We start from the raw sequence: 70,724 nt of genomic DNA on the forward strand, positions 1-70,724 counted from the left end.
TTCTTTCCATGCACGTTAATTTTGATAACAAGAACAATTTATTTGTCAGAAATGGTCAAATCTCGGCAACAGAATGGGTGGATAGGAGTATCCTTTCCAAACATGAGCATGGAGACCATCAAAACTCAAATCGTCCGTCTCGGGAGAGACGTTTATACAAGGTGGATAAAGAATAGATGCCTCCTTTTTATCATATCTAATATGTTTAAAATCTAAAGTAAACGATATCCAAGGTATTTAATAATCAAATCATTGTTAAGATATTCAACTATTTCTCAAACTGTTAATTGGAGGTCTTTGATAAAAAATTGCTTAATTAAAAACACATCTCTTTTCAAACTTGCTTTCACTGGGCAACATAACAAGTATCATAAGTATCATTTTCAACCATCTGCCTTCCTTTAATAAAACGATCAATTCAATCATTTATTGAATTTAAAGGAAGTGTTTTGTCTTAATAAACTGTGTATAAAATATTATACGCTATTGCAAAGGAATTTCCAAGATATACCATAAATTTTACAGGCGTTCGTTGAACGCGTACGACTGAGACAACCACTTTTTGTCACAAGTTATCTACATAGTGACGTCATTTTCCCATTTTGACGTCACAAACAAGGAGCAAAACTTACTACAGCATATGCTATTTATAGAACCTGTGTATGGCTATGTATATAACAATTTTTTTTTAAATTGTGAATTGTGGTTTTTTAGATATAGAGACAGTTCGCGAACTTTTTGATCACCCCTCGTAGAAATCAATTATGCTGAAATGTGTACCAAATTGAATTATCTTATATATAATTATCGTGAATGCTTGTTAGATCAAAAATTACAGAAACACTTGCTGTGGCCCTCAATTCGACATTGATATATCGGTGACGTATAATCAATAAACAATTGATACAACAATCCATATTTTGACCCGATACATTCCAATCAACTTCGAACAAAGATACCATATAATCTGAAACTTCTCTTTTATTTTGAGATAGTTTATAAGAAAATGGTAATCTAGCTATTAAATCTCTGATAAACGTGGAGACATCATTTTTCTATAAGTGATATACCTTTATCGCCTGCATATTGTGTTTATGTCTCCCAGTACGTTATTCCACACGAGAAAGCATGCTTTTCATACCAGTCTTTTTCTTCTAAAAGCAAGGCAAGCTATTGACGAAAGGTTGATTATTTAAATTAAGGATACTGAGTTATTCTTTGCTTAGTCTATGGTCGAAACAGGGACTTTGTCAGCAAGAACAATTTAACATTGAATCAAAAGCCTACCGCCATTTTTCATACCAACTGTTGTATCATTATTTACTAGTACGCATGGAAATGTTTACTAATTTTTCCATTCGCCCGATCATAACAAGGAGTGCACGAGGGAGTGATCATTTGGCAGGGATGCTTACTCCTGCATGGCACCTGATCACACTTTCAATATATAAGTTGTACAAGTTTGCTTAGTACCTGATTTGTATTGTTCAAAGGAGGTTTTTGAGCCGGAATAATGTTTGTTATTTCCTTATTTAATCAACCAAAAAGCCATTTTGACATAGAATGAAACATATGGAGATAACGATCAGTATTTAAGATCAAAAGTCCATAAAACAATACAAAATAGGAGCAGAGCTAACATGGACTTCCAAAACATCGGAGGTTGGATCAGGTGCCATGGAAGAGTAAGCATCCCCTGCCGACCGGTGCTCCTTGTCATGATCGGGAGTGAACGGGAAAATCCGCCGTCAATTCAGTGTAAAAATAATGGACTAACAATTAGTATGAAAAACGTCAGTCAGCATTTGACTCAGTGATAAATTGTATTTGCTGACAAGGTCATTGTATTAGCCAAAGATCTTACTAAATGATGACTTGAAACGAGGGAGCTGAAATTCTTGTTTCATCAACTTGTTTGTCAATAATTTACTTCGTTTTAGAAATTGTTCATACGTATCGAATCAACTGAGATAAATAAACCCCGTATGCCACTTGTTTGCACTTCCAACTTCCAAGCATAAAATTTACAATCATCCTGAATCATAGTGGACAGTACAAAAATATTCCATTGTACACAGAGTTGCCTGCATGGCGCAGTGGTTAGAGTGTTTGTTCCAGAGTCGCGAAGTAAGGAGTCAATCCTTACGTCGCTGGTTTGAATCCCTAAGTGGGACGTGAATACTGGTCCTTCGATTGAGACCGTATAAACCGAGTTTCCTGAGGAAAAATTCTTGAAAGGGACATTAAACCATATACCAACAATCAATCAATCCATTGTATACAGAGTAGACAAATTATACATGACAATAGAATTCAATACAAAGGGGATGTAAATCCAATCTTGTAGACTTGCTCGTCTCCTTTCTTTAATGGTGCTCTTTTTATACTTTTTGATATTGTCAAACATGTTTGATAATATTTTCCTATGGCAGAGAGCAGAGGATAGCAACACAAAAACGAACATATGGACAAGTCTACCTTCACTGATAGTCTTTTATATCCATGTTTGGCCTGGATTTTGTGGAAACCTACACAATATATTTTTCTTTTTAGGTTTTTGTTCTGAAGAAAGGAAACAAAATTGTAAACCTAAATGTTTTCCTAAAAAGTAACGATAGATAAATCGTTCACTATATGAGAAGAAGCTATAATATTTCTTGACAGGTGTGTGTAATTGATAACAAATAATCGAAGATATGAATTTTTTTCGGTCAATGTGCAAATCCCTCCACGTAATTTATTCTTCAAAAATTAAAATTCAATGGCATACATATTCTCCCAAATATTTAATTACATGTAACTGCAAATTATTAAGATAATAAATATATTTCCTTCGCTCTTGTCTTTTTTTTTCAAACTACAAAATTAAATTGTTTATATGTGCACTATAAATCGGAGCTTATTTGATTTTGTTTTCTCTGATAGTGTCAGAAACAATTTGTAAATGTATGATAGACAATTATTGATTTCAACATTTGAGCTGTCTAATCAATCGGTAGGCGCAGGATATAAACTCTAAAAGTCAGTTGATTACTCCTGGAGTGTTAGGACTTCATTGCATGATAGCTTGTTAACGTTTTCTGAGGCGAACGTCTATTTCCAGTGCTGAGATATTATCATTTTTTTTGGATTGGATATAGATGATATTCGATAAAATGTACATCTATCCATGTACTAGGAAGTAAATAAGCGTCAAAAAGGTAAGTTAATCTTTAAATCTTTCTTAATTTTTTCTTCATTAGAAAGTCATGATAGTTGATAAGAATGTTAAATTTGATTTCATTTTTCAGAAATTTCATATGTCAGTCAAAATTAAGTAAGGATAACATTAATTGTTTATGATAGGTAAAATTATTTATTTCAATATCAAATTAACTTGTTAATACAAGAAACATGCTAAAATGATTTTTTTAATGCAATGTACGAGGGGTTATCAAAAAGTTCGTGGACTGAGGCTATAAAATTAGTACTATGTAGTATGTGCTTTTAAAATTTATAAGGAACATAAAACAAAAAAAAAAGATAAAGAAATGTTGAAAATTTTAGCTTGATACGTTCATAATTTACCAAATTATTATAAAATGAAAACGACATTATATGATCACTCGGCGCTGTTGCCATTTAGTGTCATGACGTCTGACAACGTCATTGTTTTTCAATGCCCGCTTCTTCCACCCCATTCACTTATTTTCTTGAGATTCCCTGGAGCTGAGAAGGGACTTTAACCCGTTTTGGTTATAAGACTTTACAACGCCACGAACAGCGACTTTCAATGCATATAATATTTGAAATGGATTTATACACTGGGATAGATCCTCGCTTGATATTGGCAGCATATTTTGCTTTTTGGAGATCAATACCTACAACACATGATCAACGTCATTTTTTGACGTGATTGATTTTTCACACCTTGACTACTAATCGACATTCACTGTGCATCCCTATTCTCTTTGAATATATGTTGGCATTAAAAAACAAGTACTGGATGCATTTTATTTCTCCGTAGCCAGTTTAAACATTTCCTAGAATAATTTCCCGAATAAGGTAAAAATTCCATATTCTATGGAACAATAGTTTCCCAACAAATACCTGAATTAACGGAATTTTTGGATATCAAATGTTCATACGCAAAGAGTTTTTTCTCAGTTACACCTAGGTCGAAAAACGTCGTGTTGCAGGTTGCTCTGCCTTGACATATCACTGCTTACAAAAACATTACTAATTTATTAAAAAATCAAATTTATGATTTGTGGTTTATTTTATAAATAGAAAAGATTATTCTAACTAGATGTTTTAAAATTCGTTGATGTATCTAAAGCGGTTTTAATTTTATTGCGCTAGTCCACGAACTTTTTGATAACCCCTCGTATGTACACGGTAAGACCAATTCATTCTCAGTATGTGTGTATGTGTATTTGGATAAAAACTAACACGAGATATTTAAGCTTCTTAGTCTAATATTTTACCATTTATGCATTTATGCATTTATTTATGAAGTAAAAAAAAATCAAAATAAAATTTAAAAATCCTTAACTTCGACATTCGTAGTCCTTAATTACCATTTTCGACCAGTAATTTATTTACAAATGTAACTACAAAAAAATAGACAATCCAAAATGGTACCATTAGTTTATGAAGTTAAGTTGTTAAAGTTAAAAATGTTTTAAAAATATGCCTAATGTTTCAACATAGATTAAATATTTGGAAATAACGAACAATATTCAAGCTCAAAGCTCATTAGGCCTAAACCAATAAAAATCGGAAAACATAGACTACCAAAAATAGACTACCACAGAGCAAACATAGAACTACCAAAAACGTCAGAGGTAGGACCAGGTGATATGGAATTCGAAAAGCGAGCTCATCCTGTCGACTCTTCACATCTGTTTCTGATAATGATCGGGAAACGCTGTAATTCATTTTGTACATTTGAGTCCATGATGGGTTGTATTTGCTGACAAGGTCATTGTATGGACCAAAAACATGACGACTTCAAACAAGACTGTGTGTTTTCCTAGTTTCATCAACTTCTTTATCAATAGCTTGCCTTGTTTCAGTATTTGCCCTACGTAGAGCGTGTTCTTGCATCCGAGATTATTTCCTTTTAAACATTAAAAATAGTTAATGTCATTACAAATACTGAACTAAAGCTAGAAAAATCTACGGTATTATATTTGAAGATTAATTAAGCTAACGTAGTTCTATGTGCATAGATTCCTTGAATGAATCTTTTGACAGTTTTAACATATTAATACCGATTTCAGACGAAGCATTGATATTACTTTGCATTTTACAAGGCACATAAAACAATATGGGGAGTCTTTGGAGTTGATGAACCAATAATACATCTTGTTTTTGTTCCATTTCTTCCTGATGATAATTTGATTGGAGCATTAAAATCTAAACGATTATATTTGTATTTATGTAATCTTTTGAAAAAGATTTTTGTTATCTTTAAAATGTTGTTTTAATCTGATAAAAAGCTTCATGAAGTAAGCGTGATAATTAAATTGGTTTGCAACCTTTCCTCAATTTAGTCTCTAGCGTATAAAAATTTAGCATGATGCATAAAAACGTAAGTGTAATCGTTTCAACATCATGCATAAATTTTCAATTCTTACATTTTACATATTCAAAATAAAATATCCTAACAGAAGAAATTGTAATCTTATATTTTTATATAATTTGATTACTATCACGGACTCTGTCCAATACGAATTTTGCAATATCAATATTTTTCTACAATTTTTTCTTCTATATGCAATTCTGTTATCTCTTTTTCATATACTTTGTGCATTTTCAACGTAGAAATCAAGTTTCTGTCACTTTTGCTTACGGTTACATGCTCTGGTGCTATTCGCATTCACGTTGCATTGACATACGATTCCGAAAAAAATCTACCGATTTATATTTTTAATAAATAACTTGAAATGAACTGATCGCGGTTGGTAATTGCAAAGATACAATAAATGGATGCAATAAAAGCTACTAGTATATCACACTGCTATATACATATACTTTTTTCGAAACTGTAAAATTGTAATACATATCAGACAAGATATTGCATGTAATAAATAACACTAAATTGCTATTGAATGTATGCTAAACAGATTTCGTCCGAGAAATATTTTCATACAAAACAATAGATGCACAAATAATCCAATGCTTTTTTTCCTTGAGTATAGTATTCATATCATAGTAATTATGTCCAAAACTATAACAAACAAGATGTATATTTATGAAACACTAATGCCCCTGTATATTGCAACTTGTGGCGAGAGTTGGTTTTTCAAATGCATTGTCAAAGTCAATAGGTCAAGGTCTAAAGGTAAAATTTGTTGGTACTCGAAGAGAAGTCTTGTAACAAGGAATACGTACATCTGTGAAATATGAAAAACCATTTTCTTTTAGTTTTCGAAAGTTATGGCCAAGGTTAATGTTTTTAAAATTGGGTCAGATTCTAACGTCAAGGTCAAAAGGTCAAAATATTTTTACCCTTGCACCAACAGTTCAGATGTTTTGGCCCAAAGTAAAACTTTGGAATTTTTTTTAAAAGGTGGTCAAAATCAAAGGTCAAGGGGTCAAATTTGGTTGAAACCCCCCCCCCCCGAAAGGTCTTGTCCCAAGGAATACACATTTGAAATACGAAAGGCATAGCCCATCCACTCAAAAGTTATGCAAACAAACATACAAACAGACAGACAGGCGGATGGACGGACAGGGGAACAAAACTATGTGCCCCCCGAATATTCGATTATGGGGACATAATTCATTAATTGAATAAGATTTAAGTGGAAAACTTACAATTAATGATACTTTTTATGTTTGACCTTCCTTAAGGGATCCTGACCCTCTGGTATAAATTTAACTGAGATTTTTTTTTTAATTTCTAATAATGATTTTCATGAACAAAAAATAACATTGGATAGTTTGAAGTATGAAGAGCTGCTTATTTTTTCGGAAATTACATTAATGAAGAAATTTCAACATAGAAAACAGAAAGAGTAACGATTTATTATCACAACATAAAATATGAAATATGAGGTGTATATGAAAATAATACTAAGAATCATTCCTATTAAAATCATGTTAGAAAAAAACATAAAGCACTGCTTCCTTTGTCAGAATATCAAAATTTTGTTTGTGGTTGTAAGGAAAAAAAAAACATCTGTGAGGAGGAGTAAAATTTCTTCTAAATATTTCTTCATGTTAAAAACTGCAATGCTAATGAAAATTCCGCATTTGGTCTTGAAACATTAAAAGATTCTGAAAATGGTCCTTAAAAAAAACAACTTATTCATTTTGTAAGTCTTTGAAATTTGATTTATATTTTATTTTGGTTAAATATAATAAAACAATTTGGGGAAAAAAATCGCAAAAGAAATAGAAGGTAATGTTGCCATCATACGTTAGATTTCATCGAACTGATTACTTAAAGGTTTCAATAAGTAACTCTTATAAAGAAAACAATAAGTAGTATTCATTTTGTACTTTGAAAGTTATCTGTCTTCTCGGAGGGTCGATGCCCCTTAAGGAAGAGAACTAAATTTAATGCAATGATAATATTAAAAATGTTATTATACTTAATGTATTTGCAGGATAATGATTTTTCCCTCCTTTATTTTTAGAGTAGATTTCGTAGTAGGAATAAGGAAAATGTTTTCTAGGCCATCTTCTTGCCGAAGAAATTAAAAAATCGTCTGAAATCATGATTTTAAAAAAATGCCTACATAAATTTGTATATGTTTGTTTAGAAAGCTTGGATTATTGCATTTAAACATGTTGGAACAAAGTCTCAATCTTACATGGTTCATAATCATTAAGAGATATAAACTCTCAAAGGAATAGCAAAAGGCAACAGTAGATTTATTAGATTCTCAATTATAAATGGAAACCAGTTATGGATTATCTCCGGAAATCCACGCCTACCAAGCGGATTTTAAAATGTCCTAGTGGAAGAAAAAGCAGAAACCAAAGTAGGTTCGGGTATCTTTTTAATTCTTTCCCAAGCTTTATTTTGGATTCGGCAGTATTTCCCCTTCTTTGAATTCTAACCCCCTAGTTATTGTTTGTAAAATCGGTTAGTTTTCATCCGTCGCCTGAAGAATATGTTATACTTTTAATAAATTTAGTCATTAAGCAGTTAAAATAAATACATGTTAAGTTCTTGGTTTCATTCTTTAATATCTGTTTCTCGCAGAAAATGGATACATTTTAAATTATGATGAACATTTATATATGTATAACAAGCTTTTCCAAATGCAAAGATAACGATATTTTTTGTACATGTATTATTGATCTAGTTCGGCTGTGTGAAATCTTGATCATATTCTACTTCAAGCACTTCAAGCAAATTACTTTAACATTACATGTAAAGTCAGAACAAGAAGCACGAAAACACTCAGATTACAGTTTTCAAGCAGGGTATAAGTCTCTTTATATAATAATAATTAAAACCTACTGTATCTAAGACTTAATAAATACATAGTCTTAGGATTGGATTGCATTATGATAAGAAAATTTGAAAATGCTTCATTTGTTTAAGATTTAATAGGAACTGAACATCCGAAAAGTGCAGAGAATATTCAGCGTACAATTTACAATAAAATATGTTATGCGAAGATATGTAAAGTTAGCTACTAGTAACTGGCTACTAGTAGCTGGCTACGACAAGTGGTAAAGTTAGCTACTAGTAGCTGGCTACGAGAAGTAAGTAAAGTTGGCTACTAGTAACTGGCTTCTAGTAGCTGGCTACGACAAATGGTAAAGTTAGCTACTAGTAGCTGGTTACGATAAGTAAGTAAAGTTGGCTATTAGTAACTGACTACCAATAACTGACTTGAACATTCTAGTACCTTTTGTATTAAATTATGCTAATTTGGGAGAAATTATCTGGCACTAAAGTTACCAAGACAAGTAACTGGATTTTTACACCGCTGATATCCACTGATATTGTTGATAAAAACAATCTCTGAGCTTTTCCACATGATCTGTCAGTAAAGTTACTAAGATATCGTTAAAAATAAACTCAGCTACTAGTACCTTTTGTTTAAAATTATGCAATTTTTGGAGACAAATCCAGATATTCCGGAAGTAGCTGGATATTTAAACCGCAGATATCAACTGATATTGTTGATAAAAGCAATCTCTAAAATTTTCCACATGATCTGTCAGTAAAGTTACTGAGATATCGTTAGTAATAAACTCAGCTACTAGTACCTTTTGTTTAAAATTATGCAATTTTGTGAGACAAAAGTTGATATTCCAGAAGTAGCTGGATATTTACACCGCTGATATCCACTGATATTGTTGATAAAAACAATCTCTGAGCTTTTTCACATGATCTGGCACTAAAGTTACCAATATATCGTTATTAATAAACTCAGCTACTAGTACCTTTTGTTTAAAATTATGCAATTTTGGGAGACAAATGTTGATATTATAGAGGTAGCTGCATTTTGACACCGCTGATATCCACTGATATTGTTGATAAAAACAATTTCTGAGCTTTTCCACAATATCTGCACTAAAGGTACCAAGATATCGTTATTAATAAACTCAGCTACTAGTACCTTTTGTTTAAAGTTATGCAATTTTGGGAGACAAATGTTGATATTCCAGAAGTAGCTGCATTTTGACACCTCTGATATCCACTGATATTGTTGATAAAAACAATCTCTGAACTTTTTCACATGATCTGGCACAAAAGTTACCAAGATATCGTTATTAATAAACTCAGCTACTAGTACCTTTTGTTTAAAATTATGCAATTTTGGGAGACAAATGTTGATATTATAGAGGTAGCTGCATTTTGACACCGCTGATATCCACTGATATTGTTGATAAAAACAATCTCTGAGCTTTTCCACATGATCTGGCACTAAAGTTACCAAGATATCGTTATTAATAAACTCAGCTACTAGTACCTTTTGTTTAAAATTATGCAATTTTGGGAGACAAATGTTGATATTATAGAGGTAGCTGCATTTTGACACCGCTGATATCCACTGATATTGTTGATAAAAACAATCTCTGAGCTTTTCCACATGATCTGGCACTAAAGTTTCCAAGATATCGTTATTAATAAACTCAGCTACTAGTACCTTTTGTTTAAAATTATGCAATTTTTTTCCCAAACTAGCATAATTTTAAACAAAAGGTACTAGTAGCTGAGTTTATTGCTGACGATATCTTGGTAACTTTAGTGCCAGATCATCTGGAATGACTAAGAGATTGTTTTTAACAACAATATCAGTTGATATCAGTGATGTATAAATCCAGCTACTTCAAGAATATTAAAGTTTGTCTCCCAAAATTGCACAATTTTAAACAAAAGGTACTAGTAGCTGAGTTTATTACTAAAGATATCTTGGTGACATCAGCACCAGATCATGTGGAAAAGCTCAGAGAATGTTTTTATCAACAATATCAGTTGATATCAGCGGTGAAAAAATCCAGATACTTCAAGAATATTAAGATTTGTCTCCCAAAATAGCATAAATTTAAACAAAAGGTACTAGTAGCTGAGTTCATTACTACATATATCTCGGTAACTTCAGTGTCAGATCATGTGGAAAACCTCAGAAATTGTTATTATCAACAATATCAGTGGATATCAGCGGTGTTGAAATCCAGCTACTTCAAGAATATCAAGATTTGTCTCCCAAAATAGCCTAAATTTAAACAAAAGGTACTAGTAGCTGAGTTTATTACTATCGATATCTTGGTAAGTTCAGTGCCAGATCATGTAGAAAAGCTCAGAGATTTTTTTTATCAGCAATATCAGTTGATATCAGCGGTGTAAAAATCCAGCTACTTCAAGAATATCAAGATTTGTCTCCCAAAATAGCCTAATTTTAAACAAAAGGTACTAGAAGGTTCAAGTCATTTACTAGTAGCCAGTTACTAGTAGCCAACTTTACGTACTTCTCGTAGCCAGCTACTAGTAGCCAGTTACTAGTAGCTAACTTTACTTACTTCTCGTAGCCAGCTACTAGTAGCCAGTTACTAGTAGCTAACTTTACTTACTTCTCGTAGCCAGCTACTAGTAGCCAACTTTACCCACTTGTCGTAGCCAGCTACTAGTAGCCAGTTACTAGTAGCTAACTTTACATATCTGTTATGCGAAGCCTTAGTTATCATCTTTTTATCATTATGAGTCCATAAACAAGCATATACCAGCATATAATAAGCATGTTTAGGATTCAAGAAATCTTAAAGAAAAGATATCAGTACATTATATTGTGTTATTGGAAACTGACTAATGACAGTATATTTATCTTGCAAAGTACTTTCAGATATTTGTTTGCACGTTAATCAAAAAAGCGTGTGTCTGTACGCTCAATAATTCTACCTTTTTTTCGATGATCATATTAACGACACATTCATGAAATTTGCAAAGCATTTCATTCTGTATTTTAAATTTGGACTTTTTGAACATAAATAATCTTCGTCCAGTATGTTATGAAATACAGCTTTAGCAAGTTTCTGTATCGTACACTTGTAATCTTGAAAAGAGGTGACCTTTTGACAAACTATTTTATGGTTATGTAGGAATCCCGGTCTGGTTCGCTGGATTTTCTCCCCTCTCGTTACACATATATCAAATTCTGCTATGCTGAAAGTCTGAGAAGCATTAAACTAATTTCTTTTAGATTTCTTTAAAATGTTATTTTGTTTTTAATTTAGAGTACTTATATTCATAATTTTTAAGTTCGTATTTTGCTATTGGCATTGACAAAGGTGTTTATATACGTTTATTCTGCTTTACAGGCTTCAGTTTAAAAAATCTAGGTACTGTGAGCAATCAGCTCACTAAATGATAAGCCCCGCCTCCCATATGAACATAATGAGAGTGTCCATGTTTTGTCGTGGGAAACCCAAAATATGTGTCAGATCAAAAATTAAGATAGGAGGTGCACAATGGCAATATGTAATAAAGATTCTATGAAAGTTTCATCAAATTCATTCAGTGGTATGGGAGAGTTGCGGATAAGAGATGGGTACCCCAAAGCGTAACAAACGGACGGACAGCCGGACGGCCGGACATTCAAATAACTAATACGGTTACCCTTCCGCTTTTCAAGCGGGGGTATAAAAAAGGTTCAGGTTTCTCAGGGGAAGGGGTGGGGGGGGGGGGGGGGGGGGGGGGGGGGCTATCCATATAAATAGTAAAATACAGATCTATATATATAATACATTTCTTCTTCAGTGTTATTTTTACTAATGAAACAAATGTACTTGAAAAGCAATATTGAACTGCGTTTAAAGTAAGGATTAGAGAAACGAAAAAAGGATTTTTATTTTTACTCTTTGCAAGTCCCCATAATTTTCCTGCTCATGTTGTATATCAATTCATTGCATTTCAAAATATTGGATAATTTACCGTTTTGCAGAGGGGAAAAGTTAGAAAGCTGTTACGTTGAATAATCGTAATTGGGGTTTCAAAACATGCCATATGAGATGCTTTAAGAACAATCTTTTTAAAAATAAAAATGTCTGTTTAAACAGATTTGAATTAGAATATTCAACGTCAGAGTATAATTTAAATTAACTAAGATTATACATATATATTCAATTAGATTTTGAATATCTTGAGTGGGGTTTTTTTTATATAAAAGAGGATCTTTTATCTGAATATTTTTAGATACTTGAATTTAACAAAAAATTTTCAGAAATCAGACAGATTTGTGTATCGACTTACTCGGTAAGTTTGCTATCATTTTATGGTCTTAGTACCAGATGTAAAACTTTTAACGCGTGTATTTCAACTGTTGTCTAAATAAAGATATATAGGCATTTTTTGTATGAAGCTTGGACCATATGTTCCGTTTAATGCTGAGTTTTTATTTTTTTCGCATTTTCTTGATACAGTGCCGATCTTCTACCAATATTAAACAAAATCATATACTGTAGATTCCTAAATAAACGCGTGTAATTTATTATTGCGTAATTTTGCGAGAAGCACCACACGCGAAATAAAATTACTCGCCTTTATTTTTATGGTGCTGAAATCTAACTTAAAGTAAAATATCTTTACCAATCGTCCATTCGCGAATAATAATTCTCGGGATTTGACGTTGAAGAGCCCATTTGCGATAATAAGTACTCTCGAAAAATAAAGAATCTACAGTACCTCATTTTTTGGTAAAATTTCTCTCTTTTTCTTGTTCTATTAGATTTGTTTTATTAATAAAGAAGATGTTTAATTGATTACAACAGAAATAATACATTTATCAATAGATGCTATATTAATAAAAATTTAAAGTGTGACAATTTAATTTGTTAATTTCCGGTTTTTATCCAATATTTGCATGAGAATTTTGGTATTTAGTGGAATCAATTTTGATTGCAAAATTTATGGGTATCAGAGTTAATACTCTGTTTGAGATTTATATCCTTTCCATCTCCTTCCCCATTTCAATTTTAGCAGAGTCTTATTCACTCAACAATGCTTTTTCAGTCAACATGGTCCAGAAATTCGAGTGAGTTACGTTCTCATCTGAACATTGCATCATGTGGTATGAAAAGATCAAAATCCAATGAATTTTACGGAAGTTAATGCAATTTAATATGAATGCTGATTTTTGACAGTCAATGATTATTAAATGTCATTCAGATGCATAGAATGAGAATTGTTTAAAGTTATGACTTACTAGAGAATCCTATAAACAGCATTAGTATTAGAATGCAGTAAAAATATGACACATGCATGCGATAAGCATAATTCTTTAAAAAAGCGATGCCATTTAATATTTGTTAGCCATTTCGTTGTCATAAAATTATAATCATTCTATACAATACCATATACTTTACGGAGAACAGATATGGTATCAAGTATCAATTTTCTGCTTGACCTTTTTATGACTCTGAATGGAAAGCCTAATGTAGTTAATCTGAAAAGGCAACGACACAGTTTGAAATCAGCTCATTTGCGAGGTTCTAAAAATCAGCAGTTAAGTCATTCAAAAACACTCTTAAATGTCACTGAACTCACAAAGTGATACCCTCGACTCATGAGTTTTCGTGGCATTACGGTTAATTTGTAATAAAGTGCTTCAAGACTGAATAATTGAGATGTTTGCTATTTATCACATATACAAACAATAATTCTCCTTATTCTAAAATGATTTAACTCACATATCATTTGTTATTTGTTCAGAAGGTCATTGAATTCTTGCATAGTTGCTTTTTCGATTTTTTTGCTGACGTCATATGTTTTCGTGGTATTTATAAAACAAGTAAACTATGGAAATCTAGTTGGGCAAAATTCTTATAAATTTTACAGTGTCAAAAATACTAGTTACTTGACAAACTTATTACATTATTTGACATGGTAATTTATTTGTTATTAATTAAGACCACATCTGTCTAGGCGTGCCTAAGCTGTATTGCTAAATAATGTAAAAAATTTCTCTTTCTCAAGAGTGGCCTAGAAGTAATTTTGTAAACCTTTATTTGAATGTTTCATGTTTTAAAATATAAATTCCATGTATATTTGAAGAAATTAAATGTTTAATTCAATTAATTATCAATGGCACAATATTTTTTTTATCATATAACTTTTTAACCCCCCCGACATTTTTTGTGAAAATTATGTAAAAAATGACGTTACTAGATCACCGTAGAAAAAATATCAAAAGTGGGAAATTCCAAATTATTGTCACATGACCGGTAGCTGTTTGAATGGTTAACAGACGATGATATGCAGGATCCCCGGCTATTAGTTTGTAAGTTTGGTATTCTAGTTCAAAACACGATGAATAAGCGTATATTATGCAAATTGTCAAATTTGCGAACTATGGATAACTCACTCGCTATATTTTATTTTGGCAAAGGCAAAAAGGTTTAACATTTGGTCATAAAACATGCACAGGGTTCCCCTTTATTAATAGCAAATATGACGTCATTTCGATCTCGCATTGTGGGATTATTCCTAAAAATAAAAAATACCACGAAAACGTATGTACCACGAAAACATATGACGGGACGGTAAGTAATATACCCCTCTAATTCATTAATTACCGTTCATGAATACTGTTATTAATACTATGAGAGAATTTTTTGCTATCTCAAACATGTTTTCACTAACCGTTAAGAGAGCACTATTCATGCATTATCTACTTGCAAATTCATCAACAATAAAGGAATATTTTTATGAGTTATTGGTGTGTTAATCATACGGACTTGTCACATAACATATTTCATTAAGCGCTCTTCATGAAAACTATGCCTTCTTGCAAATCTGTGTAATTTATAGAGCAATAATTCACGCTGAAATAAAAATATTCCTCATAATTACTTTTGCGAGTTGAAAAGCGCCGAAATTCTACTCAATAATTGAATTTCTTGATGCCTATACCAGTCTGTAGTTTCCTTGTGACATAACTTCAGCGGGACGTTCACCATGTTTTTTATTCGCGTGAGTATACACAAAAGTAACTTTCAAATCAATTTCATTGTTGGCTTAGAGTAAAACCTTTGTAATTTTGTTGGTAACGTCAACCTTTAAATATTAATATTTTACATCCAAACTTCACTAAAAATTACAATTCCAAACTGTAAGTATTGCTTGATTGTTATATATCTAGCTGTTTTCATTTCAATAATGTAAAAGTTAGTTTTCAAATTGTTTTCAAAAAAAATTTAAAGTTATCAAAAAAAAAATTTAATTTCAAGAGAGAGAGAGAGAGATTGGAAACGTAGGATGTTATAGATTGTGTAATTATATAAGTTTAAGCCAAATTGATTTGCAAACAACCTGTCATTTAATGGTTGATGAATGCAATATATAAAAACATGAGAATTATAGAGCCCTCGCTCGAGAGACATTGATGGTCATTATCGATAGCAGGGTTGAATTTTGTAATATTGCAATACAAAGGAATCATAAAGGGTTCAATCATACCATAATTCCCCAGGCAATTTTCTCTCAAGGAATTGCAAGGGAACAGGGGAATGCCCTTTATAATGATGAAGATGTGGAGGCAATAAGATTTCTCACACGTGATTTTAGCTCTTGATTATCAGTGGTAAAATATAATTGCTGCATGAAGTCAAATGTCTGAATTGGAATTAATTTTATCTTTTTCTAAACAAAGAAATATAATAATTCAAATTTTGTTTCAAGTACAGGAAAAAAAATTGTTGTTGTGTTTGGAAACACTGAACAAATGGCAAATTGAACAGAAATAGGACTAGAGATATTTGTTTACAAGAATTGAATAAATAGCAATTAACATAGATAAAGCAAGATTTGTGATTTTTGGTGAGAAAAATATTTTCACCTTTAATTACCTGGTGTTGCTCATAATATTGAAACCGACCCATTATTGAAGATAATGTGATTTATCGTTTGAAAATAATTAAGTGTAATTTTTTGTTTTACTTTATGAAATTCAAATAACATATCTTTAATGAATAAACAGATATTTTTTATATCATAATATGACTTTATTTGCCAATTATGATACATTTCTTGATGAGATATTGAATTATACGATATATAGCTTTCTTTGATAACAGAAGACACATTTTCCTGTTCATGGAGTTTTACGTTGGTAACTGTCACCTATCGTTCCTTCTATCCTCAATATATCTATTAGATAATTAAATAGTGTTTCCATAGGAATACGGGAATACCTTTTCATTAACTTTTTCTATGACTGTTTCCTCCTTATCCACCTAATAGCTTTAGTATACATTCGTTTTTTCAGAATATTGCGTTTCTGAATCTGCATGTGGCGACCCCCTCGTTCTTTGCGAAATGAGTAATACGTAAGTAAGCGATTTTAATCAAAAAGTTCGTGGACAATAACGTTTTTGTTAAAATAGATGGTTCTATATGCATCTATTGTATATCAAAATATTTTTTATGAAAAACCAAGTCAGAATGATTTAATTTTTATTCATGAAACTTAATATTTTTGTAAAAATCGGGGTCTTTAAAGACCGCAGATTGTGTGCACGGACCAGTCTGACGTTAAGCTAATTTCATTATAACGTCAAACATTTGGATTTTGACTTAACACATGTTCGTGGACACACATACATTTCTTTTGAAGGAGCAACAACGCACTTCCAAGTGCTAGCAATAATCTTTAAGTATAGATTATAATTTATTTAATTTTTAAAATTCAAACCAATGCACAAAAATTTACGAGTGTCATCTATATAAATAGTCTGTATACACAAACTGCACAGCCCAGTCATGCTGCGCTAGATTTATAACAATGTCATGAATAGAAATCTCCATTTCCAGTAAACTATATGTGTTTTTAAATTCGTGTAGTGTCTTTGAATTTGAACAAACCGTTGAAAAATCGTATATACTAATCTCAAATCGATACACTAAATATATTTCATAAATTTTGAGTTGTTTTAAGAAATATTTTGTCTCTTACGTCGTTTCAAACGTATTAAAAATTTTTTTTATCGGACGCTGCCCTGTTCGGACGGGCGACGTCGCTTTTTCTGTCGAGTTTTGACACATATTTGTTAGGGTTTTTGTTTAGTATTTGCACTGTCTATATAGTAAGGGATATTTAAGATATCATAAAATGTTTATAGCCTCTTCATCTGTGTTGCATAAAATTTTTATTAATTTTTGACTTGTTTTATATAGAAAATAATAATTTTAATCCAAACACTTTATATCAGAGTTTTTGTCATTTTAACCTTGATCCGTGCGCACAATCTGCGATCTTTAAAGATACAGATAAAGATAAAGATACAAAAGATTTACAAAATTATTACGTACTATAAATAAAAAATTGAATCATTCTGACTTGTTTTTTCATAAGAAAATTTTTTGTATACAACAGATTTATACAGAACCATTTATTTTCACAAAAACGTCATTGTCCACGAACTTTTTGGACAACCCTCGTATACATGCATTATGAAATCAGTAATGTAAAGAATTCCAAATGAGATTCTACACTGTACGACCAATTTTTTTTTTTTGACAGTTAGTAAGCTCAAGTTCAAACTCAAAAGTTCGTTAAACAATTCAATTCTTCGAGCAGAGCACACACACACACAAACGTCTAAAACATTAGAGGTGGGATCAGGTGACATGGAGGTCGGTTTAAAAATAATGGCCTTGAGTATGAAAAAACATCTGTCAGCAGTTGATTTAATGATAGAATGCATTTGCTAACATCATCGAATCGACGATTTAGAACTTTTTTAGCTCACCTGACCCGAAGGCTCAAGTGAGCTTTTCTGATCAAAATTTGTCCGTTGTCTGTCGTTGTTGTCATTGTCGATTCAAATTTGTACAAATCATGACCCCTGGGGCTAGGGTGGGGCCAAAATGGCCGATCAAAGTTTTACATAGGAATATATAGGAAAAATCTTTAAAAATCTTCTTCTCAAGAACCACTGGGCCAGGAAAGATGAAACTCATGTGGAATCATCCTCAGGTAGTGTAGATTCAATTTTGTTCAAATCATGAACCCTGGGGCTAGGGTGGGGCCAAAATGGCCGACCAAAGTTTTAGATAGAAATATATAGAACAAATCTTTAAAAATCTTCTTCTCAAGAACCACTGGGCCAAGAAAGATGAAACTCATGTGGAATTATCCTCAGGTAGTGTAGATTCAAGTTTGTTCAAATCATGACCCCTGGGGCTAGGGTGGGGCCAAACCGGTCGACCAAAGTTTTACAGAGGAATATATAGGAAAAATCTTCAAAAATCTTCTTCTCAAGAACCACTGGGCCAGGAAAGATGAAACCCATGTGGAATCATCCTCAGGTAGTGTAGATTCAAGTTTGTTCAAATCATGACCCCTGGGGCTAGGGTGGGACCAAAATGGCCGACCAAAATTTTACATAGGGATATATAGGGAAACCTTTTAAAATCTTCTTTTCAAGTACTTCAAAGCCATGATTAGTGATATTTTTCTATTTAAATGGAATCATCCTCAGGTAGTGTAGATTCTAATTTGTTCAAATCATGACCCCCTGGGGGGTTAAAATTCAAGCCCCCAGTAAACTTTCAGTTCTGATCTGATATGTGCTTTTTTTCTAGCCGATGTACTCAGGTGAGCGCTGTGGCCCCTGGGCCTCCTGTTTAAATTATGACTTTAAACAAGATGTGATTTTTTTCAACTTGTTTGTGAATTATGAACCTTGTTTAAGATATTATAGTTCATGCGTAGATCATGTTCTAAATATTGCGTATCAATTTTGCTTATAAACCCCGTTTGCGGGTCATAGAGGTATATTGCTGCAAAAGCAAGGGAAATTGACGATTGAAAGCTGAAATTCATCACGTTTATCAAAAAGCTTCGTAATTAAATTATCGTGAACGTCTTTTTCTAGTAGGATGACCAAATATGAAAGAGACATGTATATCTACCTGTTTAGACTTCAATTAACATAGGCATGGAGATTATTTAGTCTAGTTTGTTTTCGTCATGTTTGTGATTTGAATAAACATCAAAGGTTAAGCATACTATCACGTTTACAATGCTGTTTATATCACGATATTGTTCTATCTATCAATAATGACTCAGATACAAATCTTGTTTGGTAATTATCTTATACAGCTGTCTCTAATCGGTAGACAGATTATTTCCTGCTAACGAGGCTTCTACGTTGGAAAATATCTCATTCGGTCTGTCCTTAATAACTTAAATAAATTTGTAAATAACTATGTGTTGTTTCCAATTCAAGGGAATACTTTTTAGAGATTATAATTTCTATTTTTGCTTTTTTCTCGCAAATTGATACATCCATGTTGATTAGTATATTTCAAAAATTGAAGCTTCCTGTTTTCAGTAAAAAGTAAATAAAGAATTTTCATTTGCTGTGCGGCGCCCCCTTATTATTAGCGACAATGACAAATCTAATACCCCATTCATACGACGAAAATTTACTTATGTGTGCAAATTTACATATAAGTAAATCTACACACGTATGTAAAAGTTAATTTGCAATGCGTTCAGACGAGATTTATGTGCTGTAAGTAATATATTTTCATATAAACTAAGGACATGGACAGATTCACAATTGTGATTTTTTTTTAGAGAAAAGGGGTATTTCCTTATTGTTTGGGTATAAGACTAACTTTTAAATCTTCCTCAAAAAAACTAGGGGAGGGTCAGTTCCACTGATTTCTTGGTACAACTTAATTAATGACTTAAAGGAGAAAGAATGGTATAAGAATATACACACGAAGAAGGAAAAATTATTAAAATTATCAATATGAGCTGCAAGATTGACATGGCAAATTTTTGTTGTCAACTTTTTCAATGATAGAAAAATAGAACATTTAACATTTATAAACTACAGTTTTCATATTTGCGCTGAAAGAACTTTGTATAAGCTTTAATTGAAGCAAAATGACATTATTGTCGTCTTGTGCATTATTGATTTCTTATATAATGCTATATGTATTCGACTGTACAGAAACATTTCTTCTGAAATACTTTAAAACTTTTATTTTGGTTTTATAATAAGGGTTTAAATTATATACAAATTAATCATAATAACACATTTTAATAGCAAAATAATTTTCTCAAAAACACAGCTCATATTGCTTTATTGTTGGAAAATGCTTTGGCTTCCGTCCCAAAGATTGTAGAAGAGCCATTGGGTGTAAAGAAAACGGGACTTGCGATCTATTATTTGACGTTTTCGGCAGAAATAGGACCATTTAAAAATTTCTTTGCTGTTGGGAAATCTACAGTACATCAAGTGTGCGATGCCATTAAAAACAACTGCTTGAATAATAGTATTATAATAATTATAATAATTATTTTTTCAATACATTGTATAATGAAAAGGATCTAAAAAATCTAACAGTGATCAAACTCAAAAATCTTTGAACAATACAAATATGTTAAAAGGAAATTAACATGAACCCCCTAGCTGGACATTCATGATGAGATCAGGTGCCAAGTAGGTTACTTACGAATGCTTATTTTCACTACTTGAAATTCCTGTAACAACATTTATATGAGCAGCTTGCCTGAATTAAATACAGAGAGAGGTAGAAGAAAGTCATCAAGACCTACACAGTAATGGGGCACGAGCGATTGATGGAATGCATGTTCCTATCATTGCTCCGGAAAATTCCCAAGAAGAGAACTTGAACAGTAAGGACACTACTTATTGATCCTACAGGGCACTTGTTTGCGACCACAGCTATATCTTTAGAGACATAAACATAGGTTTGCCAGAAAAGATGCAAGATACCCTCGCTTTTGCAAATTTGAAAATTTATTTCGGAGAGGATAATGGCTCCTTGTTTAATAGTTTTGCTTTCTAGCCACCAAGTCGCCCGCGTGGCGCAGTGGTTAAAGCGTCTACTATAGTGTCGCCAAGTAAGGAGTTGATCCTTACGTCGCGGGTTCGAATCCCATTTTTGGACGTGGAGACCGGTCCTTCGGATGAGACCGTATATAAACCGAGGTCCCGTGTCGCAGTAGGTGCAGTAGGTGCTGGCATGAAAAAGATCTCTCCCTGCTCAATGGCCCTAAGTGCCGAGTATAGGACAAAATTCGCAGCTCTCCACCGGCAAGTGATGAGTGAAAAATTCTCGAGAGGGACGTTAAACAATATACAATCAATCTAGCCACCATGTTTACAGACTGATATTTGCACGCCAATGCATAAACAATCGAAACAACACTTAAAATGGAAATTTATGAAATAAACAAAACAGAATACATCCATAAGTAAATTTGCGACACAATTTACACACATGAACTAATAATTTGCTACAAAGTGTATGCAAAAGTTAATTTGCACCTAGTCCTGACCAGGTGTAAATTTACTCAACTGTGCAGAATTTACATATGAGTATATCAGTTCATACGACAAAAATTGCACATGTGAGTAAATTTACTCATGTGTAAAATATACTGAGGTATGCAAATCATGTCGTATGAATGGGGTATAAGTCTACATATCAATATGAATTCAGTTTTGAAAAGAATTTTACTCAAGCTTTCATGACTACATTATATGTAACTTAAATATAAGTTAAATATACCAGGTATGTATGTATTGATGTTATTTAGTGAAGGCCAATATATTTGGAAAAGAATAATAAATCGAAGAATTTTGTTCGTGTTTGAACGTAAAATTAAATAATAGGCGTGTTATTTTCATCAGTGTTTATGAGGATGATGACGAAACTGTAGATATTTCATTTTGTTCATTAATAATTAAGTGTATAATCTATTTATCAAAGTTGAGATCTCATTAACAAAAATCTATATAAAGTCTCTCAGTTCAAAATATTCTTCTTGTTCATTAGGATTAATTTTAAGTCTTGTTCAATCAATGTGGAAACATCTAAGATAACATCTATGCATTTGTTGTCTCTACTTAAAGAATGAATGGACGTAAATTCATGCGAGTGATCTCTAAGATGTACAAGAAATTAAAACAAAAGCGGACCTGAAAATTTAATTTATTATCTCATATATACGACTATTCACTATTTATAAAGCCTATTACGGATTTATTTTTACAAAAATTTGAGTTACCATTGATTGATTGATTTGATTGAATGTATGCTGTTTTACGTCCAGTTTGAAATTTTCGACTCATGTAGAGACGTTATAAACCAAAAATGTTCCAACCTTTACTCGGCAGTCAAAGTCATTGGGCAGTAAATATTTCTTGTGCCAACGCCTTCTATGAAACGGGCCCTCGGTTTTTATTTTTTCACCCAAAAGATTTATAACTTACATTACAAAGTGTTGAACGCTTGCATTGGCAAAGGAACAGTTAGTATAAATCTATTTGAATCGACTTTAATCGTGGCCGGGATTCGAACTAGTGACTTTCCGATCACAGCTCAAGTCCTCCACTGAAGTATTGTGACGGTCCATATGTTTTGAAGACATTTTGTTATTATCAACATATGGAATGGATATTTGCCAATTATTATCAACATATGGAATGGATATTTGCCAATTTTTATACCTCCTTTTCTTCCCTAATGATAATTCTATTACCTGGTGGCATCAAACTGTTTCTACAGCCTGCTAAACATCAGAAACATACATCCATTGTGATTTCAAGGTTAATTCTCATTCCCTTACTCTGGACTGGGAAGGTCATAAAAACTCTTAAATGGAATTTTACCTCTCAGTGTGTAATTAAGATAATTAGTCAATGCTAAAAAACTATATCCGAACCTTAAGCAAATAATATGTTGATCAAATAAACGCGGATAGAACGTGATACGATAATTGATCGTTTCCCATCCTTCTATACATTGACAACTGGTGCAACAAAATCATTATCTATATATCAAAGAGAAAATAAGCCCATTGTTAGAAATAAATCAATTTGTCTTTTAGGTAGAACATATTCATAGCGTAAAACATATTCAAAAAAGGTGCGCATTTGAGTATATTGTAATATCATTTTTCGTGAAGAACTTGTATACGACTTGTTTAGTATCTACAGTGTAAGCATTATAAAGAATGAAACTTCTCAAAATGAGGGTGACCACGTTTTTTCTTTCTTGGCAAGATCCAGTTAAACTTTATTTTTTGTACTGCATGAGACAAACAAGATTTATTTAACCCCTGCTACTTATTACTTTTTTTACACAGTATGTATCAGATGGTGTGACCGTGGATCTATAAATCATGTCCGAGAATCGTATGGCAATTCCCCCTTATGACACTTCACACTTTACCAAAAAAAAATGTTGGTGTCTACAACAAAAAAACAAAAAACTGCTACAGCCTGAAAGAAGAAGGGAGAAAGTGTGGGTGTCACGTAAACAAAATAAAATGAAATTAAGTTGTCACGTTTTCTAAATTCATTTTCCTTTATATTATCTTTAACAGATAGTAAAAAGGATATTAATACGGATTCGCACAATACATTACTTCTCCCAGAAAAATTGTTTGGCTTCATGGCAGACAAAGAGATTGAGATGTTTACTCTCTAAAATCAAGCTCTTTAACTCAAAATATCATTCATTCCACTAAAATGACACTTGTTTTTAACTTAAGCAAAATATAAATTTTGTTTTGAAATGTTTGGAATAAACTGACATAGCTTGTTAAAGAGGTGAAAAACTCATTTTAAACGGTAATTTTGTTAAGTTTTACTGACAGATAATAAATAAGTGATAACTTTCCTCTTTATGTTCATTATAAGTAGATTTTCTGCCTTCTTTCTCGCTCGCATAATTTCGTGGTTTTGATCAATCTCGAAAAAATTATTGAAATGTCTTCAGTAAACAAAAGAATAAATTCAACCTTGTCATGTGATGCATGGTCACATTTTAAACAGAAAAAAGTATCTTGCACCTATACAACCGAAAATTTAAACAAAAAGACATTAAAGTTATCTTTTTGTGTAATTCATTCAATATAATAATGTTACATAAGCAAAAACTGTTATTTTGTACTGCTGTGGACATGGTGGGATAAGAAGATTGTGTTTTGAATATATAATTATATCATTTATTTATAAATATTATACAAACTGTAAAACACAAAAAAATTTAAGTGTGAATTTATGAGAATTTTCTTTTACTATTTAGATTATAAGCACTGTCAGATGACACCAATTCTTAATTATTTGTTTATCTTGATAATAATAAAGGCACTACTTATAATAAATGAACTAATTGAAATTGTATTTCATGTCTTAGTTAACACTGAAAATGTTGAAATAAGAAACATTAGTTTGTCTCCATACTGTAACTGATTTTAAATCGGTTTCGACGTAAAAATGAAATCATTTAAGAGATAAGATATTATTTTTAGAGTTTTATTTGGATATGACAAAAAGTCGGTCACGTGATCAAATTCTATAACACCCGAAGGGCTTTATGGTCTATTTGATCACGTATTCATATCATTCCCAATGGAACTCTAAAAATGATATTTTATTTCTTATATTTATATACATGTATATACTCAACAACAAAAAGAAACGCATATTGTTTAGCTCTTCAAAGAAATTTCGAAAAAGTATATGGCACAACTATCCTTTTTATCATTGGATACCTTTGACCTATTTAAAGTACAACATGGGCTTTTAGACCCCGATTGTTAAATTATTTCCCTTGATTTATCATGTTTATTAAAACAGTGTTTTGCATGATTTCTTGTAAATTGGATATCTGATTTGAATAAAATTTTGGATTTAGAGAAACAATAAACACTCCCATTAAACCTATTTTTCTTTCATTGCAATGTTGAAGCTGCAGTGCCATGCCTAAACAAAGATGAACGCAAGAAGGCTCTAACAATGATGCAAACCGGAGATGCGCAACAGAAAGTTGCACTGCATTTGGCGTGCATCAATCGGCATTGCAGCAGTTAAACGTACGTCTCCACCAGCTAGGAACACGAATGACAGATCAAGAACTGGCCGTCCGCGGGTTACGACACCCAGGCAGGACCACCAGATCCTCCTTCAGCACCTGCGCAATAAACTCAGAACTGCTGTACAAACTGCTGAAATCAGCATAAATTGCACAAATTCTTCGCAAGAGACTGAGAGGAGCTGGTATTCGTGCACGACGTCCGTACACTGGAAATCCACTAGCGCTGAGAGGTCGCAAAGGACATATGGATTGGTTAAGACGTATGCCTCTAGAATATGTCAATGACATCAGCTTATTTTGTCAATTAGGAACATAGGATATGTTTGATTTTTATTGCAACATACTCTAAAATCACATTTAAAAATACGTTTAAACCGAAAACTTAGATCATCATGTTTAATCTGAATATGCATTTCTTTATTTGCTGAGTATATATCATTTTATTCGTGTGACAAGGTAAAATAGGCAATATTTAGACTTTGTTAAGGAAATGCAACATGTAATACATCTACGGCGTGATGTGACGTCACAATGTGAACTTTCCAAATATTAGCTGTTATCATAAGAGTCTCGAAAGAGATTTTATCATATCAGAAGAAATTCCCGAGAGTTGCATACGCATTATATCAAGATACAATGGCTTATGCATGAAATGAAAAGTATATTCCTACAGTTTTATGTATAACACAAAACTATATAGCATTAGCTGATTTCATTTCAGAATATAGACACTTTAAGCTTTGTTGTACCGTATCATGACAACTTTCACAACAGTACATTTTTTAGAATAGAGAGAGAAATTAAGAATAATTAGGGTTGATCAATACGTAGCTCAACAACGGTTTATCATTAAATATATACAAGCATTCATTCTCATTTTACACGGTAAAAAGGTTTGTTTAAAAACTCCTAATCATCGAAAACTACGTGCTTTGTGATACTCTATTTGAAAAGGCAATCTCTTTATTCAAGTATCAGTATAATCATCATTACCATGCACCTCAAAGCCTACATACAAAAGAACCAAAAGATAAAAAAAGAAGATTGAAAAGATGGCAGTGAAAAGAATTCACAAAAATCTATAGAGAGAACCTAAATTATCGATGCCGTGAACAACATACTCTCTAGGGTGCGTTCAAAACCCAAAGTGTTAATTGGTGGTAGAATTCTACATATATCTCTGACATAATTTTGAATGGAATGCTAGCCTTATCGAGAAGTGTTAAATTTTTTTTTTTTTTTAAATATCAGAAAAGAACTTATATTTGGAACAAGAGACAAAAGGAGATTCTTTCGAGCGAAAATATTTCAAATCACTAATAAAAGATGAATGAAAAACACTCCATTTTTCAAATCTTGCTCGAAAATTTTAAATTGAAGAACTTTACTTTGAAATGGGTACATGTACTTAGTATTCCGATTTATGCATGCTCTTGTTACGAAGCGATTAATTAAGCTAGTAGGCTAGCTCAAGATCGTATCTTTACATAGATCGTGCTCTAGATGCGACATATACGTAGACACTACGCTTTGATGGCATTCCTTGACAGTACAATCATTGATCAGACACTTTTTATTATATAAATCTTTCACACCAATAAGAGTTAATTAAACTCTTTGCAAAGAAAATGAATCTTAAAACATTTCTATTTTATAGCCCAAAGCAAATGCATGTACGAAGATCATCAATAAAATGTGGAATCAAAGATAAAAACGCCCATCTTTAATTGTAAGGCAAAGCCGAGGTTCTTAACATGTCTCAGACGAACCCTAAACAAAAGAAAGATCATTTATAAAACGTTGTATCAAAGATAAAAGATGATGCTATAAACATGTCTCTTTCACTTTGTTTACTCCAGAGGTCCAGTAATATTCAACCTACACCCAAAGGCAGAACCAATGGTAGCTTTTATGTGAAATATGCACTAAGAAGATTAGAAGGCTTTTCGTACGGAATATCAAAAATATATCGGTCCACGGGGTATTTTTCTTAAATTGATTAAGTTAATTTATGTGAAATTTAAATTTGATATTTTTTTCTTAATGATATTCAAGTAAATTGAAATCTTATTTTATTTCCCTACTTTAGTTTTAACATTTGATTATTCTCCCTCTTTCACAAAGATGGATTCCACATAAGCAAGAATTTTTATTCCAATAAGTTGATGCAAAAAGTCGTGTTGTTCTTTTAATATCAACGTTTAGTCTATGAAAAAGTATGCTTTTGACAAGATCAGGAATCATTTTCTTATCATTATTATTTTTTTAATTTGCAAACTACTTCTTTGTTAAGAAATATTATTTCTGAATTCCACATTCTTAATCTTTCCTAAAAGGCCCATAGGTAAAATTAACAAAAATAACCTAAAAAGATGTCACAAAACTTACTCTATCTAATAAGAATTTTAAGGAAAAATACGAATAAAGGAGATACATGTGGTTTTCTTCAAATTTAGGTGCTTAATAATATAATACCACGGCTTCGTGTTTTGCAGCAATCAAACCTTTTAATACTTACAAGACATACAAACTGTAAACCTGTGTAGCCGATCCGACTGTGCTTCTGTTGATAGATTATTAAGATAAAAACGTAGACCAAGGTCTAAAGGCATTGGCTCATTCTTTCAGATAACTCTGTCTATATGAAATCATTTTGGAGATCCATGTATGTATTAGTTAGAAAGAAATGAAAGCACTTACTGCAAACGTTAAAAAAATCGATTCCACAATTGCAAAAAGCTTTATAATTTTCATCAATCAATTTCAAAGAAACTATAAATGTACCTTTACAATTGACTGAAACTCAGTATATTGCTATGAAATTCTACTTCAATGCTTTGTTTATTAAAATGGATTAAAATGGATTTCTTGTCAAATTTCTTTTCAAGAGATATTTCAAGTAACATTAAGAAAATCTTTTCTTTGCGTTTTTCTTCCCAAGTTCTGCTTAAGGATTAACGAATTTTGTGCAAGAACAAAAAAATCGGTTGTTAAAGAAAAAGAACTGTGTCGATTATCAGAAGTTTAAATAATAATTGTTGTTAATGTATATTTATCAAATAAGTAATACACATATGCAATTTTTATTTGTAACCTACATACTTGATGTGCTTGACATAAAGGAATATTATTTTTCATACATTTATGGATTGCGCTTAAAGTATAACGATAACTTTCTCTGTTTGGAATAATTCGGATTACAATTAAACCAATTAGTATGATATACTAGTATTGTAAAAGAAGAAGACACAGAAAGGTAGAGTTCATGTGTTTGATCTGTTTCTTTGTTTTGTTTTACTTTGATTTCCCAGGGTGTTTTTTCTTGTTGAATGGTTAGCTGAAATGAATATAGCGAAATTCTTTCTAATCTTTTTAAAATAAATATTGATAAAATATATTTTGTGCATTTAACTCGCTGATTAACATTTGATTGGATTTATCTATCAAATGGAATGAAGTAAGTTATGTTTACAAGTTCATTTTACAATTAGTTGAATTTTTTGGTCTGAGTCGTAAGTAATGGCCCCTGAACACTTTTTAGTGCATCCCTCCATTGTCGACTCTCTGAATTCAGATCCGTCAGTCACTTTTCTCTCATGTTAAGTTCTCATTATACGGGCAATGAATGAAATATACCAGAGTTTCTCTTTAGCCGTGTCTCTTTTCACAACTTTATATTTTATGTCTGTAAGGTGTGGCTTTGTTTCTGTGAAAAGTGACTGCTTCTCTGATCTGTGTCTTTATAAACACTGAAGACGAGACAGGCGTAGGTCTGATCTACGTCATCGCTAATCATAAATAATTTTATCACAATGAAATTATGTTATATGTAGTGTCCTTTTCAAGTAAAAAAGGTTTGTTTAATTTTATTATTTCTTAAAGTTATCATAAGTAATCTTATTTTATAACTTAAAAAAAGGTAAATTGTATATTTAGAAAAAAATTTGCTGTTGATTTATAATATTGATATTGTAAAAAGTACTTTTTATTCTTAACCATTGAAACAATGCTGCATTATCTCGTTTCATCATGCTTATTGTCGATCAAGTCAGATCTCAGTGCGATTAAATCTGCATTTAATGTACTAATATTCTTTTTTAATTCGCCGTCGAGATGTAACTAGTCAATCTCATTACAAAAACTAATATGGCTGTACTTTCTTACTTTACCAATTCTGGAAACTGTTCAATATATAGAATCAGTATTAGACAATGCAATATAAAATTTACACAAAACAATGACCTGATAATAATGTTTTTCATGCTAATGGATACGACTTGCATATACACGTATCTTATATGTAAAAGTAAAAAACCAAAAATATCACAAAACATTTACTGCAACATGGGAACATGGCGAAAGCGCTTGCAGTAAATATTTTGTGAAATCTTTCTATTTTTACTTTGAAATATACCAAAAAACTGTACCGATTCTTCATTTTACTTTTGAAATCACGTATCTTATAAATATAGAGGACCTTGTTAGCTCTGCTCCTATTTTGTATTGTTTTATGGACTTCTGATCTTGATTACTGTTTGTTATCTCCATATGTTTTATAAGATCAGTTTAAAAACATATCGCGTAAATTGTTTATAAGGTTAATTTAAGACTATCCATTGTTTCATAAAAATACATTAGCAACTGAATTATGTATTTTTTCTTGCAGATGGATACGACTGACACATATCCTGTGAACATTTCAGTTCAGCTTCAAACAAGATACAATGTATACGCAGAAGGCACCTACATGGACAATACATCTCTCTCGAAAACAGAAGATGCAGGTGTTAATGGAATGGAAATTTATAATCTTGCAAAAAGTATTAGAAATGTGTGTATCCCAATTATTGTCTTCGTTGGAGTTTTCGGTAATTTTGTGTCCATGTCCGTATTTGCCTCTAACTACCTTCGCCGATCCTCTTCCTCTACGTTTTTGGTGGCACTGGCCTTAACTGATAACGTTTTCTTGATCTGTCTCTTCTTCACCTGGCTTGATGGTTCTGTTGACAATATCCTGACGTCAGTAAGAATCTGTCAGGTCATTTCCTATTTGACCTATGTGTCAAGCTTCCTGTCTGTGTGGTTTGTTGTCGGATTTACATCTGAGCGATATATCGCCATTTGCCATCCCTTAAGATCAAAACTTTTCTGTACACATGTACGAGAAAGAATAGCCGTTCTTATTTTCATAATATTCTCTGTAGTTCTGTACAATTTCGCGTCTTGGACTACGGATGTGTACACTTCCGAGAAATTCACAAGATGCACCTACAAATTACAATACATCAAATTTCTCAATATTATCACGTGGCTGGACACTGTTTGTACAATGATGATTCCGTTTACTTTAATATTTTACATGAATATGCGTGTTGCATGTACAGCTGCCAAATTCCAAGAAAAACGGAAGGCATGTTTGTTACCAAGGGATGCCAAACACGTTAAACATAGAGCGCTTCGATCAAAACAGCAAATGCGAGTTACACGAACATTACTTTTGGTCTCTACTACGTTTTTGGTTTTGAACTTGCCAAGTCATGTGTTCAAGCTTTCCACTCTTATCTCTGCTCTCCTACACCCCTCCAACGCTTACAATATAAGCATGGCACAGTACCTTATACAAGAAATTTCGCAGTTGCTGTATTATACAAGTTTCAGCATGAACTTCTTTTTGTATGCGTTATATGGAAAGCATTTTCAGCGATCTCTTAGTTTTATGTACGAGTCTCTGCGACTGAAATTCGGCTGTAGTGACAGAATGGGATACATAGAAAGGACGAGCACTCTAAGGAGCTGGACTTGATCCCATGACCATTTTAAGTCTTGTTCTTTCACTTTTTTCTCGACTTAACACTATTTTGTAGAAAACATATTCTCTTTTCGATTATTGAATGCTTCAAAATTTTGAAACACTTCATAGATAGTTTAACAGGCTGAGGCAAATTAATATTAACAAGTAGATAAATAGTATTCACATGGTTACTTAACTGAAGAATCCTTTGATTGTTTCTTTTAAAGGCTACTTCTATTACATTTTGGTCTAATTTTCAAGAAACTTGGTTCACAAGCTTTAGGTGAACTATACTAAAATATATAATTATATTTATCAAACAAAGTCAAAGGTTCTTCTTAGAGGGGTAAAATATGTTACAAAATATTTTTGTACAATGTATACAAATCTATTGTTGTTATAAATTGAATGTTATCAATTTTAACCTGTCTATTACAAAATGTATTGTGGACATGAATTTGATAACTTTGAGAAAATGTGATTATTGCTTGTTGTTTCATACTCTATAATTTAGAAAAGTGAGTGCTGGAAACGCTAAAGTCATTTTGCCTCTCATACCGTTTAGTTGTTCGCTCGCAATTTTGTTCACAGGAGGAAAACTGGGAAGATTTGAGTGGACATACTTTTCTATGAATGGAAGTCTCCATCTTTATTGTTCATTTAGAAAAACGTCAATATTATTAACATGAGATTGCCTACTTAAAGGTGCATAGACACGGAGTAGAAGTAAAAATTTTCTCAAATTTTCTGTATACTATTACGACTTATATATCGGGTATATTGCAAGAACATTTCACAAAAAATATTATAAAAATCTTATTTCATCTCGTAAATATTGAAACTTCAAATTTCTGGGCGGGTTTGATTGACACGTCCTTGCACTTTCATAGCTTATGATTTTATTCTTAATACTTAAGAAAAGTGGCAATTTTGTTGTTTATTCATGAAAACTATTAAAAATTAAATCTAGAAAATTCAGAGTTAATAAGTTAGAAAGAAAACGCGCCCACTGTACAATGTCAGTGCATGTTCAGTGGTGTGTGTAGACTTTAACAATTGCAAACACCCGGTGAATCGTAAACATAAACAATAACAGAGCTCGTGCCCTGTTTACAAAAACAGATTATGTTTCAATTCAATATATAAGATATTATGCAAAAAAATTGAGAAAATACAAAATTCTAATCTGTGTCCCTGCACCTTATATGTAACCAATTTTTTTTGCAAATAAAACATCATACCCCGCGGTATCACCTTTAAGGTCAAATGACCCTCTTCAATTATATTTTATTTAAAAAATCCTATTATTTATTAGCCGCTGATTCTGATGGGAAATTGAAGTATAAAGCATAAGACGAGACTAGCTTTGTCAGAATTAATTTTGTTATTTATCCTCATATGCAGAAATGTTACAAGGGAAAAATAAAAAATAGTCACAGCATTTAATTAAAAGTATGAGGTAAGCATTAAATAATATTTAAGACATAAGTATATATTTATATGAGAAAAAAATAATAGCTGTAGTCCTTTTTAATTCATAATATCCGATTGTGTTATATTTTAAAAGAAAAATGAACCCAGTAGCAAGAGTTAAATTTCTTTGAAATATATTTTTTAAAAAATGCGTGATATTCATGACTTGAATATGATCATCAGTAACAGAGTTAAATTAAATAGCCAAACTTTACATGCATTGAAGGACACGAAAGCAACATAATTTCTATCTTCTCCTCTAACTGCATATACATTTTTTATCATAAAAACCTTGCGTGCTTAATTTCCATGGATAAGAAATGAAAAACAGTAACCATCTCATTGTAATATAACAGCTACCTCATGGATCTACTACGTTTACAGTATCAGTTCATTATAAAATAAAACTGAGCTTATGCATTATTACAGAACAAATTAACTAGATATTCTAGGAAAATGTACCCAACAGGTATGAGTGGAAATACAGACGAGATGAAAAAAAATAATTATGGAGAAGATAGCCAATTAGATTTTAAGTAAAGATGCAAATAAGTGCAAAAATGGTGTTTAGCTATCTGCACATAAATAACAAATACTGTGTTATAGTTGTGTTAGGGCTGTGCATTTGTACTTGTGAAGTCCTGAAAATGTAGCTGCACATTATTTCAGCAAGATCCTGGAAGTGACACCCAAACAACAAACATATTGATCCACTGAATATACCGTATAAACGAGTAACACACGAAATTACGTCCCCACGAACAAGTAAAATTTTGCTTGCAGGCGAACATTAACACCCCCCCCCCACGAATAAAAATGATTACACAATATATTGGTTCATCTCAAATGTCTGCAAGCAAAACTAAACGTTTATGTTTTCCTGTTGTTTTTTTTCATATGATGTTGTACTTTTTTAACATAAAATCTACTCGCAAGAGTTTTTTAATTAGACCATGTAATTCATATTGACACCAACCATTAGCCCTTAGTGCTAGTTACCAAGGAGACAGCTGCTGACACGAAGGGCAATAACCTTCTTGTTATATCCTTATTATCATATAAGATATAAAATTATTTGTGATATTGTTCCCCAAAATTAATTGTTTTCATAACATTTTCCTTATAAGTTTTGCATTGATCTTGATAAATTTCACATTCATTGTATTCAATATATTGTGTTTTTTTATAACAGAAAGTACCAAGGGATAACGAATATCTTAATAACTGTAAGATTTTAAATGTCCCTTTATTGCATTATTACCATTCCGTCGTTTGAATGTGTAAGTACAAAATGCACATTGTTTTCCATAAAAGATTTGAAATACCTGATTGTTTACTACTAAAGTCAGCATTTTAAAACTATATTTTATGCTATTTTGAAATTTTTTTATGCTATTTTGAAATTTAGACCCGGCCTTTGACTTTTTGATCTCAACTTTAGATTCTGGTCATTAAATGAGTGCAATATTGATTTCCAGGGTATCATTTGCTTTCATTACTTCTCTTATGTGTTAACGAATCAGGCATATGTCAAATACTGATGGAATTTCCCAGAAAAGCCATTTGGTTTGATAAGATGGGATTTTCTTCTAATTTCTCATGGCTATATGTTGACATTTGATTAATTCAAAATTTTAAGAAAAAAGGATAATAAATAGTAACATTCTTAATCAATTAATTGACTTTACTTACAGATGTCTAGGGCTCAGGCTGGGGCTTACCCAGGGTCAAAGTAAGAAAAAAAACACGCCTTACCTTGAATTAATTTCATGTCATGAACATAATTAAATGTAAAATTTATTAATTAATATAAGGGCTAGGCCTATTTGTATTGTTTTTTAAAAATGATAATTGTCTTTTATACCATTATAATTAAGTTAACATGATAAGCAAAGATCCAATGGAAAAAGTATCAATTCATGTTAAGTTATTTAAGCAGTATCGATATGTCTGAAAAATATCTTCCTGGTCAAAATGTCACTTCTATTTATTCATTTGCAAACTTCCTCTCGCATAATTACCTTTTTTTCTTTTACAAATCACCATTGCTACCCTCCTTTCTAAGTAATTGATTTATGTACTGTTAATAGATTATTTCAGAAAATATCGGAATTACAAGCATCTTTAGAATTGTTGATATAAATACGACCCACAATGGATCTTCGTATACAATGCAAATGATCTACATTTTGACAAAAAAATGTACCAATAGATTAATAATTCATCGCAAGAAAGAAAACTCTCAAAAAATTTAAAACATTTAAGAAATAACTGTCTTTTTTTTCGGTGTCATGATGTGATCAATCGATTGGCTTGCGTGAAGGCGTTTATTCATAAAATAATCACGCAAGCCAATCAATTGATCATCGTCATGAAATCGAAAATTCTGACAGTTATTCCTTATATTTACATGGTATTGATTCCGCCAATCCACGTTCTAGAAGCCCCGCTTCTTGTCTCTATTTGTCCCGCCCTGCACGTGATTTTTTTTTTAACTGCGCCTATCGATGAACCAGTACATTGATGGAGAAATAAAGTACATCAGCTATTTGTAATTTTATCTCGAACAAACACATTGGAAATGTAGATAAAAAATTATATAGCATAAAGCCTGTGTTATTTCACTGTTGATCATTCAGTAGATAGAATCTATTCATAAAGTATGAGGAATAAAAAAATGTTGTGAGTTGATGTACAAAAAATAATCTATTTTTATTTTCATATATAATATTGTGGGAATTAGTGTGCATGACATAAAATAATAAAGCCCCTTCATTAACTCAAACTATTCCACATTAATAAGAATGTCAGCTTGGCATTCCAAAAGACTAGCGGCCAAATGTTGCTAAATACGGAAAACGTCCTGTAAAATAAAAATTAATGTATTGATGTTAAAATATATGATAATATATGATATAGACCGGATATTTCTTTAAAAAGATACTTTTATTTTAATTTGTAATATTAATTGCATTATTATTAAAATTAGAAAAATGGCTTGAATATATATACAAAACCAATGCTCTTTAATTAATACACATTTTTCTCATTAAATGAGGCTAAAATCAATCTTACTGTAATGAAACAGCATTTATTCAATACAAAAAATGTCGACTTAGTGTAACCAATATAATATCCACTGCCTGAAAAATTGTGCTTACAATACAGAATTTTCCTTTTCGTGCTCATTCTTACATCGCAGGTTCGAATCCCTTCCGATAGGCGAGGAGATGAGTCCTTTTGGTGTGACCGTATAAACTGAGGTCCGTGTCGCAGAACATGTTTGCACGAAAAAGATCTCTCACTGCTCGGGGCCCTGAGTGACATTTGCATCCCTTCAAAGGCAGGTTTCGATATCCCAATATAAGTTGAAAAGGGGAATCCAAGAAATAAAAAACTTTATAAGAGCTGTTCTGAGAAATTTATGAATACGTATATTAAACTGTTAAGGTATGATGCTTGGTGCGTTCATTTTTTTGCCAAATTGTTATAAAATAAAAACGACATTACATAAATACCCGACGCCGTCGCCGTTTAGTTTCATTTCGTCTGACATCATCACTGCTTTTCAATGTCCAATTCTTCTACCCCATACCTCATACACTTATATTGATGAGATTCCCTGGAGTTTAGTTAGAACTTAAACCCGTCTTGTTTTTATGTTGTTACAATGTCATGAACATCTGCTTTCTATGCATATAATACTGCAAATGGATTACACATTGAGAGAGATCCTCACTTGATTATGCCAACATATTATGCTTTTTGGAGTTCAGTATCTACCACAGATGATCAACGCCTTTTTGACGTGTCCATTTTTTTCCGACAAAATTTATGATATGTGGTTCATTCCATAGATAGACAAGGTGATGGTCGTATATGGAGATAACGATAAGTATTCAATCTAAATACCCCGTTTAACATTACAGAATATAGAGCAAACACGGACCTCTAAAACATCAGAGGTAGAGTCAGTTGCCATGGGGGAGTGAGCATCCCCTGCGCTGTGTGCTCCTTGTCATGATCGGGAAATAACAGAAAAAACCTCCAACAATTCAGTGTGAATGTAATGGCCTACCAATTAATCTGAAAAACATAAGTCAGCATTTGACTCAATGATAAATTTTATTTGCTGGCAAGGTCATTTATCGACCATAGAACTTATTAATACGAAATGATGACTTTAAACAAGACTGTTGATATTCTTGTTTCATCCACTTGTTTGTCAATTATTTACAATGTTTTTTTAATGTTCCCACGTAGAGCATACTCTAGGGTATCGAGTCAACTGAGAGATATAAACTCCTTATACAGGTGATGAAGGTACATGTATATTGCTGCATGATTAAGGGAAGTTGACGATTGTAAAGTTATAGTCATCAATTTTATGAAAGAGATTACCATTAACGTCTTTATCAAGTAAAATATCCAAACATGAAACAAATACGAGGGGTGATCAAAAAGTTCGCGAACTAATTGAATAACTTCCATAAAAGAAAAATTTTTGGTTTCAGTGTTGATTATGTTTTGAATTAGTCCTCTCCGATTTGATGCACATCTTCCACCTGCCTGCTCATGCGCGAATCACGTAATATAGGTGGTCACTTGACCCCCTCCGTAGCAATCTTTCACAAAGGCTGAAAGAAATTTCTGAGTTTTATATTTTTCATGAAAGTTAATTTTTATAACAAGAACAGTTCATTTCTCAGAAATGGCCAAATGTCGGCAACAGAATGGTTAGATAAGAATATCCTATCCAAAAATGAGCATGGTGACCATTAAAACCCAAATTTTCTGTCTCGGTAGAGGCGTTTATTCAAAGTGGATAGAGAATGGGTGCCTCCTTTTTATCATATTTATTAATATGTTTAAAATCTAAAGTAGACGATATCTTAGGTATTTAATAATTATATTATTGTTAAGATATTCAACTATTTTTTAAACCGTTAATTGGGGGTCTTTGTTAACAAATTTCTTTATCTAAAAGACATCTCTTTTCAAACTTGCTTTCACTGGGCAACATGAATACCAAATATCATTTCTTATCATCTGCCTTCCTTCACTAAAACGATCATTGACAATCCAATCTTTGATTAAATTTAAAGCAAGTCTTTTGTCTTAATAAACTGTTTACAAATTATTATATGCTACTGCAAAGGAATTTTCAAGATATACTATAAATTTTACATTCGTTCGTTGAACGAGTACGACTGAGACAACTATTTTTTGTCACACATGATCTACATAATGACGTCATTTTCACATTGTGACATCACAGATAAGGAGCAATACTTTATTCAGCATATGCTATTTATAGAACTTGTGTAGGGCTATGTGTGCACAAACTTTTTTTTCTAATCTGAATTGTAGTTTTGAAGAAATAGAGATAGTTCGCGACTTTTTGATCACTCCTCATATGTCAGACTCTGTATATCTTTTATCTCAAGCTCAACGGGATATTTCGTATTGACATAAGAATAGAAATCTCTGGTATCTCGATTGGTATAGAACTCGTAAAGTGGTATTAAAGTCTTATTTCCGAGCCCTTAATGCGAAGAATTACAAACAAGATAGTTATTGTTCTTTCAAAAATCCCTTACATGTTACACTATCGAAGGGAAGTTACAAATCTTGGAACCTCAGCCCCGGGGGTAATGTCATGTTTAGAGAAACATTAGAATCCTAAATGCTGACTTTTGATCGGTGAAGATAAACATTTGAATTTAAAACCCTTCCATGGTATTTATTGAGGTATCTTAGGGTTGAATAAATCTAGACAACTAATTAATCTAAGACCTGAAAATTGAAAGACCACAAAGGATAAAATGAATAGAAGTGCTTTAGGCATTCATTTAACGAAATGAAAATGTTCACTGAAAAATGATAGAATGACATATCTCTACTACATATATCCAGTCACCTATCCAGACCATTTCAGTGATCATTAAATTTTCTGAATTCTGCAGTTTTGAGCTTTGTCGCCGTCACGGTTGCTCAATCGCTAAAGCACTCACTTTGTGATTGCAAAGTCGTGAGTTTGAATTTCGGCCGCGACTGACTGAAGTCGATTTTAAAAAATTGATAGCAACTGTACCTTCACAATGCTCTTGAAGTGATCATGAAATATGCGGATCCTTCGGGTGTACCCTTAAAAATCTAAGCCACAAAAGATTTAAAAGGCTCTCTTTGAGTAAATAAATTTCTCGAATGAGATGTAAAGCAACACACTCAATCAATCATCCTGAGTCACATATTTACCATATTCATTTAAAAATTGTTTTAAGGAGCTACAGACTATTTGACGGTTTGTAATATGATTTCAATTCCAAAGTTTACTTATAAATTTGTTGACGGTGAGAGTGTTAGGGCGAACGCAGATACTCAGTTTTAATCTAGATTGGTTTCGTGAAAGCGCAAGTGCCATTTGCTATATGTATAGACACTGGTGTCACAAGATTTTGAATCAATGTGCAAAATCCGAATTTTCTTTTCTGACATGCATTGCTTTGAGACCTCATAATGCTTTTGCTATTGATTAATTTTATGTGCTTTTATTATGTCTTGACCAACATCTACCCTCTCAAATATCAACGAATTTAATTTTTAAGCATCGCTTTAAGAATTTTTAGAATAGTAAATTAGCTATCTGTCAAAGACAAAATATAGATTGATTTCTCAACAGAGAAAAGAATATTCAGCTATCATTTCAAAATTTGCTAACTTTTATTAGCATATCATTTATATTGCATTACATTAGGTCAGTAAGCAATATGGTACGTATCAATTTATCATATGTTCCCGTGCATGTTCATGGACATTATACATCAGCATCGGAAACAATGATTGAGTATGAATGTTCGCAATATAACAAATGTATTCTGTGCAAAAGATAATAAAGGCCTAGAAAGTCACATGATATTCTTGATTTCTCAATATATTGATTACCTACACCTAAATGAGTCCATGTAACATTAATTTATTCATCTGGATACACGACTTTTATTATCATTTTGTATTACAATGCTGGGATTTCTTTTCTATATGCTAAAGAATGGAATTTTTTCTACTGTAAGCATGTATTTTGAATACGAAATCAATTAAGAGTGGATATTGGGTTTCAACCACTGTTACATCTTAACAGCTTGATATAGATGATTTATGTGAAAATGTTTTTCTACTTAATTTTCGTGCTTAATGTATAGTGGTGCAGAATATGTTCGATGAAATTTTATCCACCCAGTGCAGACAACGTAGCCATAACCTGGTACCGGAAGGGAATTGATTTGAAAACACTTGCATAGAATAATCTAAATATCACCAGTAGTTAGTTCTATAGATAAATTAATTTTGATAAAATTTCAGTAGATGAAAAAGAGTCCCTTCTAGCTGGGGCATGAATCCTAATTATTTGGCAAATATATGATTGTGGCTGACTACTTCGATTATCAATAAATATACGAGGGGTGATCAAAAAGTTCGCGAACTAATTGAATAACTTCCATAAAAAAAATTTAGGGATTCAATGTTGAATTAATTTTAAGTACATGTAATCTTCTCCGATTTTAACGCCGATTTGCAACTGTTCTGTCCATACGCAAATCACGTAATATAGGCGGTCATGTGATATACCCCGTAGTGTTCTGCCACAGAAGTTTAAAGATTTTTACGACTCATATTTCTCACCACGAAGGTTATATTTCTTATAACAAAAACAGTTCATTTGTCAAAAATGGCCAAATTTGTCCAGTAGTATGGGTGGATAAAAATCTCCTTTTCTACAATGAGCATAGTCATCATCATAACCATGACCATCCTAATACTAGTAGATGGGTTTTGGTTATGATAACAATATATATGTAACTTCTAGCTTTCAATGCAAAGGAAATTACACATGTAATATCCATTGATTTACATGTACGTGCCTTTTTGTACGTACTATAGGGTAATTTTGGGACATTGGACTTTTTATAACTTTTATTTTATTCTCTAAAACTTCACTATAATTGCTAAAACAAAGATACCAAATACTATTAGCGAGTGTTTGTGGATTATCGAACATAAATGTTAACTGAAAAACAAAAGTGCATGACGGCAGCAATAGGGCTTCTCCTTCTAAATTATTACTTCTAGGAAACCTCATTCCAAGTCATACATTCAGTGTGACTTTTCTCTGTTCTTATCCAAGCATCTAGATATCAAGTAAAGAAAAAATAAGATTTCATGTTCGAAAAGGAAAAATTCCAATTATTCCTTGAACGTTTGGCAGACCTACATGTATCATTTTACGGCACATGAGACAAGTGTATTATTTCTCGATATGTGTACTTTGAAGTAGATAACTTAGAAGAAGGGCGTTGTGAAAAGATCATTTCTTAAAATTCGACAATAACGTATAACAATAAACCTTTTATATGAGAATAGTTCAAAGATTATAGGTACGAAATGAAAATGTTCTACTGAAAGTGAAAACTCTAGAACATTCAGTGTGTTTAATTCTTTAAGGACGAGACAATGTCAAAGTCACTTTGTAGGTGGTTCTGTCTTTGGTTGGGAAAAAAAAACAACAATCTTGTTTTTCATGAAGACAAATGTAGATGTTATGTAGCAGGAGCGTCTGTTTGGATCATGAGAGTCCACCAAGGCCATAATCCCTTAGTTCACTTAAATAAAATTTTCTGTCAATGAGCAATGGTGCGACAGAACCTTAATTAATTTTTAAAAAAAACATTTGTGGATTTGATTATTACGGTTATCATCTACTGATTCATTTAAAACATTTTGTATGATTAAAGATGTCCCAAACAGAATTCTAATTACAATTGAAGTCCTAAAAAAGCTTCAGAAAGAAAATTTGACGGATATGGCCTTAATGGAATAATAAGCATAATAATTTAAATATTTATATATTCTAAGTCATTCTAGATGGGAAACAGAGAGACAGACAAGTGGAATGACCTGCTTGAAGTACAGTTATATACTAGTATGTTAGATATGTGTACATGAAAAATATAAAGAAAACGAAAAGTATTCAAGCTAAAAAAAAGTCCATTAAACAATAAAAATGTTAGAGCAAAGCAAATACGGGCCTCTTAAACATCAAAGGTGGGATCAGGTGACATGGCCATACCAGCCGTGTGCTCTTTTTCATGATCGGGAAATTACAGGGAAAACCTTCGACATTCAGTGTGTAAATATTGGCTTAATAATTGGTTATGATAAATGTTAGTCAGCATTTGACTTAATGATAGATTATCTTTGCTGACATAATCATTGTACCGACCAGAAAACTGAAGAAAAAATTGACTTTAAAGGAGACTGCTGATCATCTTATTTTATCAACTTTTTTGACAATAAGCTACAGATCTGTAGCTCGATGCTTTGAAAAAATGGGATGGACGACCAGAGAGCTACAGTTCCATCCATACAAAAGGGAGTATATCAAATCAGCTGAGAGATATAAACAACGTATGCAGTTGACATTGGTACATGTGTATTGCTGCATAAGTAAGGGAAGTTGACGATTGAAAGGTTAAAGTCATTACGTTTATCAGAAAACTTGGCTGTAATAGATTTACATTTACATTTTTTCTATGAAAATATACATTATGAAACCATTGTGTAAGACACATAAGTATATCTTTTATTTCAAGTTGACCGGTATATACGGAATCTGCATAAAAATGGAAATAACCACTGTTAAATGACATTTTGTTGATATATTTAAATGTTTATATTTAACTTAAGATTTTTTTTTTAAAGAAAAATCAATTTTTTTTGTGGTTTAATACTGAATAAGCAAAATGTTGGATATTTAATTGAAAAGTCGCTCGCGTGGCGAGTTGATCCTTACATCGCGTGTTCGAATCCGACTGTGGGACATTGAGACCGGTCTTTCGGATGAGATCGTATAAACCGAGGTCCCGTGTCGCAAAAAGTGCTGGCACGAAAAAGACCCCCCCCCCTGCTCAATGGCCATGAGTGTGTTGAGTATAGGACAAAATTTGCAGCTCTCCACCTACAAGTGGTAGCGTCTTCATATGAGTGAAAAATTCTCCAGAGGGACGTTAAACAACATACAATCAATCACTCAATCTAATTGAATTTTTTGTTTTCTATTATCACGAAGACGTTACAATTGCAAGCACTATCTCTTGCTGTCGCAAAATTAAATTACAAACTGGCACTTAGACTCCAATCAGAAAAATTACAGAGAATTACACGATTTATGTGTAAGATAACTTATATCGTAATAAAAACTGCTAGAAAGATAGGTCAAAGAAGCACTTTCCCTTAAGGACATTGTCTAGCGGGGTCTGTACAAATAAGTAATAATAATTAAGCAGAGTCCATCAATAAACATTTATGAAATTACTTAAAATCACAGTAGATGTGGATGAAATATATGGAGACAATGAACAGTATTCCAGATCTTAGGTCCATTTAATGATATAAAACAGGAGCAAGGCAAACACAGAGTTCTAAAACATCAGAGGTGGGATCAGCTGCCATGGTATTTCAAAATATAATAAAATTGAGTTATCTTCACAAATGTAACAAATAATGAGTAAGCCTTTGTTCAAAATAGTGTAACAAATAAGATTCTTTATTTACGACAAGCAATGAATACATGTGTATATAAATTTTAAATGAACTACACAGACCAAACACTCAAGAAACAACCTCACAATGGGCAATATTTGTACAGACATGAAAATAACTATTTCTTCATATAATATGTTAAATTTCTTCAAAATCATTTGCGTAATTGACATTTGTTTCCTAAGTCTGAATGTTTCTTAAACATTTTTTTCTCGCAAAAAATCGGAAACCATACTTGTATAATGCTAAGTGTAATTTCAACTACTCAGTATCAAATTGAATTGAAGCTCATATCATATAAATTCTAAGACTGGCAAATACCCCTCCATTGGAATCTTGAATTATCATTGATTTCTTGGGTGATAATTTAATAATTTGATGCACATTGAAAGATCACCTGAGTTCATACTAAAGCGAAAAAAGTTTAAGTATTTATAATGATATCGAGTATATTTTCAATCAAGCAACCAATTTCGTTTGCTGATTCAGATTACGGCGCAGAACCAAGTAAATCTAAAAAGAACCGAATACCGCAATGGCATTTTTAATAAAATTTTCTTTCGCCAATGTAACATCAGCGATTTATAAACTGGGCCTTTTTTAATTTCCCAAGTGAGCTTTATCCAAGAAGTATTTGAAAGCCGACTGACTTTCCTTTTTGAGTTATGAAGCGCTGTGATGTACTGGGAGAATAGAGATTGATCTCAAAAAGAATGTCTATCATTAAAAGCAATTGATTACGATGCCCTAAAATTTAGGCCTGATTCCAGATCACGTTCAATCTTTAATCATTGAAAAAAAAAAAAAAAAAAAAACAACACTTACAAAATAAACATACCAAATTCAAGAAATTGGAAATAAAAACTTTATTCCGTAAAAAAAAATCTAGCAATGTTTCTTTTTCTCAGTCAGGGATGATAGAGGGTAAAGTAAGTTAAATAGTAAAATCCTGTGATGTTTCCTTTTTTATTGAAAAAAAATTACTCTCAACTGCAACATTTCAGAAATCAAAAAGATTGAAAGTTTAAAGGTAGTGTTATGACCCCCACCCCCTTATTTTTTTATATTATTGTATTTTTGATAAGTAAAAGAAGTGTACATGATAGTATTTAAACAGTTTGATTTAATGTACATCAGTATAAAGTTGACTTACTTGTTTGTTCTACGATAAATGAAGCACATGTTTAAATCATGTTTACTTTCGTTTTTCACACTTCCTGTGTTTACAGAATTTACTATGTTTTGTATAATGAATACTGAGGCATTCCGAATGTTAGATTATCGATTTTTCTATTATTGCGGGAAATATGAATGGCATGTTCTTTCGATAACGACTGAATGTATACAAGATTTTTGAAAACATGAGAAATGTTTATAATTTAAATGTTACAGGTTGTTCTATAATTTTTCTAGACGAGAATCGACATGATTTTACTTAGAGAATTCTGTATTGAGATTTTCTGTTATATTTTCTGTTAATGTCACGTGATAATACAGATTCTGTGTTTTTCTGTATTTTTCTATGATTCGCTCGTGCAAAGAATAGAATTCTGTTTTTCATGGTATAAAAGCTAGGAAAATTCTGTAATTGAAGTCTTTTGGTTCTCTCTCATTCTAGGCAACGTAAGTCATTTTTATTTTGTTATTGTTTAGGCTACATCTTGATTTTAGAAAGGAAACTTATTTAATTTTTATCTACGGAAAGTTGTTTTATTGATTTATGAGAAGTAGAAATATTTGGTGATTTATTTGACTAATTTTAGGGATTTATTTGAGACTTTGATCAGTTGAGATTTGATAGCAAACTTGATTTGGAAGAATTTTATTGAGTTGTTTAATTTTAACTTTATTGAAAAGACTGGTGAATCTGATTTCTGAAATTATTATTTCTTTTAATTAGTTGTGAGAGAAATTATCTTTTTAGAGAAGTCTTAGTTAAAAACATAACTTGATGATTGTCTCAAGCGATTATGTTTAATAGATAATTAATTTAATTACTGTTGTATGAAGAGTTAGGGTATTTCTCAAGAGTGATTTTTCCTCAGAGAAATTTTATTAGGAACTTTTAGATTCTTAAGGGTGATTTTCCCCTGAGAATTCTATAGTTTATTCATTTCTAATTATTGATAAGAAACTCAGGAGTGATAGCCTCAGATGAGTTTAGTTTTTGAATTCTATACAAGAAGTGATTGACCTTCTTGCTTTTGACATTTACTTATCCCGAGTTGTCCCCCTTTAATTGTGTTGAAATATTGGTCGATCTCGTCGTCGTGTTAATTTAATGTAACGGTTTTTCGCACATGAGTGAAGTCCTCAGTCGCGTTGTTTTATGTATTTTGCTTGTTATGTTGATTTGAATGAATAAATTTATTAACTTGATGAACTTTAGTCTCATTTACAAGTCTTTAAGACTTCTGTTCAGGTTTTGGTCAGGTCATTGTAAAAGTATTGAGAGCCGAGTAGGTCAGGTCATTTTATTATTATTTTTATAAGAGGTCATATTTGAGTTTCCTTGCTGATGGGAGATAATCAGCTGGTGGCAGCGCTACTGGGAAAAGGACTTTCCCGCTACACAAATTTCGTGGTGGCAGCGGTGGGATGTGACTTCGCAGACGTGCGTCCACATTCAGAGATACGTGCCCAGCCTCGAATCTGATCAGTTACAGTCCAAGAAGTTGATAGCAGCAGTGAGCTGACTTGTTGTAGGGTGTACAGACTTTAGTCTTCAACGTGCCTGGGAGCCTTGGAAGCAGACCTACGATGTCACGATGCACAGACTGGGTCGGAGTCTGGGATACCATTTTTTTTTATTGATTTATTTATTTTTTTTTGATGTTGAGAAGAGAAGTTTTGAGAAGGACTGTAGTCTGATGTTGTAGTTGTAGTAGATGTGTGGTGTTCATGTTTTGTCAAATCAGTTTAATTTTTGGACTAAGTGAGAGGTAGTCTTGGTTGATAGGGTTCAGTGAGAGAGGACCTAGAGTATGTTATTCAGTGAGAGTGAATACTGTTAGTAGAGGTTTTAAACTTGAAACCTAAGTTGATGGCACATGTGATTTTTTTATTTTATGACCAATCTCGGTTTTTAATTTGCAAACAAAGAAAAAGACACCCTGTGAATAAACGGAGTACTACCGTTCTATGAATAAAGAAATGGCAAGCAGGAGAAGAAACCTTGGTTTAAGAAGTCAGCATAGAGAGGAGAGTGACAGGCCAACAGACACAGACACTGATACAGAAGTTTGTAAGAGTAAAGTTGACAACCTGAAAGACTCTCATGGTGGAAGTAAGGATATTACTGTACTTCAGAGCCGAAACAGAATGGATGCAGATCAAGACATTGCACCAAACACAGACAGAGAGGATGAAGTAGAATTTCATGCATGCAGAGACAGAAATGACACAGATATTGACCTAGAAGACAGAGATGTCATAGCACCTGTGAGTCCTGTTCATTCACCATTAGAAGTGAGGCGAAGGTTGATTTCACCAAGACCTCATCATTATGCACTTGGAAGAGGAGATCAGAGTGAAAATAGAGATAACATGACAAAAACAGTGTATGGAGCTGTTAAAGGAGCATTACAGGACATGAGTCAAACTTTAGTGAGTACCATCACTAAAGCCTTTTGGAAAGTTTCAAATGAGCAGCGAGATGTCAATAATGACAAGAGTCAACATGAAAACACAGAAAAGAGAAGTCGAACCTCCATTAGGAGCAGCCAACACCCTCGTAGAAGGTCACAAAAGCAGAAAAGAATGTCAACCCCAAGAAGGAGATTTTTAAGTCAATCATCATCAGATGACAGTGAGGAGGAATTCCATTCAGAAGGCTATACGGATGACTTGGACCTAGGAATTCAAGAAAAATACTCTTTGAAATCACACAATGTGAAGTTACCTCCCTTTACAGGTGAAGAGGATTGGAAGGTATGGTTTAACAGGTTTAAAACAGTAGCAAAGAGACAACATTGGACCAGAGGGCAAAAACTTGATCAATTGTTACCCAGATTACTCGGAAAAGCAGGTGATTTTGTGTTCGGACAACTATCACAAGAGAAAATTGATAACTATGAGGAGCTTGTGGAAGAACTTAACAACAGATTCAGCATCATTGAGACCGCTCGTAGTTATAAACTGCAGTTTAACAGAAGAGATCAGAAGCCTGGAGAAACAGCGACACAGTACGGAGCCGAGCTGAAAAGAATCTATGACAAGGCTTATCCCAACAGGAATCCTGGGACAAGATGTGAGGATTTACTCCGCAGATTTTTAGATGGACTTAATGACGAGAATGCGAGGTTTCAAATAGAATTTGTCAAAGATCCCACAGATATTGATGAAGCTATCAGACATGTTATCAACTTTACAGAGGCTAAGAAGTCTGGCTACACAGATGAGCAAGACAAAAGACCTAAGAGAATAGCAAGACAAGTGAAAGTAAAGGATATGAAGAAAATGCAAATTAATCAGAATAGCACAGAAAAGAATCAAGGAACTACAAAGGAAAAAGAGACGAAACAGGGAGATAACTCTTCTACCCAACCTTTACAAACAGGAAACGGAGCAAATGAAGAGATGATATGTATGAAGAGAGAAGATTTGCAGAATTTGATAAAAAGTCTGATGAGTGACAGCCAGAATAAAGCACCTCAATACCGCACAAGGGAACCTCATTCACATGACAGACTTTGTTTTAAGTGTGGAAATCCGGGACATTTTGCTAAGTTTTGCCCCCAAAACATTGGTGTACCTAACGGACCCACAGCAATGCCGAGATGGACTCCAATGCTAAGAGATAATCCCACACAAGGTTCTGCTCCTGGACAGAGAAATGCAGCTGCGACTCCTTCGTTAAACTAGACAGGGTTGACTCTGTTGGTCGAGAGCTGACCCTGGAGGAAACTTTGACAGACCACATTATGAAAATTAATCTGGAAGAGAAAAGCAGATCATCAAATGAAAAACTTAAGCATTTAAATGATGGGGTACTTCTAGAAGCAACAGTAAACGGACTTAAAGTTAATTTCACAGTGGATACTGGAGCTGCTAGAACTGTAATTTCAGAGAGAATTTTCAACAGAATACCAGAGAACAGAAGACCAATGTTAGAAAAATCAACAGAATTATGCAACTGTAGTGGGGAACCTCTTAGAGAAAAAGGCAAAGCTAAATTTGAAATAGAGATAGGACAAATCACCCTTGTTAAAGAGCTTGTAGTAGCAGCTATTGCAGATGATGGACTCTTAGGAATGGATATTTTGATGGAAGAAGGAAAACCTACTGATGTCTTACTAAGTAAAGGAATCATCTTGTTTCATGGTGAAGAAATCCCATGCCATACAGGAAGAAATCAGTCAATCAGAAGAGTTACAGCAGCAGACAATGAAGTAATACCTCCATACTCAGAGAAACTAATAGATGTCTATATTCAACGTTTCGAAGAAGATGAAGCTTGTTTTGAGGAAAATCTTCTTGTCAGCCCAACTTCGAGTTTTTCCGAGGATTATCCTCTGTACATGGCTAAATGTCTAATTGACGGGAGAGACCAAGTAACTTCAAAATTGAGAGTACTCAACCCCTATAAGACAGAAGCTTTCATCAGACAAGATGCGAATATAGCAGAAGCCGAGACATGCACACCAATCGAAACCATCCTTGATAGTGAAGATTTATTAGAAAAGGGAAACAACTGTGTTTTGGAACAGATAAACAGAGCAGGCTCAACTGAATCATCTACAAAAGAAAATAAAGATCAAGATTTCATGATTACAAATTTGCCTCTGCATCTTAGAGAATTATATCAGAGATCTGGAGAAGGGAGGACAGAAAATGAGAAAAAACAAATATTTGAAATGCTTGTGCAATATCAAAGCGCATTCTCTATGCACGAAGATGATCTAGGCCGAACAAATTTAATTGAACATCATATTGACACAAAGGAGGTTAAACCAATCAAACAACCGCCCAGACGAGTACCTTTGGCATTTGCAGCAGCAGAGAAGGAGTGCATTACTCAACTAGAAAAACAGGGAGTAATACGAAAATCAACTTCCCCTTGGGCATCACCAATAGTTTTGGTAAAGAAAAAGAATGGTAAGATACGCCCATGCGTGGACTACAGGAGGCTGAATGCAGTTACAGAACCTGATGCATTTCCGCTACCCAGAATACAAGATTGCCTTGATTCAGTTGCTGGGTCAGCCATATTTTCGACATTTGATCTCATTTCCGGATACCATCAGATACCAATGAAAGAGTCTGATATTCCAAAAACAGCTTTCGTCACTAAATACGGACTTTATGAGTTTCTAACAATGCCATTTGGATTGATGAATGCTGGCGCTAGATTTCAGAGATTAATGGAAATAGTTTTACAAGGTCTTCAATGGCAGAGCTGTTTAGTTTATTTGGATGACGTCATTGTGTTTTCTAAAGATTTCCCACAACATATGGAACGAATTCGACAAGTTCTAGACAGGATACAAAGAGCAGGCCTAAAACTGAAACCAGAGAAGTGTCACCTCTTTTGTCAACAAGCAACATTTTTGGGCCATGTAGTCTCAAGAGAAGGTGTTCAACCAAATGGAGAAAACATTAAGAAAATTTTGGAATGGCCAACTCCACAAAATGTAACAGAAGTTAGACAAATATTAGGACTAGGCTCATATTACCGCCGTTTTGTACCGAATTTTGCTGATATTATGCGACCCTTGATTGACTTGACAAAGAAAAACAAAGAATTTATTTGGTCAGAATCCTGTGAAGAAGCATTCAAGAAGCTGAAGCAAGTTTTAACAGAGCCTGACATTTTGGCATACCCTCTGAATGATGATGGACAATTTATCCTCGACACAGATGCTAGTGATTATGCAATTGGTGCAGTCCTCAGTCAAGTTCAGGATGGTGCTGAAAAAGTAATCGCCTATGGTAGCCGAGCCCTGAATAAATCAGAAAGAAATTACTGCATCACAGACAAAGAGTTACTGGCCCTGAAGAACTTCATTGAATATTACAGACAGTATTTATTAGGCAGGAAATTCAAAGTAAGAACCGACCACAGAGCCCTCATCTGGCTGTTTAGCTTAAAAGAACCAAAGAGTAGGATAGCAAGGTGGATTGAGATCTTATCAGACTATGACTTCACTATTGAGTACAGGCCAGGAAACAAGCATGGAAATGCCGATGCGATGTCGAGATGCGAAAACCCAAGAAATTGTTGTTGTCCAGATTCTGAGCTTGAAATTCCATTGGAGTGTGGTCCTTGTAAGAAGTGTTCCAAAAGAACAGTAGAGATGAATTCCTCGTCCCCTGAAAAATACTTGAATGCAGCAAACGTGACAAGAGCAGTTCAAACCAGATCATCAAATCCAACAAATGAAGCCAAAAACAAAGATTCTGATGAAGATGATGTGATGTTCTATTTTTCCCAGTGGAAACCATCTTATACTCTGCTACACCTGAAAAAGAAACAAAATGAAGATGAGAATTTGCAAGTTGTCAAGAAATGGTTACAGAGCAGAATCAGGCCTTCTTATGAAGAAATAATGAAAGAGAATTTAGCGATCCGACATTATTGGCACCTTTGGAATTCTTTACTTCTTGAAAACGGTATTTTGTATAGAAAATTTGAGAAGAGGAATGAACCAGGTGAGTACAGACAGTTTATTGTACCCAAGTGTTTGAAGACTGAAATTATCCTCCATCTGCACAGCGATTTATTGTCTGGTCATTTTGGACAGAAGAAAACTCTGACTAAGGCACAGAAGTATTTCTATTGGTATGGTATGAAAGATGACATCAACACAGCGATTCAGAAGTGTGACAGGTGTTCAAGAAATAAGATTCCATCTAAACAGCCGAAGGCACCGCTTGGAGACATGAGAGTTGGGGCGCCAATGGACCGGGTGTCTACTGACATAGTTGGACCACTACCCCTAACCCCCAGAGGAAATCGTTACATACTGGTTGTCACTGATTATTTTTCAAAATGGGTTGAAGTTATCCCCATACCTGATCAGTCAGCAGTCACAACAGCCACAGTGCTTTTGAATGAAGTCTTTAGCAGATTTGGGTGTCCATTAAATTTACATTCGGATCAAGGAAGGAATTACGAGAGCAACATTATCTCCGAGTTGTGTGATCTTCTACAAATTAGGAAAACCAGATCTAGTCCTAAACATCCCCAAGGAAATGGTCAAGTAGAGAGATTTAACAGAACCCTTATATGCATGGTGAAAGCCTATTTGAAAGGACAACAGACAGATTGGGATCTTTTCTTAGGTTGCATAGCTGGAGCTTACAGATCATCAGCTCATTATTCCACAGGTTTCACACCAAACATGTTAATGCTGGGGAAAGAAGTAAGATTACCCACAGAGATTGTTTTTGGGAGCCTGGACACCACCAAAGAGACTATATCATCTTATGGCGAATATGTAGAACTCCTCCGTGAAAGAATGCAAACCTCACATATGATTGCGCAAAAGCATTTGGCCAGTTCAGCTAAACGACAGAAAGAATTCTACGACAGGAGAGAAAAAACGTTGTCATATAATGAAGGGGATGTTGTCTGGTATTTAAACGAGTCCAAAAGAGAAGGCATCTCACCGAAGTTACAAGATGCTTACTGGGGTCCTTGTGTTATCACAGAAAAGTTAAATGATCTTAATTTCAGAATCCAGTATAAAGAAGATGGAAGCTCAAAAGTCGTGCATCACAACAAATTGAAGAAATACTGCGGCGTTGATGTTCCATTATGGTGTAAATTATAGAACGCGCTTACAAAAAGTTAAAGTTCAACGACGCGCATGGCGACAGATCGACACATTATATCTACCCTCACCCTTTGTCCCTTATTTATTTTTTTTTATCTGTCATTGTAAGAGTGATGACCTCAGAACAATGACATAGTATCATATTGCTGATAAATGATTTCTTATTTACAACGAAAATTATTAACATTATTACAGATGGCCAGAGGAAGAGTCTTCCAATGTGTACATTGTAAGCCCACGAAGTTGACGGCTGGAGAAAAGGCCAACATGGAAAGCCACGTTCTCAGAATGCATGTTCCCCTTTTCAATGTGCCATACTCATGTACCCTATGTAGATACAGGTGTTCAAAACTGCGTGAATTCACGTGGCATGTGGAACATTTCAAGGACCACCTGACGAAAAGGAAAACAAGTGGTGACAAGTGTCCGGAAACCCATTATATGGCCATCGCCGCCAAGCCCTATGAAGTTAAAGAGGGAACAGACCTTGAGAGATGGGGGAAAGAGCGCTCCGAGGAGTATTGGCAGAACAGAGATGCGGTAAAGAAGGCTCCAAACCAAACGCCGAGTGCCCCAGTTTCTATTCCTGCACCCGTGCCCCTGGAACTTAATAGTCCCTCCAAACTTGGGCCACTGGAAAGGAATATTTTAGATGAAATACTGGCAGTAGAGGAACCTCTCTTTCTAGATCCACAAGAGCCGGTATCGACAGCTGACGAACCATCTGAGGAGGCAGCCACCCCTGAAGTAAGTGCACGCAAGACGGCCAGGACACGTTCGCCTTCTTCTTCTTCTTCCTCATCATCATCCTCGTCGTCTGGTGCCCAGCTGGTGGATACGGTAAAAGAGATGTGTGGTAGAGTAACTCAAGCAATTGACAGACTTACCGGAGCTGTTGAAGAACAAAACACAATATTAAGACGAATCATGGAGAAAATTCCCATTCAGAAGAGAGATCGATCAAGGACACCTCCGTCACACCATAGGCATCAAGACAAGCGTTCCAGGCGATAAATCAAATATTGAAAATGTTAATTCTGAAAACTTTGATAGGATAATTATTACAGTTCATAAATTTTATAGATTATTATTCGATCTGTAAATATTCAGCGTTTTCTTACATTTTTAAACTTTATAGGTAGATTGTTCATGGGGACATTGAACAATTTCAGTAGGGGGTAATGTAGTGTTATGACCCCCACCCCCTTATTTTTTTATATTATTGTATTTTTGATAAGTAAAAGAAGTGTACATGATAGTATTTAAACAGTTTGATTTAATGTACATCAGTATAAAGTTGACTTACTTGTTTGTTCTACGATAAATGAAGCACATGTTTAAATCATGTTTACTTTCGTTTTTCACACTTCCTGTGTTTACAGAATTTACTATGTTTTGTATAATGAATACTGAGGCATTCCGAATGTTAGATTATCGATTTTTCTATTATTGCGGGAAATATGAATGGCATGTTCTTTCGATAACGACTGAATGTATACAAGATTTTTGAAAACATGAGAAATGTTTATAATTTAAATGTTACAGGTTGTTCTATAATTTTTCTAGACGAGAATCGACATGATTTTACTTAGAGAATTCTGTATTGAGATTTTCTGTTATATTTTCTGTTAATGTCACGTGATAATACAGATTCTGTGTTTTTCTGTATTTTTCTATGATTCGCTCGTGCAAAGAATAGAATTCTGTTTTTCATGGTATAAAAGCTAGGAAAATTCTGTAATTGAAGTCTTTTGGTTCTCTCTCATTCTAGGCAACGTAAGTCATTTTTATTTTGTTATTGTTTAGGCTACATCTTGATTTTAGAAAGGAAACTTATTTAATTTTTATCTACGGAAAGTTGTTTTATTGATTTATGAGAAGTAGAAATATTTGGTGATTTATTTGACTAATTTTAGGGATTTATTTGAGACTTTGATCAGTTGAGATTTGATAGCAAACTTGATTTGGAAGAATTTTATTGAGTTGTTTAATTTTAACTTTATTGAAAAGACTGGTGAATCTGATTTCTGAAATTATTATTTCTTTTAATTAGTTGTGAGAGAAATTATCTTTTTAGAGAAGTCTTAGTTAAAAACATAACTTGATGATTGTCTCAAGCGATTATGTTTAATAGATAATTAATTTAATTACTGTTGTATGAATAGTTAGGGTATTTCTCAAGAGTGATTTTCCTCAGAGAAATTTTAATAGGAACTTTTAGATTCTTAAGGGTGATTTTCCCCTGAGAATTCTACAGTTTATTCATTTCTAATTATTGATAAGAAACTCAGGAGTGATAGCCTCAGATGAGTTTAGTTTTTGAATTCTATACAAGAAGTGATTGACCTTCTTGCTTTTGACATTTACTTATCCCGAGTTGTCCCCCTTTAATTGTGTTGAAATATTGGTCGATCTCGTCGTCGTGTTAATTTAATGTAACGGTTTTTCGCACATGAGTGAAGTCCTCAGTCGCGTTGTTTTATGTATTTTGCTTGTTATGTTGATTTGAATGAATAAATTTATTAACTTGATGAACTTTAGTCTCATTTACAAGTCTTTAAGACTTCTGTTCAGGTTTTGGTCAGGTCATTGTAAAAGTATTGAGAGCCGAGTAGGTCAGGTCATTTTATTATTATTTTTATAAGAGGTCATATTTGAGTTTCCTTGCTGATGATCAAACTCCAAGGTCAAGGTCAAAGGAGATAATCAGCTGGTGGCAGCGCTACTCCAAGGGGAAAAGGACTTTCCCGCTACAGGCGTAAACTGCCCCAAGTTTTGTTATATAGGATAACATAAGTTGAAATAAGCTTCATTTCTTATAATTTAATTTCAATGTATATGAGACAATATTTCCTCCAGAAAAAGGCTTCAAAGTGAGCATTATCTTAAAAGTAACGTCAAGCGGAGTGATATGTTTTTGACGTAACTCATTGTGACGTAGGCAAGTTATGTTATACGAAATGGAAAAAACGTTTAACCAATCAAATGACGCGTTACAACTGAAATTGAATTATTACAAAATAAAAGAACTACATGTTCGTTAAACGTGAGAAAATATCATTGGATTAAATAAATGAGAAAAAAGACAACATATAAAAACATTAAAAAATTTTCAATGCCAAGATTTTAAAATCAGGTAAAAAACTGTTTAAATCTAATAGCGCAATTGCATACATAATGAGTAGTCAAATAACAGAAATCACAGTCTATACATCAGCAAGAATATTAACTTAACAAATAATCTACAATAAATCTTAGAGATCATTATTGTAAAACATGACAGCCAAAGAAGCGGTTAACAAATGAGCATTAAACAAGGTAAAAATGTTTTCCAGTAAAATACTGCAAGTGAAATGAGTTGTGGAGGAGAATGGTGGTTGCTGAAAAAAATGCAGCTTTTAATCAAGTTGATGATTTCAAAAGAATGAAAGCAATAATTTTGATTGGTCGATTAGAATACATGTATCTATGATACCCAGGAGGAGTGTCTTAAATAAACATAAGGCATTTAATGAATGAAAAATATTAATACAAAATTTTGCATGTTAAGTAATTTATAGTGCCAAGAAAAAGTTACGATTTTAGCTTTTTTGTGCCCTAAAAATTAATGTTTTCAAAAAGGTTTGAAACTGGCTTAAATATTAGTTGAGTTTATGACTGTGAAAGATCAGGAAAGAATATGGAAAGAAGGAGTATCATTCTCGAAATATGACGTGATTAATTTGATGCATTTCTCTATTTAAGAACAGATGATACAAATATTTTTTTCTTTGGAGGAGACTTAATATCATGTCACAAGTTTAGAAAAGTATTTTCTTATAATTTTCTCTCCTAAGAACTGGAAAATGAAATAGACTTGGAAAATATTTCAATAAAAAAATATATAGACAAATCACCTCAGAAAAGGTTTACATGAGAAAACAAAGAAGACGGTATGGTTTAAGCTTTATTGCGCCCTAAAAATGTAATGTCAACAAAAAGTTTTGAAACTGGCATTAATATTAGTTAAGTATATGACTGTGATAAATCAGGAAAGAATATGGCATGAAGGTTTACCATTCTGCAATTATGACGTCATTAATGTGATGCATTTTCTCTATTTTCAACAGAAAAAGCCTCAAAATGGCCTATTTCAAGGGTGATTTTCCTTTAGAAAATAGTGCCCACAACCGTCGCCCACGACAATTTTTTGATATTTTGTGCAAAACTTTTTTTAAAGTCAATAAAAATCACATATCTCAAGATCTTTGTGGGCGATGCCTGTGGACAATATTATCTAAAAGAAAATTCCATTAAAAGATGGTGCCTTCTGCAACTTTTTAAGAAAATACGGGAAATACACATGTTTATGACGTCACAATTAGCATTTAAAAACAAAGTTAGAAAAATGATTTGTATGATTTTTCTGCATCGAATTTCAATTATTCAGACAGTACGAGTTTTCGACTTTTACACCAGTTTCACTTTTTTAGAAAACCACAGGGCAAAATTTGTATGGAAACCATACCTTGTTCTTTCAGAATATGTTACCTTGGTGCAAAGAGTGCAGTATAAACTTTAGAAAAAATATAACAAGCCAGGTGAATTTTATTAGGAAAAGCAAAATGGTAAAAGTCAGCCTATATGATATTGCTGATTTTTTGATATTTTGTTTTTCCTCATAAAATTTACCAGTGGGTTATATCTCAGGGTCAACGCAATGAAAAACGTTAATTTGGAAAAGACATTTAAATCTAGAAGCTTTCATCATTATCAATTTTTCATTTATTCTATCAATTTCAGGAGAATACTGTCCTTTGACTTTTTATTGAGATATTATTTCCTTTAAATTGATTAATTGTTATTGACGGTTGCATTAAGGTAAATGGATTTAACCAGGCACGTAGCATCGTTTTTGAAAGTGGGGGGGGCCAACCTGAGAAATTTTTTTTTTACTTACCTGAAAAAGTTGACAAGCCCCCCCCCCAAAAAAAAGAAAAAAGTAAAAAATTAAAAGTTGCCCAAAGTCGAAAATCCTATTTCGGGGTGGGGGGGGGGGTTGGGGGGGGGTTGGTGGCCAACTTTTTTCAAGACCGACTATCTTTCAATTCAAACCTTTTGGGGTAAATTTTCTTTATAATACTACACTGTGATTAAATGTGGAGGGGCCAACCTTCCTTTCAGTAAACATTTTCTATAGTAAAGGTAATGTCGGGAGAAAAAGTGGGTGGGCCAGGCCCCCCCTGCCCCCCCCCCCCCCTGATACTACGTGCCTGTTAACACGCTAATAATACCCAGGCTAGACTATCACCATACCAGTCTGTCTAAAGATGATAGAAAGTTATTAACAGTGTTTTGGTTTCTCAATATACCTTGAACTGTTAACACTTGAATAACCACCAAGAAAAACTTTTGTATGTTTTAATGCTGTTGTTATCGTGATGAAAATGGTCAGACCTCATGAATACAACGAGGTGGCAGAGGATAGTTTTTTTTTTATTGGCAACCGAAACGTTCGACTGACGGTTTACTTCATATTGAGCTGCTTTTAAAATGTGCATTGGAAAATTTTAAATTCTCTCTAAATGTAATAATAGTGGGATATAGTCCCTTGAGCAATTTGAAGCTTTTAGGAATAAACATGTACAACTTAAACAATGAGCCCTGATGACTGCACAGAGACAATCTCAGAATTTCATGTAAATCAAGCCTATTTTCACCATTTCGCCGCAGCCGCAACTGCTTCCAGGCCCGTGTTAATGACCTTAGCTACCACGCAAATTGCAGAACAACATTTGTACATACCACTGAACAGCAAGAGGTAATGACTCAACCACTTTGTTTTCAAGCTACAATTCATCCTATGAACACATCCCGTTTTTCTGGTGAAATACCGGAAGAGTGAATTTTGATCGTAGTTTCGTATTTCTAGTCCATATCCCATATACATTAGTAGTGACACAAAAGTGTCATATTTCAATAAAATACACAAGGCCACCAATTCCCTCCAATGCACCCATAAAATATTCTAGCCATAAAATTATCTATAATATACATTCAAATCTTAGGTTTCTCTATTTTTTCTATCTTTTGAACGGTACTTAATCCGAAAGTCCTAGTATCCTCTGCCACCTGAACCGACAGCCAACATTCGATTTCAATGTAGCTTGTATTTACTGTCAAGAATTACATGTACAGATAAAAAAATCCAAAAATTTTGACTTTAAGAGACTGATGATCCCTGTTTCATCAATTTGTTTTAGTGACTTGCCCCTTTTTCGAAATTGTTTGTTTGCAGAGCTTGTTCTGGTTTTTGTTTGTTTGATTGTTGTTTATCGTCCCTTTCGAGAATTTTTCACTCATATAGAGACACCACCACCTTGCTGGTGGAGAGCTGCAAATGTTTTCCTATACTCGGTCTCGGGTTTACTGCATAAAAATTCTTACGAGAAAACATATCCTTAAATTTGATATAATGTTCCTTAGAATTTACAGCGTATAATCTGCAATTTTTATAAACTTTCATTGCCTACGTACTTTTAATGCTATATTACTTTAAACGCATATTGTTGTTAGTACTTTTTTTACGCTTTACTATTGAAATGCATGGGGGAATTCGAAAAAAATGACTTTTTAAGCAAATTTAGTGAAAATAGTTTCTTTTAAAACGGTTGGATAACTTTTTTAAGACGTAGGCGAATTAGTCAGGAATTTCAAAATGTTAAGATGAGGTAAAATCAAACTTATGATATAAAAAAATCAATATGTCTTCTCGCTAGATTTTTCGCTAAATAATTTCAAAGTTTGCTTTTTTATTGCTAAAATGTTGCGTTTATGGCGTTATTTATGTCTACAACGTCATTTGTTGAACGAAGTTCATGTTTACAGTACGCGTACGAGTATAAATATCTTGACATTTGGAATAATAGAGATTTAAAATATGACATAAATGCAAATTTTAATTTTAATCATCATTTAACTTATTGCAGAGAGCTATTAGGATGAGCAGCAACTTACATGTACTAGTCCTTTCACTAGTATTGTGAAATTCATATTCTGATCACGTCAGAATAAACATTCCTTGTGCGTGAGAATTAACATGTGCGCGACAACAGCGCGAGTGATAAAATATTAGTTTCTGTATTTTTAGGAAATTCATGGTCAATAGGATTTCAGGCATAGCACATAAATTTGATCACTTAATTCGAGAACGGTGACGAAAAAACATCCAGATACTGGGGAAATTAGCAGGAGGGGGGGGTTACTTGCAATTTTCTTCTATATTAGTAGTATATAGGCCTAACTCTAACACATTTAATTTCGAATTCTCTTACTTATTACCATACGCAAAATGTAAAGCACTTGCATTTATCTTTTACACTTACAACTTTTGTTTTATTTTTTTTAAATATAGAAAAAAAAGATATTTGTGAATTGTTTATAGTGTCATATAGATCTTACGGTCCAGGCCGCGGGATCATGAAACATCTTAAGCTTAAGTCAAAATCTATATTTGACAATAAAATGTTGTAGAAATCAAGCAGTCCAAAATTAAAATATTTTTCAATATTATTGTACAAAGGTGTTGTTATCTGCAAAATTAGAAATAAATTCCATAATTAGTAAATATTTCATAGGCGATTGAAAATTTGACTTAAGTCTAAGTTTGTTTCATGATCCTGAGGCCAGGTGTTTGTATAAATTTAGTTTTTGAATGCATTTCACAGTTTATTAGCCAGCAAAAAAAGGCGACTTCAGTATATTTAAATACATAATAACCAAATAATGAAAGTGATGATGATAATAAGAAAAGAAAAACCCATGAAAATACATTTTATTAAATTTAACGCGTTTTTAGTGTTGAGGATTGATTCCATCCTGAAATAATACGCATATTTTCGCCCCAGCTTTAATTTGATTGGCAATCATGCTGCAATACGCATGTTCTCCTGAATTGCAAATAACGTGCGAAAATACAACCCCTGAAGTTTTACGCTAAACAATTTTTATTTATGATAACTTTCTTTCTGCATACCATAACTTTTACGCTGACTTATTCTGATTGACTTTTAGCAGTTTAGTAACACTTACAATATAAACCATTCCTTTCGTTTGGTATTATATTTTATTTGTCGTAAGACATTACTTATAATCACATCAGAATTCAGACTGAAATTTAATTAGAAAACATGTACGAGGTTTACGTACAATAGCATGCACGATCTACTTGATTCGTACAGACTTGAAGTCATTTGCAGAGAATAAAACGGGAAACAACGCAACGTTGCCTTTGTGACGTAACTGACGTCATCATCAAATGTGCACAAAACAGCCGCTCGAATCGTCGAAATTGTGTACCAAAATTGATGACAAAAGCAAACCTGCGACCTACCTTAAGACCAATGAGCAGGGAGAGATTTTTTTTCGTGTCAACAGCTACATCGGCAAGGGACTTCGGTTTATACGATCTTATCCGAAGGACTAGTCTCCACGTTCCACAGTGGGATTCGAACCCGCGATGTAAGGTTAAACTCTTTAGTTCGCGACTCTAGATCAGACGCTCTAACCGATACTCCACTTGGGCCACTTGTTCTTGAGTATGAAATTAACTGGGGGGACATAAGTTCGATGTGCAGGTTAAATTGATGCATAAATAAAGGAAGTTGACGATGGACTAATTCTTGAATCGATAAAAACAGCAAGATTTTTTTTCTTTTTAAATTGAAGTTTTCAAATGAATAATGATTCATATGAAAACAACAACAAGTTTGCTTAAAAAGGGTTACAACTTATACTCATGGAAATTCCGACAGATTGTTGGCAGACAATATTTCTAAAAACTATAAAGATATTGTCAATTAGAAATTCAAAATCACGGTATCTCGGTGTTCAATCAATTTTCTTTCCACAAAACATGCTTGCATATTACAAATGTTAAGAAGGTAAATTTCATTTTTATTTTCCATTGTTATGCAAAAGCAGCTGTCGTTGATGTAAAAATTAACTGGTATTAATTTATCATAGGGGCTGCATGTACATGTACGTATAATGTGTTTGAAAATTACAGGTTTCAATGTTAATGATGTGACAATATTTTTGCCATTTCTTATTTTCTTATATGTTTTGGAAATTTTCTAAATACATGTACCTGCATCTGATTTACGCATTTTCTCTCATATATTCTTTGAGAGTATTCTTGACGTCTTTCCTTCTCATCTGTTAATATTAATAAAAGACAACTGTTCTGGCAATCTAAAATTGCCATATTGAACATTTAGAAGCTGAATCAACTCATAAGGAACTACCAATAGCACAGAATTGATGATAATATCGAGAGTAACCTTTCTTTGAATATGCAATCAATATCATATCTTATAAGACCAACAGCAACATCGTTCGAAATTTCATATCCTTCATACAGAAAAATTACTTGCCATACAAATATATTTCTTATCCTCGTCTTCATGGAGTAATTTAAATGGAATATTTTACAGTCGAAAATCAAATTTAAAAACTGACCATTTTCTGCTGAATATATCCTACTTGACCCTGAAGAATTGAAAAAGATTTATTTACAAGTCTGGCATATAATTCTTCTGAGAAATGAAAAGTTTAAGGTCAGATGACACGTTCCTCAAAAATATATAATTTTTCCTAAGAATTTGTTATTAAAGTCTAGGTAATCAAACAGAATCCTCACAAAAAATTAGGGTACCTTTACCAGGCATTTAAACAAGATACCATTGGGTCATATTTCTTATATAACCCTTATGGATATTCTTCTATATGGCCTATATCACCATTTTTGGTGTACTTATATTCAAAAAACAAGTTGAAAACAATGTAGAAATCAGAAGAAAATGATATATTTGAATAATTTTTTACATAATACCAAGAGATACAAATCATATATTTGAGGAACATGTCTTTTGACCTTAATAGAATGTTTGATAACATCCTCAGACAGAAAGAGAAAAATGTGTGAACAAAACCCGATACAATACAAGATATAAAATCACTTAAATGAAAATAAGAGGACATACCAGATTATATATTGATGAGACAATGAAAACAAAGACAGTATACATAATTATTATATAGCTAATAAATAGTCTCTAATAAAATACTACAAAAATTCTAGAGAATTTTAGCGTTCAATATCTTGACGTTTTATTGAACGCTGAGCCTGTATTACGTTTACGAGTATGCCCGAAACATTCCGAATACGAGCGTTCAATATCGAACGCCCCGTTGTAAACAAAAAAAAAGTCGTCTGGTCAAATTCTCAGAGCTAAATTAAAGAAAGGAAATGGCATCTAGGTAAGATGTGTTTATTTTTCACACAAAATGATATAATTTATTAAAAAGTTAGTACGTATTAGACCCATTAAACCCTAAATAACCAAATCATATCACTCGGTAGGGTCATCGGAATGATGCAATATTGAACGCTTACAGAACAGACGTTAATTTGAATACCGATGCTAAAAAAATCATTAATTTGAGTTTTTTTTAGTTGGAATAATTATTATAAATTATGTGGAAGTGTTTCAGCTCTATAATAAAGGAGTTATTGAACTTATATTGGTGAATATTGGCACTCGTTGGCTGTTCAAATGCACTCGCAAGCTCGTGCATTTGAACAGCCAACTTGTGCCAATATTCACCAATATAAGTTCAATAACCCTATAATATAACACGCCAGGTGAAGAGACCTTTACGCTTCAGTATAAAAACATTGTTCAAATAGAAAACTATAAGACATCATTTATTGAGGTGAACTCTGTTATCTCTGATTACATATGTTTTGACTGTGTGTTTCCTCCTATTGTTTTCTTATGGATGTCAGTACAAACTGTGATCTAACGAAGCATTCCCTAAAGTACACATATCATTATAGCAAAATATTTTATTTCCTATGGTATAAAAATTCCACCTAACACTTTATAGGACTTAAAATCCTTTGAATAGTTAATATTGGTTTTTAATCCTATTTCTTCAATGATGGGATAAAAAATCCCATGATGGCGCATGGCGGGATAAAAACTACAATGGGAAGAAAAATCCCTCATAGTTTGTTTTTTCCCATGGGATTTAGGTGGGATTTAAGTTGGGATGAAATATCCCCCCATTCTCCCATTGGATGGGAAAAGTTTATAAAAAAAACACAACATTGTGGAAATTGAGATTGACATGATGAGGTGAGAATAAAAATCCCACCAAACTTCAGGGAAATTTTTAAATTATGTCTTTTCGAAAGGGTACCTAAAAGTCCGGACTTTGTCGTGTCCGGACTTAAATGTCGCAGTGTTTATTGCAGATCACACTTAATGGAGAGCGAAATATCCAAACTTTTTATTTAATAATTAGATAATTACAAAAGTAACGCATCTGAGGTTCTTTCTGAAATTTCTTTTTATCTTCGTGCCTTGTACGTTTATAATTAAGAGCGTTTGGAAAAAATGGAAGAGAATCAGAAGAGGAGAAGATTGATATTATTATAGATCTAGGTGATATATTTTTAAATAAAAGATTTAAAGATTGTAATAGGCGTTTTTATGATATTGTGGTTCAAAATGATTTCGAAAAGCAAAGAAATTATCAAATTTGCAGATGTATATCTGGCATTTAATTCAAGCAATTTATTTGAAAAATACAAATACCTGTAGTGCTCTGCTGATAAAATAATTAATAATTATAAAATATGCCACTATCTCTGCGTTTTATAAGCAAGATTAATTGTGTGAAAATGTACGAAAAGTATGAGGAAAAACAAGCAAGGTGATCATGTCCACATGAAAGAAAAATATTTTATGGTGCAAGTTAACACTTTACGAAATATGATTTAAGTATGTACGAACATGTAGACCCTATTTAAATCATATTCTCTTCAAAGACTTTTAACTTGTATGTCAACAAAATCATCATGCATGTAGACAAAATCTTCCATGTTCACATGATATATATTGCACGAAATTTAAAAATTACGAACAGTAATCAAGACCAAAGTTTATTCAAACGATCAGGATACCTGAAATATTAAATGTGGTATCGTCAGTGTCATGTAGGAAGTGAGCATTCCTGCTGACCTGTCACAACTGCTCTGTGCTCCTAGTAATGTTCGGGAAAACTGGAAAATCCGTAGTCAATTCAGTGTTTAATTTTTTTTTTTCTTTAAGGGATGTTCGGGAACTTTCTGATCACCCCTCGCAGTCTAACAATCGGTATGAAGAATTTTTTTCAGCATTCAGCTTAATGCAAAATAAAACAATTTCGATGTAAATACCACAGCAAGCTTCTTTCTTTTTAGAGATTTTTAAATAAAATCTATTTCATAAGTGTGCAAATAAAGGGATAATATCTAAGGAATGCTGGAAAACACGATCTCCAAAAACAATTTCAGTGTACTATTGTGTATTACCACAAAAAAAATTACAAATTACCAACTACAATGTACGTCAAGAAGAAAGTACGGTTTAAGCTTTATTGTGGCCTAAAATTTAATGTTTTCCAAAAGTTTTGAAACTGGCTTTATCATAAGTTGAGTATATGACTGTGATAGATCAGGAAATAGTATTGCATCAAAAAGTACCACTCCGGAAATATGAATTCGTGAATTTGATGCATTCTCCATCGTTAACAGAAAAGTCTCAAAGTGATAATTTTCTAGCGTTAGTGTCCTTCAGAAAATAGTGTCATCAGTCGTAGCCCACATTCATTTTTGGAAATGTGCTAAATTGAATCATATCTCAAAATCTCTGTGGGTGATAATTGTGGACAATGTTATCTTCAAGAAAAAAAATTCACTGAAAGATTAGTGTCTTCTGCAACTTTTTAAAAAAAATACTGGAAAATGCACACGTTTATGACGTCTCAATTAGCATTCAGAAATGCATGTGAGAAAAATGATTTGTACGATTTTTCTGCATAGTATCTCAATGATTCAGAACGCATGAGTTTTCATTTTTTATACAATGTATCAATTTTATTTTTAAGAAAATCACAAGGCAAGATTTATATTGAATCCGTACCTTGTTCTTTGTCAGTTCCAGGTTAATTACAAAAAAAAACACCTAACTAGTATGTCAAAATGTCTAGACTTGTTTGTATTTAGAATCTGTTGTTTAATGTGTTGAAAAGTCGTATAGTTTAATGTTTTATAGTGGGCAGAATATATTTTACTTCACAAATTAGTTGGAAGTTTTTCTATGTTTATTTGCATGTTCCCGTACTTCTTATAATTGCTATTGCATGACCATTGTTCAAATCTCATCCTAAATATTATTTTCGAAAACATCACGCCAAAATACCAGGTAATTCTCACGTAAAGGCATTAATTTGTCTTGTTAGTTAAGACAAGATTATTTTTTCGTGTTTCTGTTAATATTCTAATGAATTCAGTTCTACATGCATGGGCAGAGGGGGTGATATAATAAAATCGACATTATTGACCCAAGAATTAAAAAAATGCAATTTAGATGTTTGAATGCTCAACAAAGATAACTGGAATAAGGAAAACATTGTTACAAATGGCAGATTTTTTAAAGTTTTTTTTTTCAAAATGTAACATCATATTTATTTTTTAAATAATGTTTTTGAAAGAATATTTTAACTTCAAATGTCAACCTTTGTCAACAGCTTGTTTTTAGGTGCAAAATTACATGTAAATGTAAGTTTTAGTATCTACCTTATTTTATGGTTGAGGCTTTTGAACGAATGTGTACATATGTATGTTATCCTCAAAACATACTGGAATGGTACCGAGGAGAGGATCATTTTAACAATTATAAGCCTTTTGCTACAACATTTGAATACTAGAATGAACAGAAAAATTTGGACACAAAGAACCTTTATTGATAACGTTTATAATTTTTTTATGTAAATAAATTTATTTTAATAAACATGAATAAGGTTATCTATTAACTAAAGTTTAATCATCTAATCTTTTATTAAGCTAACAATAAAAAGAGCTGGGTGCTGAGAAGTAGTACTTATAGTAGTACTCTATCGATCCGGGCGCATGAAAATTGTTGAATATCACAACAATAAAATTATTAAATATACCTAAGATGTTGTTTACTGTAGATTATTTTAACATATAAGTTATGATAAAAAGAAGGCTCCAATACCTTATCCACCATGTAAAAAAGACTCTCCCGAGACAGAGAAATTGGGTTTTGATGGTTGCCATGCCTATTTTGGAAAAGGATATTCTCATCCATCCATTTTTTTTTTTGGCCGAGACTTAACCATTTCTGATAACGCGGGTATGTTAAGGAAGCATATGAATCATTTCTCAGGAAATGTACACTTTTTAAAGAAAATTAAGTTTGATCATAGACAATAACCAAAACCGCTGATAAACGTAAAATATTATTAACTATTGCATAAAAATAAAAGAGTGTCTAATGTAAAGACGTGCACCACCATCAGGGCATCAAGTGACTTTTTTTTTTTTTAAGTGAAATGTTCCGTAATAAAATGAAAAGCTAAACATAACAACAATACCCCGGAGTTTAATTTTTTTTAGACGAAATAATATAGTCGAAAAAGATCTATTTTGCCTAAATAAATAGTAATGCTAGAATCCCACTGTCCAGTCAGTAAAATGATTATTCCACACATTCGCACGAAACCTTACCCGATGTTTTGAATTTTATACATATGAACCGATATTTTTCGTAAAACCATGCTTAACTCGGGATTCTAGCAGCACTTTCCAAACTGTACAAATCCTATGTTTTGAAATATCCAGCTTATTGTTGCTCTGTTGCATTATTTTTGTCACGAATGACAGAGGAAAGACAGATCGGGATACGTATATAGCTCACTGTCTTCGAAAGAGAATATAATCGATGAAAATAAATACGCATACCTGTTTAATTAATTGAACACCATATGGATTTCACGTAATATTCACGATCGATATTTGCTTTTAAACGCCACTTTACGTATCTTTGTACATGCTGTCTTAGCCAAATTCTTGTACGCTACATGATTAATTCCCAAGTTACTTGATGTACACATAGGACGTCATCGGTGGTAGATTTTAATCAAAATGACAGATACAGCATAACAAGATGAAAACATTTTAATTCTGTTAATGTTTACACCGTTTTATTCATTTTCTAGAGTTAAATTACGAATAAATACTAATAAATATAAATTCCTTATTACCCCTGCGTAACTAATGAAATGTTCTTCTTATGAAAATAACTTGCCTGGAAAGAAATGTATAACTCTTTCAGCTTTTGTGACAGAAGACAATGGAGCATGTCACGTGACCGCCTATATCACGTGATTCCCGTATCATGAGCAGAACGGTTGAACGGTTGCAGATTTGTAATAATATAGGAGAGGACTAATTTAAAATATAATCAACAGTGAAACCAAATACTGTTTCTTTTATGGACGTTATTCAATTAGTTCGCGAACATTTTGATCACCCCTCGTATATATATATATATTATGAAACTCCTCTAATAATGAGACATCCATAACCGAAATCCCATTTAATCCTTATACTGTGCGTATATAAATGTCAAGAACTTTCTACATTCCAAAAATAGTAACAAATTACCCTTCTGTTGTAAAAAATTTGATTGAAAATGTTTAACCAATCAAATTTTCCAGAAACTGCTATACATTCATTCAGCTCGATTTAATTGGTCCCTTCTTGTGCAAAATATGAGAGATAATATGTCTACCAAGAATCAAATGTATTGCATTGTTCTTAACTGTTAACCACAATTTATGATGTATGACATACAGCTGCATAATTTGTATCCAATGAATTTTGTCTTCAAAAGTAAAAAAAAAACTATACTCTTGAAATTTTAAGGATGTGAATACTAGGCAATAATTTGAGGTTTCAATGAACATGCTCTACATTTTTGGAAAGCAGGGTTATCATGTCTTTAAATAGTATTTACAATACAATGGAGTATCAAAATAACGAATAGTTATAAACCTCACAAGTTCATTAAAACAATGATAATTGGGAAAAGAACAAATACGCACCAAAATGTAGAACAAAGAATGTTTGTTACATAAACATATAGACTATAAAAAAATCTGCATTCTGTGAAATACATTCCTGCCACAGACTTAAAACTTTAACAACTTTTAGATTTTAAAATTGCCACCTGTCATATTATGTGTTTTTGAACTGTTGTGTTTGTTCTTCTTTTGTTCTTGATGGCGAATCCATCAAAACTCTTAATATTTCTTTTTATTATGCGCCCGGATCGAAAGATCTGAGGCGTATATTGTTTTTGTCCTGTCTGTCTTTCTGTCTGTCTGTTTGTCTGTTTGTCTGTATGTTGTCAACTTTTACCTTCGCCATAACTTTTGAACCAGGAATGATAGAGACTTCATATTTAATATGAATACTCCACTAATTAAGCTCCTTCAAATGAAACCAAGGTCAATGACCTTATGACCTTGACTGTGCTAAAAATAGCTCTTTCGAACTTTCGCCATAACTTTTGAACCATAAAAGACAGACACTTCATATTTGGTATGCATACACCACTAATTAAGCTCTTTTAAATGACACTATGGTCAATGACCTTGTTACCTTGACTGTGACCTATACGCTAAATATAGCTTTTTTGTCGGCAAACTTTAACCTTCGCCATAACTTTTGAACGAAGAAAGATAGAGACAATATTTGGCATTCATACACAACTGATTAAGCCCTTTCAAATGATACCAATGTCAATGACCTTGTGACCGTGACTGCGTCCTATATGCTAAAAATAGCCTTTTTGAACCTTCACCATTACTTTTGAACTATGAGAGATAGAGAAATAATATTTGGTATGCATACTTCAGTAATCAAGTTCTTTCAAATGAACCAAGATCAATGACCTTGTGACCTTGACTGTGATCTATATGCTAAATATATGTTTTTTAACTTTGTTGCCGCCGGGCGCATAGTGTTTCACAAACACATCTTCTTGCTCTTTGCAATCCTAACTATCCTTTGTTTTTACTGACCGCAAACCTGTTTCTCTTCATAAAATAAGATAATATTTAAATAAAGTCGGGTACATCAAACAAAGAACTTTAGCTCTGAAGAGCTATTTTCCGACTACATAATAATATTACATAAAATACAACAATCATATATAATAAACAAGAAACAGCTTTTAATATTTACATCACACTACTAAAATATCACAATTTTACTCTGTGGTGCTTTACAATGTCATAGTATTCATCACATTAAGACCAACAAATTCAAAATAAATTAAACCCTGTTTACTTTTTCTAAAAATAAAATTAGCGACAAGCACAGCAATTACAACTACTTATATTTAATTTGAACTGGTTAAAAGTAGTAATATTTCTAAAAGATTCTGGTAAAGAATTCCAAAGTTTGGCGGACTCATATCTAAAAGACCTCAACCCATATTGTTGATCTTGTTTTTGGTAAAACAGCAGTTTTCGTATACAGTGTATCTAAAAGAATAAGGTGTTTCTTTAATATGGATAAAATCATGCAGGTAAGATGGACTTTGTTTGTTTAAAATCTAAAAACATTCTATGGCCATTGTTCTAACCTGGCAATTTTGATTTATCCAGAAAATAATTTTATGAATTTTTGTAATCGTCATAAACAAAACGCAATTCTCTTTCCTGTATTTTTTCCATTTTTCGTGTTTCTCGTTCACCACAAAAATGACAAAATAATGGACAGTTGTTGAAGTTTGACATAATAAATGTATGATAAATGGTCAGTTTTCCTAATTTGGTCACGTGTATTCCTATTCTTTTAAGTACATTTAATTGTTGCGAAGCTTTTTTTTACAAATATTTGAAATATGAGAGCTAAACTTTAGCTCAAAATCTATTGTAACACCTAGTAATTTTACTTCGTTTTCCGGATGAATCATATTACCATCAATTTCAAAACAAATATTTCCCTGTTTAGTTTTCCTTTTGGAGACATATAGCTTGAAATTTATCAGGATTTGCTTGCATTTGATTATCTCCAAACCACTTAATTAAGGTGGAACAATTTGATTCTAAAGTATTTTTAGTGATGTTATATCAATACTTGAGTTAATGAGAGTGTTATCCTCGGCATAATTGTAAAGATCACAATATGACACAAAATGCAAAATATCGTTAATAAAAATATTTGAATTAACAGGAGCAAGTAATGAACCCTGTGGAACACCTTTGCACAATTCTAAAAAATCACTACAAACATTCCCCCGTTTTACACACTGTTTTCGATTGCTTAAATAGCTTGATAAGACTATTAGCTGCATTTGTAAAACCATATGCATTAAGATTTGCTTAAACTAAATCATGTGGAATACAATCAAATGCTTTTGATAAATCCATCATAATTGCTGCTGTATATTATTTTAAAGATCAAGAGCATACTTTCAATCCTCAACAATCTTTAGCACAACACTCTGACAATCATATCCTGGTCTAAAAGCTGACAACATATCATTAGAAATGGCAATTGAAAAAATCTGATAATCGATTATGAATAACCCTTTCAAAAATCTTTGACAATGTAGGTAAAATACTAGCTGGTTTATAGTTTCCTTTTTTCAAAATACTTTTTTCTTGTGAATTGGAACCACTTGTGCAATTTTCATACGATCTGGAAAAAACGTTTTGAGAAAAACAAAAATTTACAATATTAGTTCACAGGGTTCAAAATATGTTCTTCGCTATGTTTAACAATTTTAGCCAAAATACTATCACTTCCAGTAGCCTTTTTCAAGCCCAATTTGTTCAGGCATTTACTTACAAAGGTTGT

The 70,724-nt window shown here is 32.7% G+C and overlaps 1 protein-coding gene across 1 annotated transcript; it reads left to right on the forward strand.

The window, feature by feature from the left end:
- The first annotated feature begins 3,150 nt into the window (after positions 1-3,150).
- LOC134279057 (FMRFamide receptor-like) lies at positions 3,151-31,335 on the forward strand. Its single transcript, XM_062761396.1, has 2 exons — positions 3,151-3,200; positions 29,985-31,335. The coding sequence occupies exon 2, from the start codon at positions 29,985-29,987 to the stop codon at positions 31,119-31,121; it is 1,137 nt and encodes a 378-aa protein (XP_062617380.1). The 5' UTR covers positions 3,151-3,200; the 3' UTR covers positions 31,122-31,335.
- The last annotated feature ends 39,389 nt before the right edge of the window (positions 31,336-70,724 follow it).

Source organism: Saccostrea cucullata, unplaced genomic scaffold (assembly GCF_032062105.1).
Source record: "Saccostrea cucullata isolate Sc308-1 unplaced genomic scaffold, CSIRO_AGI_Scuc_v1 ctg388, whole genome shotgun sequence".
Taxonomy (NCBI): domain Eukaryota; kingdom Metazoa; phylum Mollusca; class Bivalvia; order Ostreida; family Ostreidae; genus Saccostrea; species Saccostrea cuccullata.

What these genes read in the sequence shown, in the direction of transcription:
- LOC134279057 (XM_062761396.1), top strand. Translation starts at nt 29,985, where the DNA reads ATGGATACGACTGACACATATCCTGTGAACATTTCAGTTCAGCTTCAA.